The sequence below is a fragment of the Bombina bombina genome, unplaced genomic scaffold (assembly GCF_027579735.1).
Source record: "Bombina bombina isolate aBomBom1 unplaced genomic scaffold, aBomBom1.pri scaffold_1590, whole genome shotgun sequence".
Classification (NCBI taxonomy): Eukaryota; Metazoa; Chordata; class Amphibia; order Anura; family Bombinatoridae; genus Bombina; species Bombina bombina.
Genome location: NW_026512017.1, coordinates 1 through 55,761, shown reverse-complemented (window position 1 = coordinate 55,761; position 55,761 = coordinate 1). Strand labels below are relative to the sequence as shown.

Sequence of the window (55,761 nt, the reverse complement as noted above, 5' to 3'; positions counted from 1 at the left end):
CCCCTTACTTCACAATTAAGGAAGGCCCAAATACCATATAGATGGGGCTTCCCTTTTGCTTTACATATAACCTGGGAAAATAAATTGATGTCCATCAAAGAGCCGGAGGAAATGCCAGACATCTGCAGAAAATTGAAACTAGATATTCCAGAATTATCTCAACAACACGCTCCAGCAAGAAAAGAGGAGAGAGATAGACCACCTTTCCAGAGGAAATGGGCCAGAGTGCCAGAAAAGAAACGGAAAACTTGAGTTTCTCGAGATTGCCTTGTAATACAGATTGAGGGAAAGAAGAAGACTGCGGAACAGGAGAAGGTCGGGAGGTGCCCCGAACTTTATGGAAGGTCTACAGTCTTTCATAATTAGGAGGACAAGAGTTAGAAATTCAAGGACATTTCCAGTGATCGGACAGATGAGTATAAGTTTATGTTGTTCAAAATGTTAAAATCGATGTAGTATACATTAATGATAACGGTAATGTTGTTTTATTTGTTCCTTTTGTAATCGTTAAAAATTATGGTGCAAAATATGTGAACTGTTGCAAAAGAACTGGCCGCACAGGGCGGTGAGAGACACTTTAACAGACTCTAAGTGAAAACCTTTTATACAGACATTTGTTAATGCTTTCGATATCCTGGTTGACCACCAATGTGACTCCAGTAGGTGATGGTCAAATATATTTCAAACAGGATTAATACGTTGCTTTACATAGCTTGAGGAGACTTCAGCTGAAATAAATGCTAGCCTTAAACGTTAATAAGTATGGTTAAAAAAAAACAAAAAAAACCAGTATTTGTACTGCCTGTTTAGGTAGGTAATTATAATGTACTATGTTGTTATTACAGTGAAAGTTATTGTTTACATGTTGTGTTTGGGGATGTTAATGAATGTTTTTTATCAGGGGGTGCCATTTAAGAATAGAGGTGGGATAGGGAGGGTGAGGAAGTCAAGAGGTGAAGTTAGAACAGGGAAATATGATGGAGGACAGGACTCTTTCTATACACTAGATATTTATTTAAAAGCAGGGGGTGGCAGACAGAGGGGAGTTACAGAGTGATAATGGCGCTTAATTTTGTACTCCTTTCGCATAACGCAAGAGGTCCAATACAGATGTTAAAAGAAAGACGGCCATGTCACAGTACCTGAAAACCAGAGCCAAAATAATTTTTTTACAAGAGACGCATTTTGTTAAATCAAATATTCCCAAATTTTGGTTGCATCCTTCCCGTCCCACTTTCATGCTACGATGGACACCAAAAAAAGGGGGGTCTCAATTTTGATACATAGATCACTAGATTTTGAATTAGATAAGGTGATCAGAGATAATGAGGGGCGTTATGTAGTAGTCCAGGGAGCAATACAGGGTACGAAGGTGACAAATTAATCCGGTGCTCAATGGAGGAGCAGGGTCTGGTGGACTCTTGGGAGGCATTAGGTAACTCAGCACATGACTACACTTACTATTCACCAGCCCACAAGACTTACACAACACTCGACTATATATTTGTTAGTCAAATTCTAGTACCGAATTTAGTGACATCACAAACTCAAACTTGTGTGTGGTCTGACCACTCCATTATACTTTTGGAACTTGCAGGATTAGTGCACTTTTCTAGGCAAAGATCGTGGACATATAACCCGACCTTACTAAAAGACCCTGAGATATTTGATAGGATACAAAAGGCACTGTCTGAATATTGGGAATTAAATGAAAGCTCAGTCGACAACCGTTAGTGACATGGGCAGCCCATAAGGCTGTCATGAGGGGATTGTTGATTAAGGAAAAAGCAATGCAGAACAAAAAAATTACGGCACTAGCTACTACATTATTGAGGGAGGTAGAGCAATTAGAGAAGGAACACCAACATACACTATCTGAGAGGGTATATAAGATCTGGTTTTAAAAAGAAGGGAGCTAGCTACGTTACTGAATGATGCCTCAGTGAGAGCTGCTATGCGGCTAAAAGCCCATTACTTCATGTTCGCAAACAAACCGGACCGATATCTTGCGCACAAATTGAGGGAGAGAAATAAGTTCTTCTTAATCCCCAAGATAGATACCCCACAAGGGGAGACGACAACGAACCCACAAGAAATTGCAGACAGCTTTGCTCAGTTCTATGAACATTTATATGATGGGAACAAAGTTAAGGGAGACAACATAGACACCAAGATAAGCGAGTTTCTAGAGAGAGCCAATTTAAAATCTATAAGGAAGGCGGATCTAGAGAGCCTTAATTCTAAAGTTACCATGGGTGAGGTAGTGGGAGTAATTAAAGACTTAAAAGCTGGCAAGGCGGCAGGTCCTGATGGGCTGATAGGCGAATATTATAAAGTATTTAAGAAAGAACTGACGCCCCATCTGACTAACTTATGTAACGGGATTTTGGAAGGTAAGAATATACCTAAAGAAATGCTCCAAGCAAAGATAATTGTAATACCCAAAAGTGGGAAGAATGCAAGGCTATGTCAAAATTATAGACCTATCTCCCTGATCAATCACGATATCAAAATTTTCACTAAGATAATGGCCAACAGATTGAAAAAGATCTTGCCTACACTGATCCACCAAGATCAAGGGGGGTTTGTCCAGTATAGGGAAGCACCAGATAACGTTAGAAGAACACTTACTTTGTTAGATTATTTGATGGCATCAGAAACTCCAGCTCTACTCCTGTCGCTGGACGCAGAAAAAGCGTTCGACAGGGTAGACTGGAAGTTCATGTTTAGGGTTCTAACGGCCATGGGATTTAGGGGGGCATTTATACAAGCGTTAGGAAGTATTTACTCCAATCCGACAGCGGTAGTGGGGCAGCGGGATATTTATCAAGGCACATAGACATTAAGAATGGGACGCGGCAGGGCTGCCCGTTGTCACCGCTGATATTTGCAATCTGTATAGAGCCACTAGCGGCAAATATTAGGAATGTGAAAGAAATTACAGGAGTGCAAATAGGAGCTTCCGACTATAAAACCATGCTATTCGCAGATGATGTCTTACTGACAATCACCAGACCCCTAAACTCGCTGCCGTATCTGTACAAAGTACTAGAAGAATACTCTGAGATCTTGGGTTATAAAATAAATAAACTCCGGGAAATGTGAGGCACTCGCGATCAAATTACCTCCCCACACCAAAAAAACAATCGAACTAAATTTTGCACTTACCTGGGCGAATAACCACATCACATATCTGGGGGTCAAGATAGGAGATAATGTGGCAGATCTATATAAAATAAACTACATTCCCGTGTATAACGCGATCAGAAGTGATCTGAGGAGGTGGAGGAAATGCAATTTCTCATGGTACGGGAAACTGGTGTCCATAAAAATGAATGTGCTTCCAAACTAATGTACCTATTCAGGGCTATACCGATTAACATACCGCTGTCAGACTTACAGGTCTTACAGGCTGACGTACTGAAATTTCTAAGAGGAGATGGGAGACCGAGAATAGCCTCTAAGTTGTTAATGCTGCACAGACAAGTAGGGGGAGTAGGAGTTCCAAATCCGGTGGAGTACTACCAGGCTGCTAGGTTGGCGCAGACGGTTATATTGGGGAAAGAACGAAATGAATTGGTGTGGCCGCAGGTGGAGGTGGATATAATGGGTAGCGCAAGAGCGGCAGATATTCTATGGGATCCTGAAGGAAGTTTGAAGTCAAAGGAGTATAGGTCACCAATAACATTAGAAGCAGTAAGTTTGTGGGAGGGAATCACGAAAAAGTTGCGTTTGATTAGGCATGATTATGGGTTAAGACCGCTTAGGTTTCCAATACCAAAGGATCTTAGCAAAACAGTAGACAAATGGGCAAACAAGGGGTTGTACAGGGTGGCAGACTTCCTTACGGGCGCTAAAATGCTTACGTTTAATTTGATTAGAGAACGAATAAACCCTGAGCAGTTACACTGGTTTATGTATTTACAAATTAGTTCAGCCATAGCAGCATATAGGACGCACAAACAAACCCAACAGCTCACTGAGTTTGAGAGAATGATAGTGAGCCCTAACAGAGGGAAAAAAAAATATTTCCAGGATATATGTACTACTTCAGAAAGCTAAACGAGATGCTGATTTAACAATGACAGAAAAATGGGAAAGGGATACATTGGAGAAGTGGGGGGCAGAGGAATGGAATGAGTTGATGTCGAGCTCTTATAAAGGCCTGATTAGTGCAGATATGAGGGAAAATTGTATAAAGGTGATGTTTAGATGGTACTTGACACCAGAGAGGACAGCTCATTTCTCCATAGGGTTTAATGGATACTGCTACAGAGGCTGTCAAGAGAGAGGTACATATAAACACATGTGGTGGGAGTGTCAGGAAGTTCAACCACTGTGGGGGAAGCTATCCAAATTAATTAGCAAACTGTTAGATGAGAGAGTGAACTTCACCATGACACAGGCTTTATTACATGGAAGGGTGAAGCCTTTTAACACAGCAATTAATAGATTTATAAGAATAGTATGCACGTGTTTAAGAATATGTATAGCCAGACACTGGAAGGTGGGAGCGCCCTCATGGCAGGAAGTGGTAGGGAAAATCACGGAGACCTACACATTGTCATAGCTGCATGGGCACAAGGACAGACAGCGCAGTTTCATAAGACTTGGTTCTATTGGGTACTAAGGTCTAGGGACTAACTAAGAGGGAAGGAACGGGGGACAACAATCTACTTGACTAACTGAAGAAACCTATATCATAGACAAGGAATTTCCCTCCATGTGAGAGATTAGAGGAGATAACTGGGCACCATCACCTCGAGAGGAATAGTAGGCTTGCTAGGACTATAATGGCACCTCCTGGTAGGGAGGGGGTGGGTATTAGTGGGGGAGGGTGGGATAGTAAGGATAGGCAAAACATGAAGGCAGTAAAAAGTACATTGGGATGGGAGAATTACACAGGATATCAGATACATTAGGATATAATGCCATGAGATTTATGTAACCTGCAATCCCAATGAGTTTTGTTTTGTAGCAACCTTTATAAGAACCCTAATGTACAAATGGGGTAATGCGAAGAGTTTTGTATTGTTTTATTGTTGTTGTAACCAAATAAAAATTATTTCAACATAAAGTGTCATATTTAAAGCTTTTTTTCTTTCTGTTTTATACTACTGGACAATTTCTAAGTGTCTTCACATCAAGGTGTTGTTCAGACTTAGAGGTCGATTTATCAATGACCGCATTGCCCCCAATGAATCTGTTTCGGCTCACCGGAAACAGGAGTTTTAACTCGTAGGCCACCTCTGAAGTGGCGTACAGCATACGATCGGGATAATTGACACCTCCTGCTAACGGCCGATTCAACAATGGTTTGACGCATTGTCTGATTCTCTTCAAGCAGAGATTACTTTGGAGGAGATCCAGGATAGGATTAGGGCACTTAAGTTAGCCAATTCCTTTTTAACTGACGCCTCTTTGCAAGTCATTAAGTTGGTAGCGATTTTGGCACATAGAGCGTTATGGCTGAAATCTTGGTCAGCAGATGTTTCATCTAAGTCTAAGCTTTTGGCAACTCCTTACAAGGGTAAGACCTTGTTTGGACTGGGGTTTGGCAGAAATTATTACCGATATCACGGGTGGTAAAGGATCTTTTCTGCCACAAGATAAGAAGAATAGGTCGAAAGGACGTCAGAGGTAAGTCTTCCCCCTCCTCTGCCAAGCAGGAACAGTCCAAACCTTCTTGGAAACCCAGTCAGTCTTGGAATAAGGGGAAGCAATTTAAGAAGCCTGCAGCTGAGTCTAAGTCAGCATGAAGGGGTTGCCCCCGATCCTGGGTCGGATTAAGTGGGGGGCAGATTTCCTCAGTTCTCTCAAGCATGGATACAAGATGCCCCAGATCCGGGGCCGTGGACGTAGTATCCCAGGGTTACAAATTAGAATTCAAGACCTTTCCTCCCAAGGGCAGGTTCCATCTCTCAATATTATCTGCTGACCAGATAAGAAGAGAGGCGTTCTTGAAATGTGTTCAGGATCTTTCCCTCCTGAGAGTGATAGTTCCATTCCCAGTACAGGAACAGGGTCTAGGGATCTATTTCAATCTGTTTGTGGTTCCCCAAAAAGAGGGAACTTTCAGACCTATTCTAGATCTAAAAAGTGTCTAAACAAGTTTCTCAGAGTGCTGTCCTTCAAGATGGAAACTATACGTTCCATTCTTCTGTTGACGACCATAGACTTTAAAGTTGCGTACCTACATGTTCCCATTCTCAGGGATCATCACAAATTTCTGAGATTTGCCTTTCTGGACACACTTTCAGTTTGTGGCTCTTCCATTTGACCTTGCCACAGCTCCCAGAATTTTCTCAAAGGTTCTGGGGGGGCGCTCTTTTGGCAGTGATTTAGTCTCGGGGAATTGCTGTGGCGCCTTATCTGGACGACATTCTGGTTCAAGCGCCATCTTTTCAACTAGCAAAATCTCACACAGAGATCTTCTTGTCTTTTCTTTGTTCCCACAAATGGAAGGTGAATTTGGAAAAGTGTTCCCTTGTTCCGGCTTCAAGGGTTGTCTTCTTAGGAACCATTATAAATTCCCTATCAATGAAAATATTTCTGTCGGAAGTCAGAAGAGCCAAGATTCTTTCCTCTTGCCTATCTCTACATTGTGCGGTACAACCATCAGTGGCCCAATGTATGGAGGTAATTGGTCTGATGGTGGCTTCCATGGACATAGTTCCTTTTGCCCAATTCTATCTGAGGGCTCTACAGTTATATATCCTCAGTCAATGGAACCGAGATTGTGCAGATCTGTCTCAGAAGATAGTTCTAGATCAATCAACGAGAGACTCTCTTCCATGGTGGCTCTCTCAGGAACATCTGTCTCAGGGGACATGCTTTTGAAGACCCTCCTGGGTGATTGTGACCACGGACGCCAGTGTGATGGGCTGGGGAGCAGTTTGGGACTCGTTTAAGGCGCAGGGACTTTTGTCTCAGGAGGAATCTGCTCTTCTCATAAACATATTGGAGTTGAGAGCAATCTTCAATGCCTTGATGGCTTGGCCTCAGCTGGCCTTATCTATCAGGTTTCAGTCAGACAACATAACCTCGGTGGCTTACATCAACCACCAGTAAAGAACTCGGAGCTCCTTAGCCATGCAGACGGTGGCTTGGATCATTCAGTGGGTGGAAGCTCACAATTGCTGTCTTTCTGCCATCCACATTCCAGGAGTTCACAACTGGGAAGCGGATTTCCTGAGCAGACTTTTCACCCTGGGGAGTGGGAACTCCATCCAGAGGTGTTCTCCGGGTTAATCATCAAATGGGGGGTACCAGAGTTGGATCTGATGGCGTCTCGATAGAACGCCAAGCTTCCAAAGTATGGTTTGAGGTCAAGGGATCCTCAGGCCTTCCCGATAGATGCTTTGGCATACTTATTTCCTCTGTTTGCTCTCCTTCCATGAGTCATTGCTCGTATCAAGCAGGAGCGAACATCAGTGATTCTAATAGCTTCGGCGTGGCTTCGCAGGATCTGGTATGTGGACCTAGTGGAAGTGTCGTCTCTGCCGTCGTGGAGACTACCCTTGAGAAAGGACCTTCTACTTCAAGGTCCTTTCCTTCATCCAAATCTAATTTCTCTGAAGCTGACTGCTTGGAGATTAAACATTTAATTCTGTCTAAGCTTGGTTTTATCATAGTCTGTCATTGAGACCATGATTCAGGCTCGTAAGCCTGTTACTAGAAAGATTTATCATAGGATATGGCGTAAATATCTTTATTGGTGTGAATCCAAGGGCTACTCTTGGAGTAGGGTCAGGATTCCCAGAATTTTGTCTTTTCTCCAGGAAGGTCTGGAGAAAGGTTTGTCGGTCAGTACTCATAAGGGTCAGATTTCTGCTCTATTTTGCTGCACAAGCATCTGGCGGATGTACAATCTTTTTGATCAGGCCTGTGTTTAAGTCTGTTGCTCCGCCTTGGAGCCTTAAGCTTGTACTTAAAGTTTTGCAACAGGCTCCGTTTGAGCCAATGCATTCCTTAGATATTAAGTTGTTATCTTGGAAGGTTTTGTTTCTTATTGCTATTTCTTCTGCTTGGAGAGTTTCAGAACTCTCAGCCAGGGCTGCCACTAGAAATTTTGGGGCCCCTGACTTAACCATTGATCAGGGCCCCCCCCCCCCTTTGACATGTGTAATTTTTTACCAAGTGACTAAAACGAATATGCACTTTATTCTTAAGTGTCTATTTAAACTTGGAAATGTTGTAAAGGTAGTAACATACACTGAAACACACACACACTCACACATAAGAATTCACATATAGACACTCTAGCAGACACGCAAAGAAACTCAGACACAGACACCCAAACAGACACTCAGCACTTGTTTACATTGACCTGACAAGTAATGAGGTAAACTACAGTTTTGTAAAAAAAGGAGATTTAGAAAACAAAATATGGAGTTCTGATTATCTTTTTGTAAAGGAAGATGCCAACTAAATGATGACAACAGCATGCAGTGGCTGAAAGGAAGGGCCCTGAACTGCCTAAACAATAATTTAAAGGTTAAATGGTAGATTGGTGACTTCCGGAAAGGTCTCATTAGTCTCAAAGTCTGTAGAAAGATGTGAATAATCAGTAGTAAGGTCAAAATGTCCTAAAAAGGAACAGACAATGGACACACACACACACAAACTCAAACTTGCACATACACCCAAGGAAACCAACAGAGACAGCCTCAGAAAACACACAAAGACATACACACACAGAGAGACAACCACATAAAACACAGAATGACATAGATACACACACCCTCACTGAGACATCCACAGAAAACACAGACATACATACACACACACACACACCCTCATAGAGACATCCACAGAAAACACACAAAGACATACACACACCCTCACAGAGACACCCACAGAAAATACACACCCTCACAGAGACATCCACAGAAAACACAGACATACATACAACACACACACACCCTCACAGAGACATCCACAGAAAACACAGACATACACACCCACCCTCACAGAGGCATCCAGAGAAAATACACAAAGACAAACACATGCCCACCCTCACAGAGACACCCATAGAAAAAGTTCAAAGACATATGCACACACCCTCACAGACATCCACAGAAAATGCACAAAGACATACACACCCACCCTCACAGAGATACCAACAGAATAAAAATACATACACACTCATAGAGACACAAACTAAAGCACAAAGACATAAACACAGACACCCACAGAAACACTCAACAGTGTGTGACATGCATGATAAAAAAAAATGCAGAAATTAAGAGATCACTTTTTAAAGAATCATATTTGTAAATGTGCAAACAAAAATAATTCTGTGAATTCAAAATTGTACATTAATGATCTGGGTAGATGGCTAGATGAAGAAAAGTACTTTTAAAAGGTTGACATGTTTGTTTGATATTTTTCCCATTTTCCCCAACCAAGAGCACCACTTCAAATATAGTGTACAAATGTTCCCATCTGTCAGCTGTACTTGTGGATTTTGAAAATGCTGTACTCTATATGGTCTTGGTGGAACCATAAGCTGTGTTACTCATACCATTAGATCTGGTTAAATGCAGGATTTGAGCTTGTTGGTATGCATTTCAAAATTAAGTCAGCTGTAGTGTAAACTGAACAGTTTTAAGTTAACCTGTCTCATTTCCAACACTGAGCAATCTTAGTCTGAGAGAATAACATGTTATGCAGATGTAAAAATCTTAGATAAAATGCCTCCTTGTATCTGGACAGTCCTTGCATAAAGGGGCAGTAAACTGGAATCTAATATATATCATTTGTGTATCGAGGAGGAAACATTTCTGCATGGTTTTAAATATAGAATTTCTACAGCATTGTCAAATAATCATAAATACACTGCTGCTAAAAAAAATGTGTTTTTATGGACCCCTGGCCCCACCATACAACTACTACCACACTGAAGTTACAATTTTAAATTGCACAAAGAAATAAAAAACATTTGCTAAGTAATTCCTACCTCCTCTGCAAATGAAAGTGATCAGTTTTCTGACTCAGGCACACATTGTACAAACAAAGTGCCAAGTTTGTCTCACACTGTGCATAGTGGTTTAGTGCACACTCAGAAATCCTCTCAAATGCTAATACTTTACTCCTTGTAATAACATTTCCCATGCTCAATTAGCACTCTGCTGTAGTACCCACTGGTGGCTGCCAAAATTAAAAAAAAATAAAAAATTTTTTTTTAGTTCTTGCCTCATGGGGCCCCCCCTAGCCCATTGGGCCCCTGACAGGAGTCACCCCTGTCACCCCCTGATGGCGGCCCTGCTCTCAGCTTTGCAGTGTGATTCGCCTTATCTCATTTTTCATGCAGATAAGGCAGTTCTTCGTACTAAGTGTGGATTTCTTCCTAAGGTTGTTTCAGATAGAAATATTAATCAGGAAATTGTTGTTCCTTACCTCTGTCCTTCTCATAAGGAACGTCTGTTGCACAACCTAGATGTGGTGCAAGCTCTTAAATTCTATTTGCAGGTGACTAAGGATTTTCGCCAGTCTTCAGCATTGTTTGTTTGCTTTTCTGGGAAGCATAAATGTCAGAAAGCTACTGCTACTTCTCTTTCTCTGTGATTGAGAAGTATTATTGGTTTGGCATATGAGACTGCTGAACAGCAGCCTCCTGAGAGAATTATAGCTCATTCCACTAGGGCTGTCTCTTCTTCTTGGGCTTTCAAGAATAAAGGTTCTTTGGAAGAGATTTGCAAGGCTGCAACTTGGTCTTCTTTGCATACTTTTTTCTAAATTTTCTAAATTTGATACTTTTGCCTCGGCTGAGGCTTCTTTTGGGATAAAGGTCCTTCAAGCAGTGGTGCCTTCCGTTTAGGTATACCTGTCTTGTCCCTCCCTAGTCCTCCGTGTCCTTTAGCTTGGGTATTGGTTCCCAACAGTAATTGAGGACGCCGTGGACTCACCATATCTTAGGAAAGAAAACAAAATGTATGCTTACCCGGTCAATTTCTTTCTTTCTGAATATGGTGAGTCCACGGCCCCACCCTGTATTTTAAAGACAATTTTTTGACTAAACCTCAGGCACCTCTACATCTTGTATTTTTCCTTTTCTCCATTTTCCTTCAGTTGAATGACTAGGGATTGTGGGAAGGGGAGGGATACTTAACAGCTTTGCTGTGGTGCTCTTTGCCTCCTCCTGCTGGCCAGGAGTGATATTCCAAACAGTAATTGAGGACACCGTGGACTCACCATATCCGGGAAAGAAAGAAAGCATAAATTTTGTTTTTTCTTTAAAAAACAAAACAAAAAAACAAACAGATCATTCAAAATTACACTTTCATGATTCAGATAAGGCATTCAATTTAAAACGGCTTTCCAATTCGCATTTATCATCAAATTTGTTTTGTTCTCTTGGTAGTCTTAGTTGGAAGCTAAACCTAGGTAGGCTCATATGCTAATTTCTAAGCCCTTGAAGGCCGCCTCTTGTCTCAATGCCTTGACAATTTTTCACAGCTAGAGGGCGTTATTTAATGTGAACTTAGGGGGTGGCCCTCGGGTAGGGTTACCTCAGAGGTTTACAGAAAACCGATATCAGGCAACAGTCTCCTACATGCGAGGAGTTGCCACCCCAGGCATATGCCCCATTCAGTGGCAAAGGGACAATTTGTGTGGCTTAAAAGAAACTGCACCTTGGCCCCTTGCTACGTGAAACATGCGGATGATCTGGAGAAGCGTTTACAGCAGAGGGGCTATAACAAAAAGGTTATTAAGAGAGCCAGAAATGAAGTTAATTCCTTACCTAGGGAACAACTCCTGCTGGATAATGGGGTCCCAAAAAGAGAATCACGAAGTAACAAATTAACCTTTGTAACGGATTATTCGGCCCAGTATAGTGAAATCTGTGAGGTGGTCCGGAAACATTTCGGATTGTTAATAGCAGATGATGCCCTTGCGGAGACAGTTAAGGAGGGCTGTAGATTTTCCTATAGGAGGAATAAGACTATAGGTAATTTAGTCTCACCCTGTCAACTTAAGAAACCAGTCTCCCTAGAGGCATCATCGTCATCATGGCTCAGACATAATGGTACATACAGATGCGGCTATTCACAGTGTAAGGCATGTGAGCACGTCCAAGTGGGGACCTCTTTTTCTTCAGTGGTGACAGTGGAAACCTTTGAGATTTCCTCTTGTTTGAACTGTAGATCAACGTACTGTATTTATTTGCTCTGTGCTCAACCTGTGATTTACAATACATAGGTTTACCACCATAGATGTCCGCTCAAGGATACGAGAACACCTAGCCACCATTCGAATTGCACGAGTAGCTACACCTTTGGTATCTCATTTTGTACAACATCATAAGGGATAGAGCAGATCCTAAAGTGGACAATCATTGAAAAGGTGTTACCTCAGAAAAGAGGGGGAGACCGTTTCAAGGTTCTAGCAAGACAGGAAATGTACTGGATTTCAGGCTCCAGACTAAGAGACCTCTGGGCCTGAAACTCCGAGTACGATTCATTAATTACTGGACTTAGCTCACGGTGTCATATAGCTAGACCTATTTTCTATGTTCCCTTATAGCTTATAATTTAACCTGTGAGATCAGTACATTTGGAGTGTGAAGGGACCTCTATAGGGTCAATTTAGTGTATATAAAAATCTTTCTTCCCATATTTTATCTTATTCAGGATCACACTGTCTTCCCTTAATGTTTGATACGCCCATTCTATCATAATATCTTTCTATCTATTAGATCTGTTCCCCATGCTGGTCACCCCTGCATATAGATTAATTAATATATGTTTATTAGGTGAACAGGCGTAGCTTAGGGGATGACCTTATTTTGGTTAATAACTAGGTATTAGCATTAATATATAGATCTAGATGGACTAGAAGTGTCCTTAAGTACGCTTTAGTAAGATAGATTTTGAATAATCTTAATAAAAGATGAGGTTGTATATACAAAATACTGGGTGATTCATCCAATATTAAATATATTCAAGTTCTGTTTTTGCTATTTGACACCGTTGTATATAGGTCATTTCACGAACAGCAGTTGGTAGATGGACTTTGAATGATATTAATGGTATGATGTTAGAATTTATTAAATTAATTTAGGTCTTTTTATTATAACATATTGGAGTTTCAATGTATATTTGTTTTAAGTTAGAGTTAGGTTTGACGTAATACAGATGATGATAAGAAGTTATATGTATAAACATGATTTACATTTGGGCACAATATGTTTTTCTATGCTTAGGAAAAACCTCTGTTTCTTTAAATTTCAATTAGGAGCTCTGCCAATGAGAGTGGAGCACTAGGTATAAATGTTAGCACATTGTTCGAGTTTTTAAGGACTATGAATACGGCTCTCCTAGCCGAAACGCGTTAGTCTGTGTACAGGGGTTTTTATCCCTTCTCTCTATGTTTAATTTTAATTAAGTTAATAAAGTTTATTTTTTTTAAAAATAAGGTGTTCAGCGAAACGTTTTCTTTTTTGCGGTGTTATTTAATGTGTGCCATATAGATTATATTGTGCTTACTCCTGTGGAATTACTTATGAGGGCACTTATTGCTAAAATGCAAGTCTGTTAAAAGAACTAAAATAAGGGGGCAGTTTGCAGAGGCTTAGATACAAGGTAATTACAGAGGTAAAAAGTATATTAATATAACTGTGTTGTTATGCAAAACTGGAATGGGTAATAAAGGGATTCTTTAAACAATACAAATTCTGGAGTAAACTGTCCCTTTAAGTGTGTTACTTGTTAAGCTGTTTCTACTCCAGTTTATTTATGTGGCTCATGTTTAACTATGTTATTGCATTTAGACTAACCTAAAGCTGCTTCTAAGGGTATTACCTCTCCTTCTGTTTGTTTATTTACAGGAGAGCTCTACAGATTTATCTCCAGGAGTGAAATTGTTATCAAATCTGCAGTTTCTGAAGTGCTGGCTGCTCTCTCACCTTCAACTAAGCATAAAAGGAATTTACCGTCTACTAGTTTTATAACCTACTAAGGTTTATAGTTATAAGGCTGCTGTGTCTTTAGAGGGGGTGGTTTTCTTTGTTGATCAGGAGCCTTTCTCAGAACTTTTATTTATTTTTCTGTTAAACATTTTCATTCTTTTTCATCCAGACCTTGTATTTAGATATTTTATTTATATCAGGATTCTAGTTCTTCCGACTTCATGGCTTGGAGATAGAATCAGATATACTTTTTGTTTTTGAACTATTTGTTCAGTTTCTGAGTATTTATTTGAGGCATGTTAGTCTGTTATTTAAAGGTCAGAGAGGGCCTTTATTTCTTGGGTTTTCTTTTTCCAGATTTCTGGCTATATTCTCAGGTTAGTCTACATAATAGTTTATCTGCCAGTTCTTTAAAAGGTCAGTTTTATGTACTTGTTTGTTATGTTTCATAAAAAGATTGCTCATGTTTCTGTCATTCTTGGTTTAGCCCTAACCTGGCCGTGTTTTGGTCTTCCTTGCATATATACCATTTTGTTCTGTTTTTGCTTCTTCTGAGGCAGCCTTTGGTAGGATGTCTTTAGGCAGTTGTCTCATGTTAATTTATTTTTGTCTGTTGGTTATTTGTCTTATTTAGGCTCCTTTGGGGTTGTGGATTTAGTTTCTCAGTGAAAAGATCCCACGCTTTTCTGTTATTACTTATGGATTCCACAGCATGGGTATAAGTTCCTAAAACTAAATGGATTGTGGACTCTCATCACCTGTAAGAAAACATACATTTTCCTCATAAATTAATTTCTTTCATGATGATGAGAGTCCACAGTGGTAAGGAAAAGTAATTCCAAGGAGTAATGGACAGTGGACTCTCGCCACCATTAAAGAAATTAATTTATCGGGTAAGCAAAAGTTATGTTTTCTTTCATGTAATTGGCAAGAGTCCATGAGCTAGTGACATATTGGATATACAATCCTACCAGGAGGGGCAAAGTTTCCCAAACATCAAAATGCCTATAAATACACCCCTCACCACACCCACAATTCAGTTTTACAAACTTTGCCTCCTATGGAGGTGGTGAAGTAAGTTTGTGCTTGATTTCTATGATTTCTTCTATGATAAGCGCTTCTAAGCATTCTGAAGCCCAATTTCTCTCAGAGTACAGTGTTTGTCAGAGGGATGTGAAGAGAGTATCGTCTATTTGATTTTATGGTTTTCCTTGCGGGAAATCTTTTCAAGGGTTCTCTGTTATCGGTCCGTAGGGATTCGTCTCCTACTTCCCTTTGCAGATGGACGATATACTCTTATATACCATTACCTCTGCTGATAGCTTCCAGTACTGGTTTGGCCATCTGCTATATGTGGATGGGTGTCTTTCGGTAAGTATGTATCATTATTTAAGACACTCTCAGCTATGGTTTGACACTTTATGTATTAATATAAAGTTTTAAATATATGTATTTTACTTATATTTGCCATGAGTCAGGTCTATGTGTATTTCCCTTTGCAGTCCAGCAGTTTCATTATGGGAATCATGTTTTAGGAAGTTTGTCTTACCTGGGGGTATACCCTTTTTTTCAATTTGACTTGTTTTTTCTTTGGGAAACTTGCGGGCAAATTAGGCTCGTGAGGGCGCAAAATGCTGTTATTTATTGCGTCATTATTGGCGCAAGATTTTTTTGGGTGCGAATGTGCGTCTTTCATGAAGCAAGTTCGTAATTTCCTGCGTCTTAGTTGACCCTAAGTGGTTTGGCGCAAAATTGTGTTTGTTATGACGCGAGTTGCACCATTTCCGGATGTTTGTTGGCGCAAAAAAAATTCTCAACTTCCTTTTGCGTTGTGCGTCATATTTGGCGCCAAAAAAAATAGTTTTATTTTACCTCACTTCCTATATGTTCCGTGCCTTCTTTATGCTCAGAGGGCTATGCTATTTGCTTTTTTTGCCAATTTTAGCATTTGCATTTTTTCCCATTCCTGAAACTGCTATATGTGGGAATAAGATATTTCTGTTTAATGTTATTTTTTCTTTTTTACATTTTACAAGATGTCTCAATCTGATCCTGTCTCAGAAGCTGCTGTAGGAACCATGCTGCCTAAACACAGCTCTACCAAAGCTAAGTGTATCTGTTGCAAGCTAGTGGAGATTATATCTCCAGCTGTAGTATGTAACAGTTGTCATTATAAGCTTTTGCATGCAAAAAAGGTTTCTATTAGTGCTAGTACAGTATCTGTTGTTCCTTCAACATCTAAAGTACATGATATCCCTGTTGATATGAAAAATTATATTGCTGAGGGGATACAGAAAGCTATGGCTGCTATACTGCCTTCAAATAAACGTAAAAGGTCTTTTAAAACTTCTCATAATAGTGATGAAATTTGTAATGACCGGCAACATACTGATATATCCTCCTCTGATGAGGATCTCTCTGACTCAGAAGATCCTACTTCAGACATTGACACTGATAAATCATCTTATCTTTTTAAGATTGAGTATATTTTTTCTTTGTTAAAAGAAGTGTTAATAACTTTGGATATTGAGGAGTCTGATCCTCTTGATAATAAATCCAGTAAATGTTTAAATTCTGTCTATAAACCTCCTGTGACTACTCCTGAGGTTTTTCCTGTTCCTGATGCTGATGCTATTTCTGATGTGATTGCAAAGGAATAGTCTAAGCCTGGTACTTCTTTTGTTCCTTCTTCAAAGTTTAAAAAGTTGTATCCTTTGCCAGTGGCTAAATAGAGTTTTAGGAAAAAGTCCCTAAGGTTGATGAAGCTACTTCTACTCTTGTTAAATGTACTACTATTCCTATAGAAGATAGTATCTCTTTTAAGGATCCTTTAGATAGGAATATTGAATCTTATCTAAAGAAACTTTATTTGCATTCTGGCTATATGCTCAGACCTGCCATTTCTATGGCTGATGTTGCAGCTGCATCAACTTTTTGGTTGGATAGCTTAGCACAACGGGAAAAAGACTCTGATTTGCATAGCATTGTTTGTTTGCTTCAACATGCTAATCATTTTATCTGTGATGCTATTTTGATATCATCAAGATTAATGTTAAATCTATGTCTTTGGATTTTTTAGCTAGAAGAGCTTTATGGCTCAAATCATGGAATGCTGACATGGTATCTAAATCTAGGTTACTATCTCTATCATTCCAGGGTAATAATTTGTTTGGTTCCCAGTTGGATTCTATTATTTCCACTATTACTGGGGGGAAGGGAGTTTTTTTGCCTCAAGATAAAAAGTCTAAAGGCAAATCTAAAGCTTCTAATTGGTTTTGTTCCTTTCATCAGACTAGAGAACAGAAAACCACTCCTTCCCCTAAAGACTCTGGCTCCAATTGGAAGCCATCCTTGAGTTGGAATATATCCAAGCCTTACAAGAAACCAAAGCCAGCCTACAAGATTGCATGAAGGTGGGGCAGATTGAAATTATTTCAAGATGTTTGGGCAGGTTCCATTCAGAATCATTGGATTCAGAATATTGTCTCTCATGGGTACAAATAGGTTTCAGAAAAAGACCTCCTGTGAGAAGATTTTTTTTTCTCTCTCACGTTCCAACAAATCCTGTGAAAGCTCAGGCTTTTCTGAAGTGTGTTTCAGATCTAGAGCTTTCAGGAGTGATTGTACCAGTTCTAATTCTGAAACAGGGTCTGGGTTTTTATTCAAATCTATTTTTGATATCATCAAGATTAATGTTAAATCTATGTCTTTGGATTTTTTAGCTAGAAGAGCTTTATGGCTCAAATAATGGAATGCTGACATGGTATCTAAATCTAGGTTAGTATCTCTATCATTCCAAGGTAATAATTTGTTTGGTTCCCAGTTGGATTCTATTATTTCCACTATTACTGGGGGGGAAGGGAGTTTTTTGCCTCAAGATAAAAAGTCTAAAGGCAAATCTAAAGCTTCTAATTGGTTTCGTTCCTTTCATCAGAATAGAGAACAGAAAACCACTCCTTCCCCTAATGACTCTGGCTCCAATTGGAAGCCATCCTTGAGTTGGAATATATCCAAGCCTTACAAGAAACCAAAGCCAGCCTACAAGATTGCATGAAGGTGGGGGGCAGATTGAAATTATTTCAAGATGTTTGGGCAGGTTCCTTTCAGAATCATTGGATTCAGAATATTGTCTCTCATGGGTACAAATAGGTTTCAGAAAAAGACCTCCTGTGAGAAGATATTTTCTCTCTCACGTTCCAACAAATCCTGTGAAAGCTCAGGCTTTTCTGAAGTGTGTTTCAGATCTAGAGCTTTCAGGAGTGATTGTACCAGTTCTAATTCTGAAACAGGGTCTGGGTTTTTATTCAAATCTATTCATTGTCCCAAAGAAGGAAATTTATTTCAGACCAATTCTGGATGTGAAGTTTTTGAATAATTTTGTAAGAGTTCCAACTTTCAAGATGGTGACTATAACGACTATTCTGCCTTTTGTTCAGCAAGGTCATTACATGTCCTCAAAAGACTAACAGGATGCTTATCTTCATATTCCGATTCATTCAGGCCACTATCGGTTTCTGAGATTCTGTTTTCTAGACAAGCATTACCAGTTTGTTGCTCTTCCATTTGGACTAGCAACATCTCCAAGAATCTTTTCGACGTTTCTAGGTGCCCCTCTATTTGTAATCAGATATCAGGGTATTGCGGTGTTTCCTTATTTTGACGATATCTTGGTACTGGCTCAAACTTTTCATTTAGCAGATTCTCACATGAATCAACTTGTGCTGTTTCTTCAAAGACATGGTTGGAGGATCAATTTACCAAAGAGTTCCTTGATTCCTCAGACAAGGGTCACCTTTTTAGGTTTTCAAATAGATTCAGTGTCCATGACTCTGTCTTTAACAGACAAGAGACAAATGAAATTGGTTTCTGCCTGTCGAAACCTTCAGTCTCAATTCCATTCCATTCAGTGGCTATGTGCATGGAAGTTTTAGGTCTCATGACTGCAGCATCGGACGCGATCCCCTTTGCTCGTTTTTATATGAGACCTCTGCAGCTTTTCATGCTGAATAAATGGTGCAGGAATTATACTCAGATATCACAGTTGATATACTTAAATCCCAACATTCAACCCTCTCTGTCCTGGTGGTTAGTGCATCAATGGATTATTCAAGGGGCCTCTTTTGTTTGTCCTGCCTGGACTGTGATTTAAACAGATGCAAGTCTCACAGGTTGGGGAGCTGTCTGGGGGGCTCTGACAGCACAAGGAGTTTGGAATCCTTAAGCGGCAAGGTTACCAATCAATATTTTAGAACTCCGTACTATTTTCAGGGCTCTTCAGGCTTGGCCACTATTAAAGAGAGAATTATTCATTCATTTTCAGACAGACAATATCAAAACTGTGGCATATGTCAATCATCAACGGGGAACTCGCAGTCCTTTAGCGATGAAATTGGTTTCTCTGATAATTTATTGGGCAGAATCCCACTCATGTCTAATTTCTGCAATACACATCCCAGGTGTAGACAAGTGGGAAGCGGTATATCCCAGTAATCAATTTTTACATCCAGGGGAGTGGTCTCTCCATCCAGATGTATTTTGTCAGATTGTACAGATGTGGGGTCTCCCCGAAATTGATTCTGATGGCTTCCCATCTAAACAAGAAGCTTCCCAAGTACCTTTCCAGGTCCAGGGATCCTCAGGCGGAGATGGTGGATGCGTTAGCAGTTCCTTGGTTTTACCAACCTGCTTACAACCTGCTTTCTAGTTCTTCTTCCAAGGGTGATCTCCAAGATCATATTGGAACAATCGCATGTGTTTCTGATAACACCAGCATGGCCTCACAGGTTTTGGTATGCCGATCTTGTCCGGATGTCCAGTTGCCAACCTTGTCCACTTCCTTTAAGGCTGGATCTTCTGTCTCAAGGGCCGTTTTTCCATCAGGAACTCAAATCGCTAAATTTGAAGGTATGGAAATTGAACGCATAGTACTTAGTCATAGAGGTTTCTCTGACTCAGTGGTTAATATTATTTATAAAGGCTCGTAAGTCTGTTTCAAGAAAAATTTATTATCGGGTTTGGAAAACTTATATTTCATGGTGTTTTTCTCAGAAATTTTCTTGGCATTTTTTTAGGATTCCTAGAATTTTACAATTTCTTCAGGATGGTTTGGATAAAGGTTTGTCTGCAAGTACCTTGAAGGGACAATCTCTGCTTTTTCTGTTTTATTTCATAGAAAGATTGCTACACTTCCTGATATTCACTGTTTTGTTCAGGCTTTGGTTCATATTAGACAAGTGCATGGCGAAAAAATTTGGTTCGGTTTGGATCGATTCGGATTTTTTTGAATTTCGGTTCGGAGCGATTCAAATTCGGAAAAATTTGAATCAATTCGGTTCGGATTTGTTTCGGATTCATTCGGATTTGAATAAATTCGGTTCGGATTTGTTTCGGATTTGGTTAAATTTGTTTGGATTCGGTTCGGTTCAGAAATTCGGAATTTCGGTAAGTGTTAGGTGGGATATTAGACTAGTATTATCATATTATGTACTAAATTCGGCTGAATTCGGTTTGATTCGGTTCGGTTCAGTTTGGAATTTCGGTAAGTGTTAGGTGGGATTAGACTTATACTGTACAATACTAGTGTAATCCATGGCCATCCGAATTTACCGAATAAATCTGAAGTAATTCGAATTTATTCGGTAAATTCAGCAGTATTTTAATTCGGAAATTCGGTTCGATCCGAATCGCCGAATTTTCCGAATCGATCCGAAATGAATCGCACATATCTAGTTCATATCAAGCCTGTTGTTAAATCAATCTCTCCTCCTTGGAGTCTTAATTTGAAGGCTTTGCAGGCTCCACCTTTTGAGCCTATGCATTATTTGGATATTAAACTACTTTCTTGGAAAGTGTTGTTTCTTTTGGCTATCTCTTCAGCTAGAAGAGGTTCTGAATTGTCTGCTCTCTCTTGTGACAACATTAGTAGGGAAATTGTTGTTCCTTCCTTGTGTCCTAATCCCAGGAATACTCTTGAAAGATATTTACATTCTTTGGATGTTGTAAGAACTTTGAAATATTATGTCAACGCTACTAAAGGTTTCAGGAAGACTTCTAGTCTATTTGTTGATTTTTCTGGTCCTAGGAAAGGTCAGAAAGCCTCTGCCATTTCTTTGGCATCTTGGTTAAAGCTTTTGATTCACAAGGCTTATTTAGAGGCAGGACAGTCTCTGCCTCAGACAATTACAGCTCATTCTACTAGATCAGTCGCCACGTCTTGGGCTTTTAAGAATGAAGCTTCGGTTGATCAGATTTGCAAAGCAGCAACTTGGTCTTCTTTGCATACATTTACTAAATTTTACCATTTTGATGTATTTGCTTCTTCTGGACCAGTCTTTGGTAGAAAAGTTCTTCAGGCAGCTGTCTCAGTTTGATTCTTCTGCTTATGATTTAAAGGGACAGTCTAGGCCAAAATAAACTTTCATGATTCAGATAGAGCATGTAATTTTAAACAATTTTCCAATTTACTTTTATCACCAATTTTGCTTTGTTCTCTTGGTATTCTTAGTTGAATGCTTAACCTAGGAGGTTCATATGCTAATTTCCAAGACCTTGAAGCCCACCTCTTTCAGATTGCATTTTAACAGTTTTTCACCACTGGAGGGTGTTAATTCACGTATTTCATATAGATAACACTGTGCTCGTGCACTAGAAGTTATCTGGGAGCAGGCACTGATTGGCTAGACTGCAAGTCTGTCAAAAGAACTGAAAAAAGGGGCAGTTTGCAGAGGCTTAGATACAAGATAATCACAGAGGTTAAAAGTATATTATTATAAAGGTGTTAGTTATGCAAAACTAGGGAATGGGTAATAAAGGGATTATCTATCTTTTAAAACAATAAAAATTCTGGTGTAGACTGTCCCTTTAAGTTTTTTTTTTAAAATTTATGTGAAATTTATAAGAAATACTTATTTTTTTGTGGATTTAATTCTTTCAGCGGAAATAGCTGTTTTTATTTTATCCCTCCCTCTCTAGTGACTCTTCTGTGGTCTCCCACATCTTGGGTATTTTTATCCCATACGTCACTAGCTCATGAACGCTTGCCAATTACATGAAAGAAAACATAATTTATGTAAGAACTTACCTGATAAATTCATTTCTTTCATATTGGCAAGAGTCCATGAGGCCCACCCTTTTTTGTGGTGGTTATGATTTTTTTGTATAAAGCACAATTATTTCCAAATTCCTTTGTTGATGCTTTTTACTCCTTTCTTTATCACACTACTACTTGGCTATTCGTTAAACTGAATTGTGGGTGTGGTGAGGGGTGTATTTATAGGCATTTTGAGGTTTGAGAAACTTTGCCCCTCCTTGTAGGATTGTATATCCCATACATCACTAGCTCATGGACTCTTGCCAATATGAAAGAAATTAAAATTTATTAGGTAAATTCTTACATAAATTATGTTTTTTTTAAGGGGGGGCTTTAGTTTTAGAATAGGCATAACAGTGGGGGTGGGGGGTAATTTGGTTATGTTTTGTTGTTGGCTTTTTGTTATTTGTAATGGTATTTTTTTTTTTTACTGTAATGAAAGTTTTTTTTAATGTAAATATTATGGGGGTTTTTGTTCAGCAATGTTAGTTTTTTTATGTAATGTTAGGTTCATTTTTTGGTAAGTTAGTGGATGTTATGTTAAGGGTGTTGGTTTAGGGGTTAATAGTGTAGTGGGGTACTTTGCGATGGACTATGTGGTGGTTTAGGGGTTATTAGAGTAGGGGGCATATTGAGATGCACGTTAGCGTGTGAGTATGGGTGTTAATTTTTTTCCTACATTCACGCTCCATTGAAGTCTATGGAAGAATACATTAACGCAGTTGCGATATTGTAACTTTCGCTTTTTGAATGCGTTGGGTTAGCGCTTGAGCAAATTTTTACTTTCAACTTGTAATACGCTCAAGCGGGAGTGATAAATAGCGCTCCACTCTTAATCAAGCCCTAATTGGGTTAACACATTTCATTTATTGTTTTATCTTATAGAACAGCTGAGTCCTACTAATTTGAACAGCTACCTCCCCTGCATGTACATCACAAGCTACCAAAAATATTTGTTTTTAAAGAGTTAAATTTTAATTTTTTTTTTTTACAAAATTTCATACGTTATTATTAATTATTACCTAATCACCCTAACACACATCTGGGTACTTTACTTCCTATCTTCTCTGCTCTTTTTGAGATATTTAATTATCACACAGTTTGGGTAAAGGGCTTAGTACTGTCATATAAATATACTTATTGGGTTCCTTTTTACAGGTGACATCTATTAAACCAATTATTATTACATCTACTACATTTTATAAGTTCCATAAACTTGTTACAATGTACCAGAAATCCTTATCCCTTAATAATCCCCCTGACTTGTACATGACACATGTATTGTCTTTTTCCTCAACTATCTCGCCTTAGTCAGCCCAACTCAGTTTTCTTAAAGGGAGGGGAAAAAATATAAAGTGACAGAAACATAAAAATATCAACAGAAGCATGTGCAGCAGGGAAGAGTTGTTTATTATACATATGATTCTGTCAGGTACTTCCCGGTCTCCGCCCAGGTTACAAGTGGTGCACTATTGATAGCGCAGGATATCAAGGGTCTGCCTTCAGAATAGCACACTATTTGGTATTGCAAGTCAATGGTAAAACAGAATTGTCAAAGAATGTTTAGTGCGGCTGACGTCTCTTTAGCACGCCCTATACTTTCAATGTATAGTGCAGCCGCACTAAACATTGCTCATATTACAAAAACACATAACAGGGCTCAAAAAGTTAGCGCAACTTGAGACCTGAAGTACTAGGACTAGAATAAATGTATAACAAAACACATATAATACATACTGAAATAAAGTATTAAAAGTGTTTTTAACATGTTGTGGTTATATACAGCCAACTATTTATTGATCATTTTGTTGGCTGGTTACCTTATTTCCTCTTCTCTGACATCTCTGCCCTCATTCTGGGGTTTTTAACACCCCCCCCCCCCTGTTGATAATCCTACTGCCCCTGGAGCAAAACATTTCTCCAGCTCACTTTCTCTTACAGTCTGTCACAATGGACCGACTGTCCCTCTCACAAAGATGGACACTGCCTTGATCTGTTTTTCAGCTATCAATACACTCTCTCAATCTTCGCAAATTCCCATTTTCCTCTTTCTTACCATCATCTCCTCATTTAACACATCATAGATTTTCCTATTACTCCCCCTTTATCTAACCCACACACCAAACTCCACAGAAGCATTAAGTCGCTAAATCAGCAGTATCTTTCAAACTCTCTAAAACCTGTACTACTTCCATCTCCTCCTTTTCCTGCCCTGACCAATCTATCTATCACTACAACTTCACTCTTACATCAGTCTTTGACAATTTGGGCCCTTCTACCATAGCTCGCAAATCACGCGCTAATCCTCAACCCTTGGTATACTACCTATTGAAGAAAATCCCGTTTTTTTGCTTACTTTCTTCACTACAAGTTCATCTTGAACTCCTATTATTCTGCCCTTAACCTCTCTAAACAGGATTACTTATTTAGTCTTATCTCTACTCTTTCTTCAAACGAAAAACATCTGTTCTCCACTTTCAATAACCTTCTCCATCCACTCCCACCTCCTATTATCAAATCTCTCTCAGCTCAAGATTGTGCCAACTACTTCACCAACAAAATTGATTCCATCAGAAATGAAATAATCTCTCAACACATTTCCAGTCTCTCACTAACATTTTTGTGCTCCACTTGTAATCTAGTCCTATATATTTAAACAGTTTCCTGCATTTAGTAAGTATACTAGAGCGTCCCTAGTTACCATTACTTTCCTAGGCGGGTAACAGTGTGCAAACATTAGAGAGAAAGGTTTTTAAATTAAAAAGGTGGAACATTTCTGTTTACACTGAGAAGCTGCATACATGATTTTCAGCACTTTTACATTCATGTTTTACTGTATCAGAGTAACCCTTTCTAACACTCTATATTTTGTTGATAACTATACACAATAGTTAGTTTGTATCTATATCTCATACAGACAGCTGGTGCTATATGAAGTAATTGCAATAATATAGCTGCTAATATATTTTCAGCAAATAAGGCACATTTAATTTGCAGTCTTTACTCCATGAGTAGTTATCCTGGTCTGTAAAGAGCTGGATCTATTTAACTTGATCTCTCTTACATTTACTCCTGGTCAGCATCCTGTCGCACAACACTAGTGTACAACACTTCCTCAGGGTATGGTGGGCAGTCCTCCTCAGGCACACTGACCATATTGTCTTGATGAATTGTCACCTCTGATGATTCCTTTCCTGAGCTGATGGATTCCTGGTCAAAGTTCTGGAAGCTGTTCTTGACTTTCATGATGTAATGACTCAGCACATTCCCATTATCACTGGGGCTGACAGGTGCCTTGTTGTCACAGAGTGAGCGTCTCATATTCTTCACCTCCGACTGCAGGCGAATAACATTCTTGTTTAACTCTGTGATCCTGTTCCCCAAATCTGCAGGAATAATGACACAGCAATTCTTACAGAGTAAAAAGGGCCGTAAACAGCTTGTAATAACAAGTCATTTCTTACATCTTAATGTTTTTAAAACAAATTAACATTATTTTTACTGCAATTGTTTATCAACAGCCAAACTCTAGCCACCATTTGCCTTATTTGGAGGAGCCAATCCGGGCTTTAGTCAGCAGACAACAATACTAGCCACTGTCATTATGTTAGTATAAAGTGCATTGTTTTTCAGCTGCTATCCAATAAAGTCAGTTAGGGACAACTATGTAGTAGGGGTAGCCTTGATACATCAGCAAGTGCACTTGAAAAGGGGACACCAAAAAAAAATTAAAATATATTGCAATTTTGTTGTTTAATTGCACATAACTAAACATTATGGGCTAGATTACAAGTGGAGTGATAAATTATCACGCACCTGCAAATGGGCAAATTTGCCCGTTTGTGGGCTCGCAATAATTAACCAGCTAATACAAGTGGCTTGTTATTGCTACCCACGAGCTTGCGGTAGAAATTAGCTATCAGAAAATTAACCAGAGATCAGATCTCTGGTTCATTTTCTAAAAGTGCCAAAAATGCCCCCAAAATAGAGGGCATTATAGTTTATTTTAAAAAAATGTAGCTTTTTTTTTAGATAAAAAACAAACTGCACTAGGCAGTTTTTGGATTCTAAAGTTGGTGGGGGTGGGGTGTACCTTTACATTGCGGTCTATGGGAACTGTTTGTTCCCAGTAAATATATATGTATATGCTTATATACAAATTTGCTAGTTTGCGGGAACTCGATAATTAACCAGCGATTACAAGTGGCTGGTTATTACCACTGCAAGCTCGCGGTAGCAATTAGCGCTCAGAAAATTATCCAGAGATCCAATCTCTGGTTAATTTTCTAAAAGTGCCCCAAATTACCTTAAAATATATGGCATTGTAGTTTTTTTATTTTTTTAAAAAATGTAGCATTTTTTTAAAATAAAAAACAATTGCACTAGGCAGTTTTTGGAGTCTGAAGTTGGAGTGTTAGGGGAAAAAAAGGCACTGAAAAGTGCCTTTACATTGCAGTCTATGGGAACTGTGTGTTCCCTGTAAATATATATGTATATGATTATATAGTAAGCAAAAGACTTTCCTTATAGATTGCTCCCAGACCAGAAATAATCACTATTTACGGCACATTTATCTGGCGTGGGAACAGTGAACAATGCAAAGAATTTGTGAAGTACTTAAATACTAATGATTTAAACCTAAGTTCCACATTTCAAACTGACAAATATAAAGCAACCTATTTAGATATCCAACTAAAGGTAGAAGAGCATAAAATAGTTACTGAACTATATAGAAAAGAAATTTCAGGAAACACAATTTTGAGGGCTGATTCGTGTCACCCAGCCCACACGACTAAATCCATTCCTAAGGGACAACTAAAAAGAATTAGGAGGATATGTACCAATGATAGTGACTATCTAGATCACTCATTAAACCTAGTTCACAGGCTTACCAATAGGGGATACGATAGAAACAAACTCACTAAAGCTAGAGCTGAAATAGCAAAAATTAAGAGAAAAGATCTAATTAAAAAAACCGATGAGGCATCCAAAGTATCCAAAAATTGGAAAAGTGACACCATACTTTGTGTCACACAATATAGTAAACAATTTAATCAGATCAAAAATATAGTCAATAACAATCTAAAAATTCTTAGACTTGATGAAAAAATAGACAAATGCCTAGGTAATGGGGTTAAATTTGTATCCAGAAAAGCACCAACAATTGGAAGTAAAGTTGTCCAATATGTTTACAACAATTCTACTATAAAGTCCAAAGAAACATGGCTTTCTAAAAAAGGTTTTTTTAAGTGTGGTAAGCACCCTTGCAATGTATGTCAACACTGTCACCTTGCAAATACTTTTACATCATCAGCAAATAATAGCATCTACAATATCAAATACAGACTAGATTGCTGTTCGAAATATGTGGTGTATTTAATAACTTGCCAAATCTGTAGGCAACAATACACAGGCTGTACTAGTCGTTTTCTGAAGGATAGAATACGTGAGCATTTGACATCATTAGAAAAGGATCCACCTAAAACACCAGTAGCTAAACACTATGCCAATCATAGAATAACCATTGAAGAAAGCAAAACAGCCTTTAAATTCCAAGCCATTGATTTTATTCCAGCAAATAAGAGAGGAGGAGATAGATTCAGGAAACTATTGGATAGAGAGGCAAAGTGGATATTTAAACTAGCAACCAAAGAGCCAAAAGGAATAAACTCCAGATGGGATCTTGATTTGTATCAAGGGAATTAAAGCATTAATATGTAAAAATTAAACAATAACCAAAAATCAAAGTTTGGATAATTACAACAGAACCAAACTAGTTTAATAATACTTGTTTACTCCCCAAATACCGGTCCCACCTACTCTATTTTTATTATGTGTCTAAGCCTTGAAAGCCCCAATAAATATAAAATAATAATATAAAAAAATATCATTATTTATTCTAATAAATAATATGCAGGTTTCTATATCCAAGTAGTGAAACAAAAGCCAAAATGGATTCACTATCAAAGAACGATATATAATTATCTAAATCGACAAATTATAATATCAGGTGTAAAGTTCAAAAACTGTTTATTCACACTAAGTATACAAATTTTAGTATTGTAATATTTTAGTGTTGATATGAACTATCGGCTCTAATATATCTAGTTAACCCCTGCGAAGTAAGAAGATAAACTCTTAAAAAGTAGAGATACACACAACATACTAATTCTAAATAGTGACAGAGGGGTAATAGGAAGACTGACAAGATTTCAGACAAACGGAAAACCGTAAGGTTCTGAATGCCTATATAAATAAAAGTATCAGAACTTTTAGAAACAAAAGAACAAAACACATATTAACAAAACACAAGAATGACTAAAAAATAGTATTGTAGTAAAATCTCAGTAGAACAAATACAGTACAATGCAACTATAGGAATTCTTTTGTTCTTTGCTATTGGTCAGAAATATGTATGAGCCGTATAGTATCATAAGTTAGTATCTTTTAATAAAAATAAAAATAATTTTTTTAAATAGCGACTCACTTTAAATTAATACACGTAACAAATTTCAATTAAAATATACAATCATCAACACTTTTTAATACACTTTATCACATATAGGTACTAATTATTTTGATTACACAGTTTGCTACTATGACATCACAAAAGGAGGAGTTTTCTTTCACATAAAGTATGCTCACTACACACACCTCCATATCTTTGACAAAGCGCCAGAAGGGCGTGAAACGCGTCAGATGACGTCACACTCCACACACCTGTTTCTCCTGGTAGTCACACCACTTACATTTGTCGAGTGTTTGTCCAACATGCCAAAATAGAGGTATGATCAATTTGCTTTACTTTGATTCATGTGTCTGTGCTGTGCCTTAAATAGTGATTATTTCTGGTCTGGGAGCAATCTATAAGGAAAGTCTTTTGCTTACTATATACCTGGAATGGGCAGCCTGGTCTGCAAGTCTGGGTTTGTGTCGGGAGAGGCGCCGGCACAGTGTTTCCTGTGTGTTCCTGCATAGACCTTACCTTTCAGTCCTTGAACTCTCACTCATCTGTGTATATATGATTATATACATATACATTTATGTGTTAATATGTGTATATACAGATATATTTATCTGTATATACACATATTAACACATAAATATATATATATGTAGCAGCGCCTCCCCTGTCCTATGTGTGTAATTACACTTTTTACATAATGTTTAAAAAAAATAAAAAAATATTTTTTAAGTTTTTATATATATATTTTTTATCCCAAGGTACCCCCCCATCCCCCCCCACCGCTACCATGCAAACATAAACTTAACTATAGCAGCATAGCAAGATTCCACATCCATATTGCGCAAAGAAGGAGAGGCTGTGAACCGTTCAGCTCCCCCTCCTTTGCGCAATATGGATGTCTTAGGAGCATTGAAAAGAAGGCCCGCTAGAGACTGCCACCCAGTGGCTTAAGTCTCTTAGTTGAAGTTAGTTAGTGCGGCCAGTACCGCTCAATAGAGGCTATGTTTTTAAGCAGCCTCTGCCGGAGCCCAGCCAATCAACGCCCTGCTCTCTTTTTTGTCATAGATAGAAGGTCTGGGCGCCGGGAGACTGAGAGATCCGACAGAGAGGTGGAGTCTTGTGTGAGCCGGTGAGGAGGACACTCAGTGTGCACTGTGAGGAGGAGTGGAGTAAGGAGTTCTCTGTCTGAGGCAAAATAATGCACTGCAGAGGTGAGTAGCTGAGCTGGCTCTGTGAAGGATTTTCAAAACAAACTGTCACATCAGAGCTTCCAGCAACCCCCTCCCTCCCTCCCCCTCCACTCCGGTGTTCTGTTTTTTTTTAACACACGGGCAGTGTCAGGTGGTTGAGGAAGAAGGCAAGCTGAGGTTCCGCTGCTATTCTGGAAGCTCTGAGCTAAGTATGCAGTCCCTCTCCCAATAGTGACTCCGGACTGCAGACTCATCACTTCAAACTTCAAAGACATTCTCGTTCAGCACATGGTCACTTTACAGGGGAAAATAAGGTACTGGGTGCGTGGCCCTAAAATCAATTATTTAGTTAATAACTCATTGTGATTTATTTGCCATTGCTACTCATAGTTGTGCTAATTGTTATGTAAATAAAACATGCTGCATATATAAATATATATTCATTCATTGAATGAAGCATTTTTTAGTTAGTGTAAACATTCCCAAAATACAAACTACATTATCTCTCTCCTCTCTTCTCTCTCTCCTGCTAAAGCTCAATGCTTTGTATGTTTGCTAAGATTATGTTAGACCAAGAAAAAATACAAAATAATTATAGTTTTTTTAACCCTGCATATCTTGATATATTATTTTTATAATACACAAAAAGAAAAAGTAACATGGAAGTAAGGAAGATTTTAAAAAAGTTTCTTGCTAGCACTTATAAATTATTCTCGAGCAGTCTTTTTTTTATAATATCAAAGTTAGGTGCCTATGGAGATTTTTTTTGTACACCTTTGATGTAGGTATGAAAGCTACTGTACTGCACTAAATGATGTGATTAACAACTAAATGATGTAATTGTATGTAATTTTATATATATCACGTGGAGCCCAAAAATTCCTGGCTCACTAACCTCTGACCTCACCGGTGTATAAGAGTGTATCTGTGTGTGTCTGTGTTTGTGTGAGTGTGTCTGTGTTTGTGTGAGTGTATAAGAGTGTATCTGTGTGTGTGAGTGTATAAGAGTGTATCTGTGTGTGTGTCTGTGTTTCTGTGAGTGTGTCTTTGTGTGTATCTGTGTTTGTGTGCGTGCGTCTGTGTTTGTGTGAGTGTATAAGAGTGTATCTGTGTGTGTGTTTGTGAGTGTATAAGAGTGTATCTGTGTGAGTGTTTGTGTTTGTGTGAGTGTATAAGAGTGTATCTGTGTGTGTGTCTGTGTTTGTGTGAGTGTCTCTGTGTGTTTATATGTGTATTTCTGTGGTTGGGGGGGGGGCCCAATCAATGGTATAGTAAGGGGCCCCAAAATGTCTAGTGGGGGCACTGCCAGGGGTGGAACTACAGGTGAGGATAGTAAAATAGAAAATTACATACTCTAATTCATTAAAGCATGCTATTTTAAGACTCTGGACCCCTATATCTTTGCCCCCCCCCTCTGCAAAGGTGTTAAACACATAATAGAAATACCACTCAGGCCTCACACACCACTGGTCCTGAGTGGAAACTGACACTAATACAATTATCAGCACTAGTAGCGTGATTCAGCAGTGTAACTAGCACTAATTATACTATGTATTTAACCCATATGCAAGGGTTAAACACGTGGAGGTACAGGTCACTAGTCTTAATACTGCATGCTCTACAGAAAAAGAGTATGTTGTTTATCAACTATAATGTCCCTTTAATTTGTAAATACGGTGATATATATATATATATATATATATATATATATGTGTGTGTGTGTGTTTCTTGGGGGTATCACAGCCAGTGCCTCACTAGCATCTGAGCTCACCGCACGTCACTGATGCTGCCCCATATCGTCACACTCCCACCTCCTTGATTCACTGTTGATAATCCTGACCAGGTTCACACCAAACGTGCTGCACCCCATCTGAGCTGAAAAATTGTATCTTGGTCTTGGCCATCTTACTAATTAATGTGTTCCCAGTAATCATCAGGCTTTTCATGTTGTTTAGCAAAGTTTAATCTTGCAGTTTTATGCCAAAGAGCAAACAAGGTTTTTTTCTCTTGGATGCTGTCCATAGAAGTTGACATTATGCAATGTCCTTAGCACTGTCTGAGCTGTCACAGAAACTCCAATTTCTAACAATAATCCCTAAGCTAAATCTGAAACACTTGCCTTGATGCAAATCTGAAGCACTTGCCTTGATGCAAATCTGAAGCACTTGCATGTTTTTCAGAGCTAGATTGTGCAAGTAGCGCACTGTCCGTGGCGTCATTTTAAGAGGACAGCCACTGCGGCCCTGATTTTTGGCACTGTACCTCCTGATTACTGCTGCAACTGTGTTTTGACTGATTTTTAGTTGGTCACCAATCTTCCTGTATCCTTTTCCATCTTTGCGAAGTCTCACAATCAGATTTTTCCATTCCTCTGGCAATTCTTTTCCATGTGGAGAAATGATGCAGACTTGCAGATAGACACAGCCCATTGGTCAAAAAATAGACTGTTCTGGTAACTATGCTAATGCAATTAGGCTAATTGGAAATCATAGATGTACTCAATTTTGTTTCAGTGATCTAACTTGTGTGTCAGTGACCACAGGTGTATTCACTTTTGTTGCATTAAGTTTCTACTTTGGGCCTGTATTTTTGATTGTTTATAATAGGAAATACTGTACTTATCAACTTAGAAATAAAACAATTATTGAGAGGTGATACCATTTTGAATAGTTTGATATTTAAGTGATATTGCCCAGAAGTGTACTCACTTCTGTTATATACTGTGCTTATATGTATATTGTATATATATATATATACATATATATATATATATATATATATATATATATATATATACACACACACATACATACGCACACAAACACACACTTTTTTATTTCTTTTTATAGACAGGAATTTATGTGCCTTACAGTCACAAATTTAACTGAATGAAGTTGAAACCCTCTTGGCATCAGTAAGGTTAAATAAGTTATTTTATGAAAACTTGAGGGAGTTTTCTGAATGAAATTTGAAAATCCCTTGTCCGGAAGCTATCTCAAGCAATCTTTGCCATCAGTGGAGATGTAAGAAGGAGGAAGGTAATTTGTCAAATTATACACAGTGGACGACCATAGTCAAACTCTGGCTATGTTTGCTGAGATATACACACATTGGAGCTTGTTCTCCTCCTTACGTCCCCACAGCTGTCCATCAAAAGTGGCTTTCTCCGTGCGGTCTATTAAATATTTCCCTTACATATCAATTTTACACATGATCAGCCCATACTCCTACTGACCTGAACCTCCCCGCAGAGGTCCCACCCGCTCCCGCCCCTCCTGCCCCCCTCCTGCGATGGGCCGCCCACCTGCCTCCCTTCTAACCCTCCCACGCCACCAACGATTGGCACCACCACTGCCCGATGCAAAGAGGGACACAGAGTGTCACTCTCTGCTTTGGTACCTCTGCAGGACTATTACTGCACTGCCCCACTCTTGGGGAATGCAGAAATAGCTCATCTCCCTACTTTTAGCGAGATTGCAGCAGAGAGCATCGGTGCTGTTTGTTAAGGGGTTAAGGCCAGGTATGTTTGTCTCGCGCTGCAGTCTCTACTGCGCATGACTGCGTCAGACAAACATACCTGGCCTTTTATAATATAGGACGTCAAGATGCTTACTGTCCCTTTAACATCAATTAGTAGAGCTTTTATTTATTTATTGCATGTAGAATGTTTACTTAAAGGGCATGTTAGAGATAGTGCTCTAATTACAAGTGAATTTATTACATATTTAATCCAGTGCTCTCAGAGACATAACATCATTATTATATAAATGCACAGTAGAGAACAACATTCCAGCACAGCTTTGTAAAAGATCTACCTACAAAAAGAAAATGTATGCTTACCTGATAAATATATTTCTTTTTTGACACAATGAGTCCACGGATTATCTTAATTACTAATGGGATATTCACCTCCTGGTCAGCAGGAGGAGGCAAAGAGCACCACAGCAGAGCTGTTAAATAGCTCCTCCCTTCCCTCCCACTCCAGTCATTCAACCGAAGTTAGGAAGAGAAAGGAAAAGCCAAGGTGCAGAGGTGTCTGAAGTTTACAATAATCCAAAACCTGTCTTACAAGAGCAGGGCGAGCCGTGGACTTATCGTGTCAAAAAAGAAATAAATTTATCAGGTAAGCATAAATTTTCTATTCTTTTTTAAGACACGATGAGTCCACGGATCATCTTAATTACTAATGGGATCCAATACCCAAGCTAGAGTACACAGATGATACGGGAGGGACAAGACAGGAAACCTAAATGGAAAGGCACCACTGCTTGAAGAACCTTTCTCCCAAAAGCGGCCTCAGCCGAGGCAAAAGTGTCAAATTTGTAAAACTTTGAAAAAGTGTGAAGAGAGGACCAAGTTGCAGCCTTGCAAATCTGTTCCACAGACGCTTCATTTTTGAATGCCCACGAGGAAGCAACTACTCTCGTGGAATGAGCTGTAACCCTCTCGGGAGGCTGCTGTCCAGCAGTCTCATATGCAAAACGTATGATACTCTTCAGCCAAAGAGAAAGAGAAGTAGCCATAGCTTTCTGTCCCTTGCATTTTCTTGACAAAATCACAAACAAAGAAGAAGACTGAGAAAAGTCCTTAGTCGCCTGTAAGTAAAATTTTAAAGCACGGACCACGTCTAAATTGTGCAGAAGTCGTTCTTTCTGAGAAGAAGGATAAGGACACAAAGAAGGAACAACAATTTCCTGATTAATGTTCCGATCAGAAACAACCTTAGGAAGAAATCCTAATTTAGTACGTAAAACTACCTTATCTGAATGGAAAATAAGGTAAGGAGATTCGTACTGTAATGCTGAGAGCTCTGACACTCTACGAGCCAAAGAAATGGCAACAAGAAATAAAACTTTCCAAGCTAACAACTTAATATCTAAGGAATGCATAGGCTCAAACGGAACCTCTTGAAGCACTTTGATAACTAAATTAAGACTCCATGGAGGAGTAACTGGTTTGAACAAAGGCCTGATCCTGACCAAGGCCTGACAAAATGATTGTACATCTGGGACATCCGCCAGACGTTTGTGTAACAAAACAAAAAAAATAAGGCTGAGACTTGACCCTTTAGGGAACTGGTCGATAAACCTTTCTCCAAACCTTCTTGGAGAAAAGACAAAATTCTAGGAATCCTAACTCTACTCCACGAGTAGCCCTTGGATAGAGATATTTACGCCAAATCTTATGGTAAATCCTTCTAGTTACAGGCTTACAAGCCTGAATCATGGTCTCTATGACCAAGTCAGAAAACCCCCGCTTGGATAAAATTAAGCGTTCAATCTCCAAGCAGTCAGCTTCAGAGAAACTAGATTTGGATGAAGGAAGGGCCCCTGAATCAGAAGGTCCTTCCTCAACGGATTTCTCCAAGGTGGTAGAGACGCCATCTCCACCAAATCCGCATACCAAATCCTACGCAGCCAGGCCGGTGCTATGAGGATCACCGAAGCCCTCTCCTGTTTGATTCGAGCAATTACCCGAGGAAGAAGAGCAAAAAGAGGAAATAGGTATGCTAGACTGAATGTCCAAGGAACCGCCAGAGCATCTATCAGTTCCACCTGGACCTCGACCCGTATCTCAGGAGCTTGGCATTCTGACGGGATGCCATGAGATCCAGATCCGGGTGACCCCACTTGAGAATCAGGTCGGAGAACACTTCCGAATGGAGTTCCAATCCCCCCGGAAGAAAAGTCTGCCTGCTCAGGAAGTCCGCCTCCCAATTGTCCACCCCTGGGATGTGGATCGCCGACAGACAGCAAGAATGGGTCTCCGCCCACTGAATTATCTTGGATACCTCCGTCATAGCTAAGGAACTCCTCGTTCCTCCCTGATGATTGATGTAAGCCACTGAAGTTATGTTGTCCGACTGGAACCTGATAAACTGGGCCATGGCTAACTGAGGCCAGGCCAGAAGAGCATTGTAGATCGCTCTCAGTTCCAGAATGTTTATAGGGAGAACAGACTCTGAGTGAGTCCAAACTCCCTGGGCCTTTAGGGAGCCCCAGACTGCTCCCCACCCCATAAGGCTGGCGTCTGTTGTCACAATCACCCAAGATGGTCTGCGAAAGCAGGTTCCCTGGGAGAGATGATCCAGAGACAACCACTATTGAAGAGAGTCCCTTGTCTCCTGATCCAGAGTTAATTGAGGAGACAAGTCTGCATAATCTCCGTTCCATTGCCTGAGCATGCTTAACTGCAGAGGTCTGAGATGGAAACAAGCAAACAGGATGATGTCCATCGCCGCCACCATCAGTCCTATTAGCTCCATGCACTGAGTCACTGACGGCCGAGGAGTGGACTGAAGGACTCGGCAAGTATCTATAATCTTTGATTTCCTGACTTCTGTCAGAAAAATCTTCATGGACATAGAGTCTATAACGGTTCCCAAGAAAATGACTCTTGTACAAGGGACTAGGGAACTCTTTCCCAAATTTACCTTCCACCCGTGGGTTCTCAGGAAAGATAACACTATGTCACTGTGGGATCTTGCTAGTTGAAACGATGGCGCCTGGACTCGAATGTTGTCCAGATAAGGTGCCATCCTCTATGCCCCTTGACCAAAGTACCGCCAACAGAGACCCCAGAATCTTTGTGAAGATTCTGGGAGCAGTGGCCAGGCCGAAAGGAAGAGCCACAAACTGGAAGTGTTTGTCCTGAAAGGCAAATCTTAGGAACTTTTGATGATCCCTGTGAATAGGAACATGTAGGTATGCATCCTTTAAATCCACAGTTGTCATGAACTGACCCTCCTGGATTAAGGGAAGAATGGAACGAATAGTTTCCATCTTGAAGGACGGAACTCTGAGAAATTTGTTTAGACTCTTTAGATCTAAAATTGGTCTGAAGGTTCCCTCCTTTTTGGGAACCACAAACAGATTGGAATAAAAACCCTGACCCTGTTCCTGTACTGAGACGGGAACAATCACTCCAAGGGCAGCGAGGTCTCTTACACAATTTAAGAACGCCTCTCTTTTTGTCTGGTCTGCAGATAATCTTGAAAGAAGAAACCTGCCTCTGGGAGGAAAAATTTTGAACTCCAATTTGTATCCCTGAGACACTATTTCTATTGCCAGGGATCCTGAACGTCACAAACCCAAGCCTGAACGAAGAAGGAAAGTCTGCCCCCTACCAGATCCGGTCTCGGATCGGGGGCATGCCCTTCATGCTGTTTTTGATTCAATAGCAGGCTTCTTGGATTGTTTACCTTTGATCCAAGACTGGTTGGATCTCCATGTAGGCTTAGATTGCTCCTACTTACAGGAGGAAGAGGAAGAAATTCCCTTGAAATTTCAAAAGGAACGAAAATTACTCTGTCGTCCCATTTGTTTGTTTCTCTTATCCTGAGGAAGGAGATGACCCTTACCTCCCGTAATATCAGAGATAATTTCCATCAGGCCAGGTCCAAACAAGGTCTTCCACTTGTAAGGAATCGCTAGAAGCTTAGACTTAGATGACACGTCCACGGACCAGGGCTTTTACCATAAGGCTCTGCGGGCTAGGACAGAGAAACCCGAACTCTTAGCTGCCAGTTTAATAATTTGAAGGGAAGCATCCGTAATAAAATCATTAGCTAGCTTCAGAGCTTTTATCCTGTCTTGGATCTCCTCCAAAGAAGTCTCAGTCCTGAGAGACTCGGACAAAGTATCAAACCAATATGCTGCTGCACTAGTGACAGTCGCAATGCATGCAGCAGGCTGTAATAACAGAACATGGTGAACATAAATCTTTTTAAGTAAACCCTCTAACTTCTTGTCCATAGGATCTTTGAAAGCACAACTATCCTCTATGGGAATAGTGGTTCTCTTGGCTAAGGTGGAAATAGCTCCTTCCACCTTAGGAACTGTTTGCCAAGCCTCCTTGAAAGAGTCAGCTATGGGAAACATCTTCTTAAAAATAGAGGAGGGAGAAAAGGGAATGCCTGGGCTCTCCCACTCCTTAGTAACGATCTCCAAAGCTCGCTTTGGAACCGGAAATACGTCTGAGTAAGAAGGAACTTCAAAATATCTGTCTAATTTACTAGACTTCGCAGGGGCAACCATGACCGTGGAGTTGCAGTCGTCTAAAGTAACCAAAACCTCCCTGAGCAGCAGGCGGAGGTGTTCTAGCTTAAACCTAAAAGTTACAACCTCTAAGTCCGTCAGAGGCAATGAACCTTATGAATCTGAGATTTCACTCTTAGATGAAACAGCAGTACCCTCCTCTTCATGGCCTTGGGAGGGTACCTCCAAAATTGCAACAATTGCATCATAACTTACTGAATGTCTGGTTTTCCTCTTACGTTTGCCCTGCAACATTGGGAAAGCAGACAATGCATCAGAAATTGTAGAAGACATGAGAGGAGCAATGTATTTTAAAGTAACTCCAGCAGGAGCTATAGCAGAAGTGCAGGGCACTGCTTGTGCGGGCGGTAAATTTTGGGACGCTTGGGGAGAAAGCTGCGGCATACCTTGAACCTCGTCATTAGACTCTTGGACAGCATCCGCCTTTGAAAAGTTTTGCTCAGAAAAAATCTTTTCCCTAAAGTTTAAAGTCCTCTCAATACATGAGGGACAGAAAGGGATAGGTAGTTCCACATTTGCATCAAAACACAAGGAGCAAGTAACACTTTGCAAGTCTCCTTGGTCCATACTGAGTCACAATAGTATAATTATGCAATAAAAACTTTAATTTTACCCAAAAAAGTTTGAATGCAAAAAACGTTACTGTTCCTTTAAATTTAAAAGTGCAACTTTTTTACTGCACGTGAAAAAAACGTAGCCATAAACTAATAAAGATAAATGAATTCAAATTGAGACACCCCTACACCTCAGCAACTCTGCTGAGGCGCCTACCTGCCACCCGGACTTCACTATCGCCCTTTGTGGAGCTGGATCGATCCGGGACAACAACAACAACAAAACCGGAGCACAAAGCACTAGAACCGCCTGCCTCAAGTATAGAAAACCATGCGGTTCTAGTGACACGCTTTCCAGACGTCTCTACCACAGAAGATGTACTGAATATTGCGCAGATACAGGAAGCATGGGAATTCGAAGCTCCGCCCATCGTGGGCATTACTGCATTTTAACTCCCGACCGGCTTATCTACTTGTTTAAGCCGTAGGAAAATTTAATCACCCTAGCAAAAAATAAAACCAGCTTAACTCCCAGCCCTAGTGCCTGCAGTGATTGCTGTCCAAATACCCTCCATATAAAGAGAGCTTGATGTCCCAAACATAAAAGCCCCTATCAAATGAGCCTTATATGTTTAACTGATTAAATTAAATTAAAGTGCCCACTTTCCTCTGAGTTAATGTCCTTGACCCCAGAATAACAAAGTCAGCACTTACCTTAAAATCTTGGAGTGGGAAGGGAAGGGAGGAGCTATTTAACAGCTCTGCTGTGGTGCTCTTTGCCTCCTCCTGCTGACCAGGAGGGGAATATCCCATTAGTAATTAAGATGATCCGTCGACTCATCATGTCTTAAAAAAGAAATCTGCCCGACAGCAGGGCAGCTCAGCAGCTTTATGAGGTCCTCTCCCTCACATAGCCCTGTGGATAAAGATAAAGCCTGAGTAATCTTACTTAAGCCATCGGGGTTAGGGCAGCATCAATGTATGGGAGGTGCAGTGAGAATTATGTCCCACAAGTTCCCATTGCTCTAAAGCCACCAAAGCTCTACTGAAGAGACTGATATGGACTACGGTTACACCCTAGAACAAAGCAGCACAATCTTGCACTACTTTAAAAACAATAAAATCTTGATTGAAGAATCTATACTAACACCTCACTTTACCTCTTCCTATCACTAACGTAGGCAAAGAGAATGACTGGGGTGGGAGGGAAGGTCGGAGCTATTTAACAGCTCTGCTGTGGTGCTCTTTGCCTCCTCCTGCTGACCAGGAGGTGAATATCCCATTAGTAATTAAGATGATCCGTGGACTCATTCGGCTAGATTTAGAGTTTGGCGTTAGCCGTCAAAACCAGCGTTAGAGGCTCCTAACTCTGGTTTTGGGCTACCGCTGGTATTTAGAGTCAGTCAGGAAAGGGTCTAACGCTCACTTTCCAGCCGCGACTTTTCCATACCGCAGATCCCCCCACGCCATTTGCGTATCCTATCTTTTCAATGGGATCTTTCTAACGCCGGAATTTAGAGTCTTGGCTGAAGTGAGCGTTAGAAATCTAACGACAAAACTCCAGCCGCCGAAAAAAGTCAGGAGTTAAGAGCTTTCTGGGCTAACGCCGGTTTATAAAGCTCTTAACTACTGTGCTCTAAAGTACACTAACACCCATAAACTACCTATGTACCCCTAAACCGAGGTCCCCCCACATCGCCGCCACTCTATTAAAATGTTTTAACCCCTAATCTGCCGACCACACACCGCCGCCACCTACGTTATCCCTATGAACCCCTAATCTGCTGCCCCTAACACCGCCGACCCCTATATTATATTTATTAACCCCTAATCTGCCGCCCCCAACGTCGCCTCCACCTACCTACAATTATTAACCCCTAATCTGCCGACCAGACCTCATCGCCACTATAATAAATGTATTAACCCCTAATCCGCCTCACTCCCGCCTCAATAAATAGTATTAACCCCTAATATGCCCTCCCTAACATCACCGACACCTAACTTCAAGTATTAACCCCTAATCTGCCGACCGGACCTCATCGCTACTCTAATAAATTTATTAACCCCTAAACCTAAGTCTAACCCTAACCCTAACACCCCCCTAAATTAAATATAATTTAAATCTAATGAAATAAATGAACTCTTATTAAATAAATTATTCCTATTTAAAGCTAAATACTTACCTGTAAAATAAATCCTAAAATAGCTACAATATAAATTATAATTATATTGTAGCTATTTTAGGATTTATATTTATTTCACAGGCAACTTTGTAATTATTTTAACCAGGTACAATAGCTATTAAATAGTTCATAACTATTTAATAGCTACCTAGTTAAAATAATTACAAAATAACCTGTAAAATAAATCCTAACCTAAGTTACAATTAAACCTAACACTACACTATCAATAAATTAATTAAATAAAATACCTACAATTATCTACAATTAAATCTAACACTACACTATCAATAAATTAATTAAATACAAATACCTACAAATAAATACAATTAAATAAACTAACTAAAGTACAAAAAATAAAAAAGAACTAAGTTACAAAAAATAAAAAAATATTTACAAACATTAGAAAAATATTACAACAATTTTAAGCTAATTACACCTACTCTAAGCCCCCTAATAAAATAACAAAGACCCCCAAAATAAAAAAATGCCCTACCCTATTCTAAAATTAAATAGAAAAGCTCTTTTACCTTACCAGCCCTTAAAAGGGCCCTTTGCGGGGCATGCCCCAAAGAATTCAGCTCTTTTGCCTGTAAAAAAAAAAACATACAATACCCCCCCCCAACATTACAACCCACCACCCACATGCGGGGGCAGCAGATTAGGGGTTAATAAGTGTAAGGTTAGGGGTGTTTAGACTCGGGGTACATGTTAGGGTGTTAGGGTGTTAGGTGCAGACTTAGGAAGTGTTTCCCCATAGGAAACAATGGGGCTGCGTTAGGAGCTGAACACTGCTTTTTTGCAGGGGTTAGGTTTTTTTTCAGCTCAAACTGCCCCATTGTTTCCTATGGGGGAATCGTGCACGAGCACGTTTTTGAAGCTGGCCGCGTCCGTAAGCACCGCTGGTATTGAGAGTTGCAGTGGCGGTAAATATGCTCTACGCTCCCTTTTTGGAGCCTAACGCAGCCCTTCTGTGAACTCTAAATACCAGCGGTATTTAAAAGGTGCGGGGGGGAAAAAAGCCAGCGTTAGATACGCGGGTCGTTACCGACAAAACTCTAAATCTATAGGGTCAGGGTTCTGGGTCCTGCAGAATTCACTCCAACCTCTCTGGTGAGGTGAAGAAAAACACAACACAATTTATATAATAATGACCATGTTTTATTATTTATACTACTATATATGCTGTAGTACTCATGCTCATGTAGCCCTACATACAAAGCTGACAGTCTCACTAATGATTTATATGTTACCTGTCTATGCATATTGTATGTCTGCATCTGTCTATTTTATATAATGACATTAATTGTGTTACCTCTGTGTTTATTTTTGTAGGTTTTCTTTATATTCCATGTAGTTTCTTTATAGAATGGGTTATTTGTGTGATATAATCACAGTAGAGGCAGTAAGGACTAATACTTAAAGGGACACTAAACCCAATGTTTTTCTTTCATGATTCAGATAGAGCAGCAACTTTAAACAACTTTCTAATTTACTCCTATTATCTAATTTTCTTAGTTCTTTTGGTATCTTTATTTGAAAAGGAGGCATGAAATCTTAGGAGCCGGCCCATTTTTGGTTCAGACCTCTGGACAGCGCTTGCTGATTGGTGGCTACATTTAGCCACCAACATTTCAGCACAGGTATATACTTATAATTACAAATGTTCTTTGTTTTTTCTGTAAGGTATGGATTTGCCACTATATTTTGTGTTGCAGTTGTATTGATTTGTCTAAGTTTGACTGCTCCTGGATTAAATACCTTGGAAGAGCTGCATTTTAAGACAGTATGGTTTGGCAGGCTTATTGATTACTTACCTTTACGTCTTCCCTCTTCAAACTCCCTCCTGGCTGTATCTATGTACCTCTGAACCAGAGCTCTGATCACCTGCAGGCGATACGATGCACGGCTTTCTCCAAGGTCACCTTTTTCAAGAGCCCTGTTAGTCTGAACAAATAAAGGCATTCAGAACATTGTAGTATTAAAGTAAAATAAGAAGACAAATTGCCCAGTCCATCAAAATTTCTGAGCAAAAGTAACAAGCGACAGCTTTATTTACATAGACCAAGATTACAAGTTTTGTGCTTTACCGGGTGCATAAATAAAACAAAATCCATCAAGTACAAATTTTCACTTTCTGTCACTTCTGTTGAGTCAAAAGAAGGCAAAAAAAAATTGAAGCTATTTCTAATTGTGCCTTAAAGTGTCAGTCACATTTCTCCTTGGATCAACAACATACTGATAGGACTAACTGGTATATCCGTGTATGCTCTGCTTAGCCAACTAGCATCTTAGCATCTAGTCCTGTTCTTCTAAAAGCATCTACTGAATTTACTAAATCTAGGTAGAGTTCCATGTTCTTATTGTTACGCTGCTGTAGGTGAAATCTCTGTTCATCAAGTCTCAGTGATTGGCCCCTGGTGCTTTGTATAGTCCTACTGATAAACAGGTCCGCCAGTAATTGCTTATATGGACCCCGTATATATTTGTATAAAGTAATAATATCCCCTATGAGAGGTCTCCTATTCAATGTAAATAACTGCAACATGTCCATCCTTTCTTCATAACCCAAATCTTCCTTCCTGAAAACTGCAGCCCAAAACTGTCCGTTACTGTCCTCTAACTGCTGACTGACTTTGTATCTTGTTGCTAAAGTCTTTAGCCTACAATAACTCTCAAGTCCTTTTAATGATATCTCTAACTCATTTACCTCCCAGCTGTCCCTGATTGTGAGCTCTGCCCCTGTGAGACAGCCATATGCTCCTCTTCACAGAATTTCCCTTAGCTCCACCCATGAAACACCCAGAAACACCCACAAATTGCCCTGACAAACCCAAAGACCACCCAGAAACACCCACAAATTGCCCTGACACACCCAAAGACCACCCAGAAACACCCACAAATTGCCCTGACACACCCAAAGACCACCCAGAAACACCCACAAATTGCCCTGACACACCCAAAGACCACCCAGAAACACCCACAAATTGCCCTGACACACCCAAAGACCACCCATAAACACCACAAATCCCACCCATGATCCCTTCCCTCCCAACATGGCTCCACCCACAAAATGGTGACAACCTCCTATTGACCTGTGTCCCTCATTCTCAGCCAAAAATGTTGTGAGGTTTACATTTAAAACAACTTTCAATTTACTTCTATTATGTAATTTGCTTAGTTCTCTTGGTATCCTTATTTGAAAAGCATACTTAGGAAGGTTCAGGAGCAGCAATCCATTATTGGGAGCTAGCTACTGATTGGTGGCTGCATATATATGCTTCTTGTCACTGGCTCCCCAGATGTGCTCAGCTAGTTCCCCCGGAGTGCATTGCTGCTCTTTCAACAAAGGATACCAAGATAATTAAGCAAATTTGATAATTGGAATTAAAATCACATGTATGTCTATAATCACATGTATATCTATAATCACATGTGTGTCTATAATCACAAGTATATATATATAATCACATGTAAGTCTATAATCACATGTATGTCTATAATCACATGTATGTCTATAATCACATGTATATCTATAATCAAATGTATATCTATAATCACATGTAAGTCTATGATCACATGTATATCTATAATCAAATGTATATCTTTAATCACATGTATGTCTATAATCACATGTAAGTCTATAATCACATGTAAGTCTATAATCACATGTATATCTATAATCACATGTATGTCTATAATCACATGTAAGTCTATAATCACATGTAAGTCTATAATCACATGTGTGTCTATAATAACATGTATGTCTATAATCACATGTAAGTCTATAATCACATGTATGTCTATAATCACATGTATGTCTATAATCACATGTATATCTATAATCACATGTATGTCTATAATCACATGTATGTCTATAATCACATGAATGTCTATAATCACATGTATGTCTATAATCACATGTATGTCTATAATCACATGAATGTCTATAATCACATGTATATCTATAATCACATGTATGCCTATAACCACATGTATGTCTACAATCACATGAATGTCTATAATAACATGTATGTCTATAATAACATGTATGTCTATAATCACATGTATGTCTATAATCACATGTATATCTATAATCACATGTATGTCTATAATCACATGTATATCTATAATCACATGTATATCTATAATCACATGTATGTCTATAATCACATGTATATCTATAATCACATGTATGCCTATAACCACATGTATGTCTATAATCACATGTATATCTATAATCACATGTATGCCTATAACCACATGTATGTCTACAATCACATGAATGTCTATAATAACATGTATGTCTATAATCACATGTATGTCTATAATCACATGTATATCTATAATCACATGTATATCTATAATCACATGTATGCCTATAACCACATGTAAGTCTATAATCACATGTAAGTCTATAATCACATGTATGTCTATAATCACATGTATGCCTATAACCACATGTATGTCTATAATCACATGTATGCCTATAACCACATGTATGTCTACAATCACATGAATGTCTATAATAACATGTATGTCTATAATAACATGTATGTCTATAATCACATGTATGTCTATAATAACATGTATGTCTATAATCACATGTATATCTATAATCACATGTATATCTATAATCACATGTATGCCTATAACCACATGTATGTCTACAATCACATGTATATCAATAATCACTTGTATCACATGTAACTCATGAAGGACAAATTGTGGGTGCAATATTCTGTAAAACACATAAAAACAATAGTAGACATTTTACAGGCGTTAAATGAGGTTTACACAAGGAGAGGGAAGTAGTAATGTTGGGAGCAGACAGACATGAGTATGAAGTATAGGCATATGTGAGGCTGTAGGCTGAGGTCAGTATTCTATAAGGTTGACACAGGGGAACTAGAAACTATAGGTATATGTCAGGCTGTAGGCTAAGGTCAGTATTCTGTAAGGATGCCACTGGTGGAACTAGCAAGTATAGGTATATGTGAGGCTGTAGGCTAAGGTCAGTATTCTATAAGGATGCCACTGGTGGAACTAGCAAGTATAGGTGTATGTGCGGCTGTAGGCTAAGGTCAGTATTCTGTAAGGATGCCACTGGTGGAACTAGCAAGTATAGGTATATGTGAGGCTGTAGGCTAAGGTCAGTATTCTATAAGGATGACACAGGGGAACTAGCAAGTATAGGTATATGTGAGGCTGTAGGCTAAGGTCAGTATTCTGTAAGGATGCCACTGGTGGAACTAGCAAGTATAGGTGTATGTGAGGCTGTAGGCTAAGGTCAGTATTCTGTAAGGATGCCACTGGTGGAACTAGCAAGTATAGGTATATGTCAGGCTGTAGGCTAAGGTCAGTATTCTATAAGGATGCCACTGGTGGAACTAGCAAGTATAGGTATATGTGAGGCTGTAGGCTAAGGTCAGTATTCTATAAGGATGGCACAGGGGAACTAGCAAGTATAGGTGTATGTGAGGCTGTAGGCTAAGGTCAGTATTCTGTAAGGATGCCACTGGGGGAACTAGCAAGTATAGGTATCTGTGAGGCTGTAGGCTAAGGTCAGTATTCTGTAAGGATGCCACTGGGGGAACTAGCAAGTATAGCTATATGTGAGGCTGTAGGCTAAGGTCAGTATTCTGTAAGGATGCCACTGGTGGAACTAGCAAGTATATGTGAGGCTGTAGGCTAAGGTCAGTATTCTGTAAGGATGCCACTGGGGGAACTAGCAAGTATAGGTATATGTGAGGCTGTAGGCTAAGGTCAGTATTCTGTAAGGATGCCACTGGGGGAACTAGCAAGTATAGGTATATGTGAGGCTGTAGGCTAAGGTCAGTATTCTATAAGGTTGCCACTGATGGAACTAGCAAGTATAGGTATATCTGAGGCTGTATGCTAAGGTCAGTATTCTGTAAGGATGCCACTGGGGGAACTAGCAAGTATAGGTATATGTGAGGCTGTAGGCTAAGGTCAGTATTCTATAAGGTTGCCACTGGTGGAACTAGCAAGTATAGGTATATGTGAGGCTGTAGGCTAAGGTCAGTATTCTATAAGGATGCCACTGGTGGAACTAGCAAGTATAGGTATATGTGAGGCTGTAGGCTAAGGTCAGTATTCTATAAGGATGACACAGGGGAACTAGCAAGTATAGGTATATGTGAGGCTGTAGGCTAAGGTCAGTATTCTATAAGGATGCCACTGGGGGAACTAGCAAGTATAGGTATATGTGAGGCTGTAGGCTAAGGTCAGTATTCTATAAGGATGCCACTGGGGGAACTAGTAAGTATAGGTATATGTCAGGCTGTAGGCTAAGGTCAGTATTCTGTAAGGATGGCACTGGTGGAACTAGCAAGAATAAATATATGTGAGACTGTAGGCTAAGGTCAGTATTCTATAAGGATGCCACTGGTGGAACTAGAAAGTATAGATATATGAGAGGCTGTAGGCTAAGGTCAGTATTCTATAAGGTTGCCACTGGTGGAACTAGCAAGTATAGGTACATGTGAGGCTGTAGGCTAAGGTCAGTATTCTATAAGGTTGCCACTGGTTGAACTAGCAAGTATAGGTATATGTGAGGCTGTAGGCTAAGGTCAGTATTCTATAAGGATGTGACTGGGGGAACTAGCAAGTATAGGTATATGTGAGGCTGTAGGCTAAGGTCAGAATTCTATAAGGATGCCACTGAGGAACTAGCAAGTATAGGTATATGTGAGGCTGTAGGCTAAGGTCAGTATTCTATAAGGTTGACAAAGGGGAACTAGCAGGTATAGGTATATGTGAAGCTGTAGCCTAAGGTCAGTATTCTATAAGGATGACACAGGGGAACTAGCAAGTATAGGTATATGTGAGACTGTAGGCTAAGGTCAGTATTCTATAAGGATGCCACTGGTGGAACTAGCAAGTATAGGTATATGTGAGGCTGTAGGGTAAGGTCAGTATTCTATTAGGATGACACAGGGGAACTAGCAAGTATAGGTATATGTGAGGCTGTAGGCTAAGTTCACTATTCTATAAGGATGCCACTGGTGGAACTAGCAAGTATAGGTATACGTGAGGCTGTAGGCTAAGGTCAGTATTCTAAAAGGATGCCACTGGTGGAACTAGCAAGTATAGGTATACGTGAGGCTGTAGGCTAAGGGCAGTATTCTATAAGGATGCCACTGGTGGAACTAGCAAGTATAGATATATGTGAGGCTGTAGGCTAAGGTCAGTATTCTATAAGGTTGCCACTGGTGGAACTAGCAAGTATAGGTATATGTGAGGCTGTAGGCTAAGGTCAGTATTCTATAAGGATGCCACTGGTGGAACTAGCAAGTATAGGTATATGTGAGGCTGTATGCTAAGGTCAGTATTCTATAAGGATGACACAGGGGAACTAGCAAGTATAGGTATATGTGAGGCTGTAGGCTAAGGTCAGTATTCTGTAAGGATGCCACTGGTGGAACTAGCAAGTATAGGTATCTGTAAGGCTGTAGGCTAAGGTCAGTATTCTGTAAGGATGCCACTGGTGGAACTAGCAAGTATAGGTATATGTGAGGCTGTAGGCTAAGGTCAGTATTCTGTAAGGATGCCACCGGTGGAACTAGCAAGAATAGGTATATGTGAGGCTGTAGGCTAGTGTCAGTATTCTATAAGGTTGCCACTGGTGGAACTAGCAAGTATAGGTATATGTGAGACTGTAGGCTAAGGTCAGTATTCTATAAGGATGCCACTGGTGGAACCAGCAAGTATAGGTATATGTGAGGCTGTAGGCTAAGGTCAGTATTCTATAAGGATGCCACTGGGGGAACTAGCAAGTAAAGGTATATGTGAGGCTGTAGGCTAAGGTCAGTATTCTATAAGGATGCCACTGGTGGAACCAGCAAGTATAGGTATATGTGAGGCTGTAGGCTAAGGTCAGTATTCTATAAGGATGCCACTGGTGGAACTAGCAAGTATAGGTATATGTGAGGCTGTAGGCTAAGGTCAGTATTCTATAAGGATGCCACTGGTGGAACTAGCAAGTATAGGTATATGTGAGGCTGTAGGCTAAGGTCAGTATTCTATAAGGATGCCACTGGAGGAACTAGCAAGTATAGGTATATGTGAGGCTGTAGGCTAAGGTCAGTATTCTATAAGGTTGACACAGGGGAACTAGCAAGTATAGGTATATGTGAGGCTGTAGTCTAAGGTCAGTATTCTGTAAGGATGCCACTGGGGGAACTAGCAAGCATAGGTATATGTGAGGCTGTAGGCTAAGGTCAGTATTCTGTAAGGATGCCACTGGGGGAACTAGCAAGCATAGGTATATGTGAGGCTGTAGGCTAAGGTCAGTATTCTGTAAGGATGCCACTGGGGGAACTAGCAAGTATAGCTATATGTGAGGCTGTAGGCTAAGGTTAGTATTCTATAAGGATACCACTGGTGGAACTAGCAAGTATAGGTATCTGTGAGGCTGTAGGCTAAGGTCAGTATTCTGTAAGGATGCCACTGGTGGAACTAGCAATTATAGGTATATGTGAGGCTGTAGGCTAAGGTCAGTATTCTATAAGAATGCCACTTGTGGAACTAGCAAGTATAGGTATATGTGAGGCTGTAGGCTAAGGTCAGTATTCTATAAGGATGACACAGGGGAACTAGCAAGTATAGGTATATGTGAGGCTGTAGGCTAAGGTAAGTATTCTATAAGGATGACACAGGGGAACTAGCAAGTATAGGTATTTGTGAGGCTGTAGGCTAGTGTCAGTATTCTATAAGGTTGCCACTGGTGGAACTAGCAAGTATAGGTATATGTGAGACTGTAGGCTAAGGTCAGTATTCTATAAGGATGCCACTGGTGGAACAAGCAAGTATAGGTATATGTGAGGCTGTAGGCTAAGGTCAGTATTCTATAAGGATGCCACTGGGGGAACTAGCAAGTAAAGGTTTATGTGAGGCTGTAGGCTAAGGTCAGTATTCTATAAGGATGCCACTGGTGGAACCAGCAAGTATAGGTATATGTGAGGCTGTAGGCTAAGGTCAGTATTCTATAAGGATGCCACTGGGGGAACTAGCAAGTAAAGGTATATGTGAGGCTGTAGACTAAGGTCAGTATTCTATAAGGATGCCACTGGTGGAACTAGCAAGTATAGGTATATGTGAGGCTGTAGGCTAAGGTCAGTATTCTATAAGGATGCCACTGGTGGAACTAGCAAGTATAGGTATATGTGAGGCTGTAGGCTAAGGTCAGTATTCTATAAGGTTGACACAGGGGAACTAGCAAGTATAGGTATATGTGAGGCTGTAGTCTAAGGTCAGTATTCTGTAAGGATGCCACTGGGGGAACTAGCAAGCATAGGTATATGTGAGGCTGTAGGCTAAGGTCAGTATTCTGTAAGGATGCCACTGGGGGAACTAGCAAGTATAGCTATATGTGAGGCTGTAGGCTAAGGTTAGTATTCTATAAGGATACCACTGGTGGAACTAGCAAGTATAGGTATCTGTGAGGCTGTAGGCTAAGGTCAGTATTCTGTAAGGATGCCACTGGTGGAACTAGCAATTATAGGTATATGTGAGGCTGTAGGCTAAGGTCAGTATTCTATAAGGATGCCACTTGTGGAACTAGCAAGTATAGGTATATGTGAGGCTGTAGGCTAAGGTCAGTATTCTATAAGGATGACACAGGGGAACTAGCAAGTATAGGTATATGTGAGGCTGTAGGCTAAGGTAAGTATTCTATAAGGATGACACAGGGGAACTAGCAAGTATAGGTATTTGTGAGGCTGTAGGCTAAGGTCAGTATTCTATAAGGATGCCACTGGGGGAACTAGCAAGTATAGGTATATGTGAGGCTGTAGGCTAAGGTCAGTATTCTATAAGGTTGCCACTGGTGGAACTAGCAAGTATAGGTATCTGTGAGGCTGTAGGCTAAGGTCAGTATTCTGTAAGGATGCCACTGGTGGAACTAGCAAGTATAGGTATCTGTAAGGCTGTAGGCTAAGGTCAGTATTCTGTAAGGATGCCACTGGTGGAACTAGCAAGTATAGGTATCTGTGAGGCTGTAGGCTAAGGTCAGTATTCTGTAAGGATGCCACTGGGGGAACTACCAAGTATAGGTATTTGTGAGGCTGTATGCTAAGGTCAGTATTCTATAAGGATGACACTGGTGGAACTAGCAAGTATAGGTATATGTGAGGCTGTAGGCTAAGGTCAGTATTCTATAAGGATGCCACTGGTGGGATTAGCAAGTATAGGTATATGTGAGGCTGTAGGCTAAGGTCAGTATTCTATAAGGTTGCCACTGGTGGAACTAGCAAGTATAGGTATCTGTCAGGCTGTAGGCTAAGGTTAATATTCTATAAGGATGACACAGGGGAACTAGCAAGTATAGGTATATGTGAGGCTGTAGGCTAAGTTCAGTATTCTATAAGGTTGCCACTGGTGGAACTATTAAGTATATGTATATGTGAGGCTGTTGGCTAAGGTCAGTATTCTATAAGGTTGCCACTGGGGGAACTAGCAAGTATAGGTATCTATAAGGCTGTAGGCTAAGGTCAGTATTCTGTAAGGATGCCACTGGTGGAACTAGCAAGTATAGGCATATGTGAGGCTGTAGGCTAAGGTCAGTATTCTGTAAGGATGCCACTGGGGGAACTAGCAAGTATAGGTATATGTGAGGCTGTAGGCTAAGGTCAGTATTCTGTAAGGATGCCACTGGTGGAACTAGCAAGTATAGGTATATGTGAGGCTGTAGGCTAAGGTCAGTATCCTGTAAGGATGCCACTGGTGGAACTAGCAAGTATAGGTATATGTGTGGTTGTAGGCTAAGGTCAGTATTCTATAAGGCTGCCACTGGTGGAACTAGCAAGTATAGGTATATGTGAGGCTGTAGGCTAAGGTCAGTATGCTATAAGGTTGACACAGGGGAACTAGCAAGTATAGGTATATGTGAGGCTGTAGGCTAAGGTCAGTATTCTGTAAGGATGCCACCGGTGGAACTAGCAAGTATAGGTATATGTGAGGCTGTAGGCTAAGGTCAGTATTCTATAAGGATGCCACTGGTGTAACTAGCAAGTATAGGTATATGTGAGGCTGTAGGCTAAGGTCAGTATGCTATAAGGTTGACACAGGGGAACTAGCAAGTATAGGTATATGAGAGGCTGTAGGCTAAGGTCAGTATTCTATAAGGATGCCACTGGTGGAACTAGCAAGTATAGGTATATGTGAGGCTGTAGGCTAAGGTCAGTATGCTATAAGGTTGACACAGGGGAACTAGCAAGTATAGGTATATGTGAGGCTGTAGGCTAAGGTCAGTATTCTATAAGGATGCCACTGGTGTAACTAGCAAGTATAGGTATATGTGAGGCTGTAGGCTAAGGTCAGTATTCTATAAGGATGCCACTGATGGAACTAGCAAGTATAGGTATATGTGAGGCTGTAGGCTAAGGTCAGTATTCTATAAGGATGCCACCAGTGGAACTAGCAAGTATAGGTATATGTGAAGCTGTAGGCTAAGGTCAGTATTCTATAAGGATGCCACTGGTGGAACTAGCAAGTATAGGTATATGTGAGGCTGTAGGCTAAGGTCAGTATTCTATAAGGATGACACAGGTGGAACTAGCAAGTATAGGTATATGTGAGGCTGTAGGCTAAGGTCAGTATTCTATAAGGATGCCACTGGTGGAACTAGCAGACATTTAGGTAGAGATCAAGCACTCAGAATGGATTGGAAGGGGGAGTGGCCAGAGTTGTTAAAGTCAATTAGGAGTAAGTTGCAATAGTCAATATGAGACAAACTGAACAAGTGAATTAGCATTTTGGTGATGTCTTAGGTAATGAAGGAATATATTCTAGACATATCACATAAATAAACACAGCAGGATTTAGCAAGTGCTTCTTTATGTGAGGTGGGGAGTTTAATATTAATAATGACTGACTAATGTGTTTGAATGCAGGTTTGTTCCCTTATTTATGTTAATGAATTGCATGAGTAATTCAGTTACTTTTAATTTTATAACATTTTTACTTTACAGATATTTAATTGTAAATAAATGTTGTGATGTCCATGTTTAAGCTATGCACAATTTCCACAGTTTAAAGTGTGATTTCAGCAACTATTTGACATTTGTATTAAACAAAAACAATGTGTTGATTAAGTAGCCATACTATTCAAAAAATAACATGCGCTAATCTATTATAGTCATTTAAATACTATCAACCCTACACTACTGTGTGTTTAATCCCTGCAAAGAGGTTAAACACACAGTATAAGTACAGATCGTGCCCACAGAGTACTGTTGGTCTCAATCAAAAGCCTCTGCTGATCCAGTTAGCAGCGCTAGTCACATGACTCAGCTATGTAACTAGAGCTGCTAATTGGATCAGAACCAGTTTCCGCTCAATACCAGGAGTGATCTGTGGGTCCTGAGCAGTACTTATATTGTGTGTTTAACCCCTTTATTGGGGTTTAAACACATAGTAGTGGAAGGTTGCTAGTCTTAAAATGACCTGCTCTAACAAATTAGACCATGTCATTTTTTTAATATTATGGCCCTTTAAGTATGAAGTTGTGAGAATAACCAAGATGTGCAACTTAGCAGCACAAGGCCGTGTTTCAAGAAGCCAAGCAATGTACAAAAATCCTCCATAAATGTGCTGAAAAGGATTTGCAGTTGCTGAATTGATCCCATGCAATATATAGGGATGTATAGAGCTACAAATGTATTTGAAAAGCTTGGGATTAATTGGTTATGGTGAGAGTGCCACCAATTGCATGCAGAAAAATGCTTAAAGGGACACAAACAACAGCATCTTTCTTTTATGATTTAGATAGAACAACTTTCAATTTACTTCTATTATCAAATCTGTTTTCATTCTCTTGGCATCCTTTATTGAAAGGAGCAGCAATGCACTGCTAGGAGCTAGCTGAACACATCTGTAAGTCAATTAAAATGAGTTATAGATGTGCAGGCACCAATCAGCAGCTAGTTCCAAACTCCTGAGCCTACCTAGGTATACTTTTCAACAAAGGGATACCAAGAAAAACTAAGCAAATTAGATAACAGAAGTAAACTGGAAAGCTTTTTAAATAATTGAATAAATCCTTTGGGTTTTATGTCCCTTTTATGGTATTTTGCATGGACATTCTGCTGCATTGGAACAGACCAGAGTGATGTGAAGTCTCCCTGCTGATGTAAATCATTGCAGTAATCCAGTAAAAACAAGCGGCGTGCAGATACTAATATTAGCGCAGGAACTTACTATAGAGGCAATAGGAGGGTATTCTTGTGCTTTTTCTTAGGTTTTAAACAGCATAGAAATCTGCAAATGCCCCTGTAGGTAAAATACAATACATTTATTTCATATAAAACAACAAACTGCTATAGATATCATGCATAGGTGATTAGAACTTATTATTATGAATTAATAAAATCCAAAATTATTGAGAAATGTAACTTTACAGTTGAAATGGGAAATATTGAAACCTGTTATTATGCAAAAGAGGGTAAACATGTTCAATGTTAGGAAAATAAAATCTATTTCAAGAAAGAGGCTAAGGGTAGATTTATCAATCAGCGGATGCTGCAATCTACTCCCGAAGTTTCAGGTCCACCTGAAACATAGGTTAAGAAGCAGCAGTCGTAAGATCGCTGCTCCTTAATTTATCCGCCACCTCTAAGGTGCCGGACGGCAATCATCCTGATCAGATCGGAATGATTGACACCCCCTGCTAGCGCCGAAATGCTTGTAACAATGTTAAATGCCGACACTGCCGACAGCGTATGCTGTCGGCATTTAGCTATGTCGGGCTGACATGATCGGCTACAGCGGATCATGTCCGCCCACCAATTAAAGGGTCCATAATACCAAATGTTTAGAAACACTTGAAAGTAATGCAGTATAGCTGTAAAAAGCTGACTAGAACATCTCTATGTAAAAAAGAAAGATATTTTATATCAAACAGTTTCTCAGTAGCCACATCCCATTGTAAAGAACTTCTAAGCAGCAAATCAGTATGTCTGTCCTGGGACAGCGGAAGGAGCAAGCATTCGTGCACACTCATGTTATTTCCCTATTCAGTGTAAGGAATTTTACAATGAAATCTCATGAGAGTTAAGTGAAATCTCATGAGATCACAGTAAAAGAGTTCATGAGTTGACTTTAGCACTGCTGATGCTGATTGGCTGCTGTTCATTTCTTCATTTTTTTATTTTATTTTTTTACCTGCAGCTGGGCAGTAACGTAGGGTTGCCACCTTTTGCCCAGAAAATTCTGGACACTTTTTAAGTGGCGTGGAGAGGGTGTGTCTAGGGGGCGTGGCTTCTTGCAGCCTCAAATTAATTATGAAATCAATTTATATATATAACAGTATGATATAACGGTTAAGCAATTTGATCTATTCAGGGATATACCAACCAAAAGGCCAGATCATATGGGGCAATACTGAGAATTACAGGATCACACATAAAAGAGCGTTTGAAGATGGCATTTTATTAAAAACTGGCTCTTTTCCCAGTATAACAATATTTCCTGACACTATTATTTTTGACTAATAATAAGGTAGATGTGGAAATACAAAACATTTGTTACTTAATCACTGAGTATTTTTGAATTGCAAATGGTGGATTACTGGTTTTATTGTATGGGAATATCTAAGGAATGCAAGCTTTCTACATTCAAAGCTGTGGGTAGTACCATAACCCTCCTAAGTAACACGTTAACAGATTGTGTTTTCCTACCTACAGTTGGAATCAACTGTATCCATTAGAGACTGTGCTTCCAGATAGCTCATCAGCACAGATGATCTAAAAATGGCAGGTTATGTTCCTGTTCTGATTCTGAATCCTGCTCTCAGCAAGATGCAACGTCACGACTCCCCTCCCACTGTCATCACCATCCTCCGTCTCCTCCAGACTCCACTATCCGGGCTAAAGCTCCTCTGGCCAGCTAATTTTTTGTGAAGTCTGTGCCCTGCTCACTGCTGCGCCAGGGAGCGCTTAGCCCGGGGCATTTCAAGGTAGTTCCGGGACACGGGACACAGACCCCAGACCGGGACTGTCCCGGTGAAACCGGGCGTGGCAACCCTAGCAGTAACTGAGTATATTTTTTTTTACCTGCAGATGAGCAGTAACTGAGTATATTTTTTTACACATAACTTACTCTGCTGAGCTGAGGAAATTGTGAGGTAAAATATCTCTTTTTTACATAGATATTTTCCGTCAGCTTTTTACAGTTATACTGCATCAGTTTCAAGTGATTTAGCATATGAGTATTATGTCCCTTTAATAAATCTACCCCTAAATATATATTTATTGATTTGAACTAAGAATTAAGAGGGGAAAACTTTTAATCA

At 39.8% G+C, this 55,761-nt stretch overlaps 1 protein-coding gene across 1 annotated transcript; it reads right to left on the bottom strand.

Moving 5' to 3' along the window:
• Positions 1-23,902: 23,902 nt before the first annotated feature.
• LOC128644093 (short transient receptor potential channel 2 homolog) lies at positions 23,903-42,395 on the bottom strand (the record flags this gene model as incomplete). The annotated part of the gene is made up of 2 exons (XM_053696812.1): positions 23,903-25,387; positions 42,266-42,395. Coding segments are annotated over 2 exons (450 nt in total), but the record flags the coding sequence as incomplete, so codon positions are not given.
• Positions 42,396-55,761: the final 13,366 nt, after the last annotated feature.